The 72,089-nt window shown below is 43.7% G+C and overlaps 2 protein-coding genes across 4 annotated transcripts in view; one reads left to right on the top strand and one right to left on the bottom strand.

The window, feature by feature from the left end:
• Positions 1-26,401: 26,401 nt before the first annotated feature.
• tmod4 (tropomodulin 4 (muscle)) lies at positions 26,402-60,291 on the top strand. Of its 2 annotated transcripts, none has more exons than XM_083644029.1 (10): positions 26,402-26,481; positions 41,748-41,916; positions 42,647-42,803; positions 47,433-47,552; positions 54,566-54,658; positions 55,342-55,472; positions 57,695-57,802; positions 57,915-58,058; positions 58,462-58,606; positions 59,868-60,291. In XM_083644029.1, exons 2-10 carry the CDS (start codon positions 41,815-41,817, stop codon positions 59,888-59,890), a joined length of 1,023 nt encoding a protein of 340 aa, XP_083500155.1. In that variant the 5' UTR covers positions 26,402-26,481; positions 41,748-41,814; the 3' UTR covers positions 59,891-60,291. The 2 variants fall into 2 exon arrangements, with proteins under 2 accessions (XP_083500155.1, XP_083500154.1); XM_083644028.1 differs by having other exon boundaries at positions 42,629-42,803.
• Positions 60,292-65,376: 5,085 nt separating this feature from the next.
• Positions 65,377-72,089, bottom strand: part of scnm1 (sodium channel modifier 1) — an 8,175-nt gene continuing 1,462 nt past the window's right edge. The window contains exons 2-8 of one of the 2 annotated variants that reach the window (XM_083638476.1): positions 70,019-70,089; positions 69,152-69,240; positions 68,155-68,249; positions 67,962-68,062; positions 67,677-67,825; positions 66,381-66,501; positions 65,377-66,248 (exon numbers count right to left, since the gene is read on the bottom strand). In XM_083638476.1, coding sequence (XP_083494602.1) covers positions 66,137-66,248; positions 66,381-66,501; positions 67,677-67,825; positions 67,962-68,062; positions 68,155-68,249; positions 69,152-69,240; positions 70,019-70,089 — 738 coding nt within the window. In that variant the 3' untranslated portion in view covers positions 65,377-66,136. Of the gene's footprint in view, positions 66,249-66,380; positions 66,502-67,676; positions 67,826-67,961; positions 68,063-68,154; positions 68,250-69,151; positions 69,320-70,018; positions 70,090-72,089 lie in introns of both variants that reach the window. The other variant, XM_083638477.1, reaches the window with a different exon arrangement.

Raw genomic sequence — 72,089 nt, 5'->3', positions numbered from 1 at the left:
TTTACGTTTTATGCGTTCGACTTCCGGATCAAAGCCTGGCACGGGGACTTTAGCGCATGCGCTGATCGCCTCGTCCAGTTCCTGTCCGACTGGCCTGTAAACATGCAGGAGTAAATCGACTCCCAATCACATTATCTGGGTGTGTTAGTCGGACTTTTATAACTTCGATTTCAGTCGAGCTAACATGTTTACATGCATTTCAAAAGTCCGGTTTTAGGCGGACTAACGCAATAATTTGAATTTCTTAAGCGCTTGTAAACGTACTGAGTGTCTCATTTGTTTTGCCAGAATCAGCCAAAACATGTTTGATCTTTTTGCTATCGCACTCAAAAAAGAAAAAAATACAAGTTGCCCAGTGATTTTATCTTGTTTTTAGACCTATCAAGCTGTGTCATGATATTTTTAGACATGATCTCATTGCACTGACAGATAATCTTGCTGGTTCAGATTCAGTTGATTATTTATTTCAAGAAATCACCATTAAAATATGAGGATTTTTTTTTTACTTTTATCAAATAAGATGTCCTGAAACAAGTGGCATTCTCCTGGAAAAAGTCACATTTGTTTAAAGTGATAAAATAATCTGCCAGTGCAGTGAAATGATTTCACTGGGGGGGGCGGTACTTTTTGGGAATTTACCATACTTGATTTAGGCTACTGTACCATTTACCGTATTTGATTTGTTGTTGCATCAAAGCAAGACTTTGCCTCCAAGGCTGTTTATCACTATATCACTTTAGTGGATTTTTTTTTTTTTTTTTGCCTTTGGCTTGTTTTGTTTGGCTTCTTAATTGTGTTCCTTAACCTTCCCTTTCTCTTTCGTTTTGAATCAGTCAGCTTTATCTGAAGTCAGTCCCTCCCATTCACCTGGCGTACTAGTAGTGCAAAGATCACCTTTTACTGAGTGTTAGCCATTATAAAATGGGAATTTTCTGTGCGGACATTGCAATATCAATTGTTTCACAAAGCCACAAAATGCTGAAATGCGTGTAAGAGCTTTTTCCCCTAATATTGCTTCAAATCCCGTCAGAATCCACCTAAGAAAACATAACAGAGGAACCAAATCGTATAACATGTTGCCCCCACCAGTGATGTATCCACCCTTGGGTCAGTCCCATTCATTCTCAAAGTCAAAGTGAACATTACAGTGCGACGGACAGATGGATGGAGACCGATCCCCATAGTCCCCCCTTTGGTGGGTATTTGGACCTTTTATCATGCACATTTTAATAAACTTTCCACATAGACTGTCAGATATCTGCAAATAAAAGCGACTTGCGACAGCTGACAATTAACCTCTTGAATAGCCCACAAAGAAGGAGAAAGTACGTCACTCGGTCCCCAAACTAAACTGGTCGGTTTGGGTATATTCGTGCGTTCCTTTATCGCAAAATAACTGGGATGTGGAGGCTATATGACATCACATCCGTTTCGTTAGCGTTCCATTTGCGGAAAGCTTGAGCTGGGAAGTTCACTGTTCATTGGCCAGATCCAGTCGCTAGCCAGGCTAGCCATTGTTAGCAATAACAATTGACAACATGGCATTTTGCGGCATTTTGCGCATATAGTACCCCGTGGCACAATTCAAACGGGATCAAAACAAGTAGCAACGTAACGCTCCGTTCATATTTTCAGACACTGGTACACAGAGAAAGGCAGGAAGTGACGTTCACTATGGCTCCCTATACGAGGGATCAGTGTTAGTAAACAAACACTTTCAAAAAGACTTCTGGGTGGAAACCAACAACTAGCCAACAGATATCAAAGCTGCTGGGCTTTATGGAAAGAGCATGACTCGAACTGGTTAACCGTTATATCAAATTGGTCATTCAGTGACGGTTTATTGCCACACAACTAACATTAGCTCACAGCTAACTGCTATAGCTAACAGCTACGGATGCATGTATCCTTGCAGATGCATGTACTTACATAGGGGGGATGCGCATGTACAGGGGGGTGGATGCGCATAACACCCTGCAGCGCCACCCGGAAGTCAGGCGTTTGTTTTCGTTGTGACATCACGCTGATTCCTCGTATAGAGCTGGCAGAGTTGACGTCACACATTGTTCTCCTGCATTCTCCTATTTTCACAAACATGGCACACCTCCCGCTGTTCTCAGCATCCAACAAACATGGCCTCAACTTAGCCATCTCTATACTAGCCTATAGATACAGTATATCTAGGTAAGCTAGTTAGCTAGCTAATGACCTTCAACATGAAAGCCAAGGTCATGAATGAATTTAAAAAGTAAAAGAAGTCATTGCTATTTAGATTTGTATTTACTGTATATTCTGACCAGCGTTCCTTTTTGCCAGTTAAATAAAAAGTGTGTACAATGAGATAATTTCTGCCTCCAGAGTCCAGAGCAGCTCTGCCTCAAAAATAAATGTTTTTTATAAATACAGATCCAATCTGCATTCAGTTCAACAAGACAGTTTTGTTGTTACCGGCTGTCTCGTGCATCATTTCCAATCTTTATCGCTTCAAAACATTCACAGAACTCCCAGCTGCTGCGTCTAACTACATGCTGGTCTCCAGTAAGTCCATTCTTCCTGTCTGTTCCCCTCACCCCCTCTGTCTCAGGCTGTGTGTGTGGCATGTGGTTTGGATTCCAGCCCAAGGACTATTCACTGTGGGAGAACAAGGCCCCCCAGTTTGCTCTGTTTTCCACATTCCTCTGCCCTGACATCAGCCTGGCGGAGGAAGGACGCTGGCTCGGGGCCGCAGGTGGGAGGGAGGGGACTCCTGTTGCAACACTGATAGGGGGGGGGGGGGGGGGGGTGGGGGGGCGGGGGTCTGTGTGCGGGAAGAGGCCCCCTGACCCTGGCAGTCTGGCTGGCGGTCCTTGGCAGGGTGGGGGCCCCTCCAGAAGCCCCCACAACAATGCAATCAAAGGGATGCTTTACATACCACATGTTGTTTTGTGGTATAAATTAGATGGAGATGCACAGCAATCGTTAAGATGGATTATCCCACACACACACACACACACACACACACACACACACATACGCACGCACGCACACGCACGCACGCACACACACACACACACACACACACACACACACACACACACACACACACACACACACACACACACACACCCATACGGGCCATATGGAAATTTAGGTCACATGCTGAATATAAATATTATGCTTTGCAAAATTGCTCCATGCAGGCTCAGGATAACCGCTTGTTCAGTCTTGGTCTCTGGCCTGTAGTACATTTTGTCCTGATACATTCCCAGCACTGCTGCTGGCCCCATTTGAAATTTGAAGTCTTATTACAATGTTACTACAATGCTCTACACATCAAGTTATACATATCAAGTGTTTATTTCAAATAAACATCATCATTATCATCATCATTATCATCTTTATTGTTATAGCTCGTTTCAAAACAAATTCAGGCCTACAAAGTGCTTCACAATCAAAAGAAAAGAACAAAGGACAGAACAAGATCAGTGGTAAAATAAATATACTGTATATCTAATAATAAAAAACAAAACAGTAAAAGGCAAAAAAGGTAAGGCAAACCAAAGTATGTTTTAAGAAGCGATTTAACAGAGGAAAGGACTCAATTTGGGGGGAAATCCACAGAATATGCATAGGAAGGGCATCAAAAGGGCATCTTAAAAAATATTGTTTGAAATATCATCCCACACAGAGGAGCCTTTGCAGTGTTCCTCACCCTCTGTAGTTGTGTCCATTTTTGAAAAATGTCACCTGAGGTTCGTCAATCAATACTCTAAAATACAGAGGAGAGTCCGGTCTGTAATAACTGTAGATGAGAACTTATCATCTACCCTTTAAAAAGAAAAGTCAAGTAAAAGTAGAAGTAGATGTCACCATTTTCAAATGATGTATTTCATCTTGGAAAGAAACCCCTCATATTATATATATATACATACAATATTGTGGCTGGACAGAAAAATAGGTAGGCTATGTTTAGTCATTAAAGCAGATGCCTTGGCAGGTAGTACATGTTGTCCTGGATTCTCTCCATGTGCGCTCATACGATGCCACATTCAGGCCCATGGCGAGGGCTCAGATCTCCGGGCAGAAGCAGCCTTATATCAGGTTTCCCCCAAACAGAGGCCAAGACCAAGTGTGTGTGTGTGGTTGGGGGGGGGGCGCTGGGCAGGGGGAAGGAGAGGAGGGGGAAGGGAACGAGTGATGGAGGCATGGGAGGAGGAGACATCAAAGGCGGAGGGGAAATCGGACCCCCTCCCTGGCACAGACTGTGCAGCCTGTGAGGTTCTGGGACAAAGGAAAGGCGATCGGCCATGTGACCCTGAACGCTGCGCATGCTTCCCCCGTCTGGCTCCATTCAGCTTTTCCACTCATTCAGCTTTATCAGCTAGCACAGCTAACACAAGCACTCAGGACTAATTGAAATTTTCCTTGTCGTTGATTGGTCATGTTTGCTTTTGGTCTCACAGACACACAGACACTTTTTTGTTTTCTATGTCGCCCTGTTTTTGCTCATGTCTGGCATTTATCTTATTGAATTTGATCTATCATTTTGTGCATCGTTATTTTATTAATATATAAAGTGTTGTGACACTTTTCGAAATTAAAGCTAAACTAGTTTTTATGTGAAAAACACATCACAAAGTGGAGCTGCAAGTAAATGAATAAATTAAAAACATGTAACATACAGTGCAACAATGCTATTTAAAGCCCAGTTCACATGATTCACAACCCAACAAAACTGTTAGAGAACAAAGTTGCAGCGGCCCATCTCGACTCTGGCCTACTTTAAAAGGTAGCCAGAGTTGCAGAGTATTGCAAGCAGTTGCAAGTTTCAAATCATTGCTTTGCGAATCATTGGTGTAAACTGGGTTAGAGGTATGCATTGTATGGCATACAGTGCAACAATCAGCTATACACATTATGATAAATAATATAATAATAATATATAATAATATATAATAATATATATATATAATAAAAGTGCACTAATTGTACAGTGCAGTATACACAGTATGGGTATAGTTCAGGGCCGAGACTAAGTGCAACATGTGCAAGTCACTGTGTGTAACAGAGAAGAGCATCCTATCCTCACTAATTGAAATGCTAGGAATAGATTCACCCTATAGCCCCGAATTAAATCCTGGTGTTGGGTACGGACACGCGGAAAATCTTCTCTGCCAGGACGTGACGAATTGAAACTTGAGGGTGAAATCCAAACTGTCTCCAATTAGCAGCAGAGAAAGCTGCACTCACCATTACCGGTACATCTTTTTCTCTCATGTTTCTTTGGTTTCCTTTGGTATAAAACCTTACAGACTAGCTGGGTGGAAAACATGAGCGAGCTGTGAGCAGTGACGTCACCTTATGGGATTTGTGGGTATTGAAATCCTTAAAAGTTACCGCTTGATGCCCCAAATGTGAGAACTTGCCTAGTGCATCTTTTAGTCACAGTATCCTGACTCATACAAAGTGTAAATATTTTCACTCATTCACTCCAATGATAATTTAACCCCTAACCCTGGTGTGTTAATGCCATGCTCTGTCTATCTATTGTGCTACAAGGACCACAACCCCATATCCTGGGCTCCGTCAATCAATATCTCTCCAGTCTGTTCAACCAACCATGAGCAAGAACTTAAAGAGCCACTTCATAAAAAAAACTATGCTGATTTATTTTTCATATGATCTCACACCCGAAAACTGTAACCAGTTTTGCAGACATTCATTCCAGAGTCATCAGAAGGCATCTTAATCATTGTATTATTCTGTGTATTAATTACAAGACTTGTGATTACATCATTGGATCAAACTTAAGTCAAGCAAACTCTCAATAACTGTCAAACTAAATAAATGCCTGCAAAACAGTTTACAGTTTTCAGATATGTGTGAGATCATTTGCAAAATAAATCAGCATTGTTTTTCAGTGAAGTGCCCCATTTAAGTGTTCAAAAACCCTTTACAAAGAACCATCCTTTCTTTGAATGTCATGCTGTAAGTTGTTTTGTAAAGCCAGGGAGATCTCATGTTAGAATGAACGCCTACATATACATACAGTACATAACAAGCACTTTATTTGTATTGTCTAGTCACCAGCTGAGCCAAATTAAACTTGTTTTGAACATTACAAAAACATCAAGATTTAAACAGAAGGAAAGTCTATTGAAACACATAACTCATACATAAGACAAGCCCACCTGCTTGATGTTGCACCGTGGTAACCATGGCCATTACCACATCACACAGGCAGGACAGGTAGGGGTGGGGTGGGGTGGGGCCAAAGCTGCCTCAACATGTCTGACTGATCCACTCATCTTGTTCCATCAGGCAGGCACATTACATCACATTCTTCTACAATCTGTCAGAGTTTCTGGTTTGCGTTTCAAGCAGGACTGGGTGACATGGTTGAAATCAATATCACGATACTCATAAGGATCCCCCCTCCCCCCGATATCAATATATACTGTACAGTATATCACGTTATGACTCACAAAATATACAAAACAAGACTAGAAAAGTGCACTCAGTAGAGTGCAGATCTCCGCCAGGCACCGTTACGCCTCACAACCAACATGCCCATTTAGAGAAAAAACATCAGTCAACATCACGTAATGTGTTGTCTTTAATGTGGCAGAAGCATTTTTCAAAGGTGAAACAAGCCAGATTGATGGTTTATAGTGGGACTTTTTTGTAAAATAGGCTCCACCCACCAAACTTTGGAAGTCGATTATATGAAAATGGTGTGGACTATCCCAAAAAACTGTGACAGAGGTTTTGTGCAGAACAGTCCAGATTATTTGTAGGAGGAGTAGCAGAAAAGATAGTTTTGTACATAATTGTAAATGGCGGCAAACCTCATGGGCGGAGATGGCGGAGGTGTGGCTTGTGTACAAGAGTACATACCTGTACATCTGTATTAAGTTTGGTTAGCATGGGACAATGTGTTCTTGAGTTATGGTGATTTTTGTGAAATAGGCTCCACCCACAAAATTTGGGAAATTGATTAAATCGCAACAGTGTGGACTTTCAAAAAACCATGAAAGAGTGTGCATGCCAGTTCAGACATGCTGTTTGATGTGGTTTGGTGAAGATTTGACAGAACTTGTAAGAGGAGTAGGTTTGGTAGGTTTTAACGGTTTTGGACAAAATTCAAAATGGTGGGAAATCAAGTTAGATGAAAATGGGCGGGGCCTATATCAGTAGATCCATAAGGATCCAAGGAATCCAGGGGAAAAAATAATTTTGTCGATGCTAGGGTTCAAAAGTTATGAACCAAAATGTAAAGAGGGCTGTTATAGCACCACCATCAGGTCAATTGGTGTAACTTTTTAGCCCATAGTAAAGTAGGACTCTAAACCTACCTACCAAGTTCGGTAGCTGTAGCTCTTATAGTTTCTGAGCTACCGGAGGAACTCACAGACAGACAGACACACACGCACACACACACAAACCCGAAAATATGATCTCCGGCATTCGCCTGGCGGAGATAAATTACATTAAATAATCAAATGGATGTTGATCGATCCCAATGAACTGAATTGGGCGGTGGGGCAGTTAGGGTAGTAGTTGATCAATACCAGTAACTCGGCGACTTCATCAGATGCTGAAATTTCTGGCTTTCAAAACTCACTTCCCCAGCCCGCACTTTTAGCCCGCTAAAAAGCCTTAAGCCAACAAAACAAATGATGACAAAGCAACATTATTATGGGTCTAACACATCGGGTCTGTAGTGAATGTGTTGAGATCACTAAACCCCCCCCCCCCCCCTCTCCTGATATTTGAAGCGCTTTGAGTATCTAGAAAGGCGCTATATAAATCCAATCGGTTATTATTTGTTAGTATTTGCATGGTGATATGTCGCTTCTTCACTAGACGGTTCTGCTGGATCTCAGTGGAAGTCATTAGAACCATTTAGGCTGCAGCGCTACATGGAGGACCCAATGGACGTTCCTGGCCAAGACCTGCCTCAAAAGCAATGGACAACCCTCAACCGTTTGAGGACCAGTGTCGGACGCTACGGTGTAGCAATGAAGAGCTGGGGTCTCGTGGACAGTGCTTGCTGCGAGTGTGGGGACCTCATACAAACTGTAGAACATCTAATTACTAGCTGCTTGATCGACCTGGACAATGACACGTTGGCCTGGCTCGCCTCGACAGAGCTACAGGTCTAAAGACATACAACAGAAGAAGGAAAACTGGGATTGACTTTGACTTGTACTTTGATGACTTGAAAAGGTTTGTCAAGTCTTGTCTTGAGATATTGTGTTTGTGTCACTGTGTCAGTGTTTTAGCCGAGCCATATAGCTTGAGCCCGAGTCGAGCCTCGAGTCCCCAGTGTTTGTTGGAGTCTGAGTCACCAAAGAAGAGTCTGAGTCAAGTGAGTCAGTGTCCAGAGTTAATGAATATGAGCGTGAATCCACATGTAGATAGAACACACGTGCCTACCCTTGCACGAAATTGAATAATGTCATGGTATTAATGGTATTAATATAGCTATCAACAATATAGGGCCTATCACAAAAAAATAACAAAAACAAAAAACTGTCTTTATCAGTTAACAAGTCCGAGTCTGAGTCTCCAACTTCCAGGTCTGAATGCATGACTGCTCAAGTCCAAGTAAATGGTAAATGGTAAATGGCCTGCATTTATATAGCGCTTTTATCCAAAGCGCTTTACAATCAGTAGATCGTCTACATTCACCCATTCATACACCAATGGCGGCAGGCTGCCACGCAGGGTGCCTACACACCATCGGGAGCAAGGAGGGTTAAGTGTCTTGCCCAAGGACACAACGACAGCAGCTGGGAGGACGACAGCAGCTGGGAGGGAGCGGGGATCGAACCGCCAACCCTTGCGTCATTGGCCGACCCGCTCTACCTCCTGAGCTAAAGCCGCCCCCAAGTCTGAATCATCAGTGCTCAAGTCCAGGTCGAGTCACGAGTCCTGAAAATAAATTCAGGACTCGAACTACAACTTTGTAATGACTAAGATTGAAAGCGATGAGATTTGTTCCAGCAGACACCTGAATTTATATTCTGTTTTCTGAAATTGTATGGAATGATTTAATTTATTGAGGTTGGAACTGATAAGAGAAATCTTACCAAGTTTTTTTTTATCCCATTAAAACCACATTGAAAAGAAAATCACATTGAAAGGTCCTAGATATTTAGTTTTCTGTAAGATATGGTAAATTGATACTGGACTCTTGATTTGTTCTGAGTTCTGACTTGACTTGTTCTACATTTAGACTTGAGCCTTGACTGGAGACTTGTGCCTCAAGACTTGTGGCTTGAGGCACAAGTGACTGTAACCAAAAGTGACTGTAACCAAAACTTGTCTTTTTAACAGTCACCTTCCCTGCTGATCGGACAAACATACAAATCCTTGTGATCCTGCCATTGACTCCAGCACTTCCTATCTGTTGTGGCTGCACCTTGTCCTGATACACTATCTTATGGCATTGCCACATTCACAGTTCAACTGATAAGCTGAAGATCGACTCTCAATTTGCTTTGATCAATGAAATTGTCATGCTATCCTGGTGTAACCTTTATTGAATTTAAATGTCTGCAGCAGTTATGAGTGGGTGAGTAAGCAAAGCACTTCCTTGCAACAGTGACTGTGTGACAATCCAGCCTGTGACTGCAACATGACTTGTGCTTATTAGCAGGCAGGGCATGGCCGGTGTATCACACTCACACACTATGTATAGTTCAGTAGCCACACCCACCCCCCTTAAAGCATCTCTGCCCATTGTGCTAGTGGCATTCTCTTCCTCATGAGACCTTCAAGCATGTGAACTATATTCAAGTAAGCTGGATCTCTGACTCAAGAACTCTTACTTGAATTAATTGTGTATCAGCCGGCCAACACCTAGGAGACATTATTGTGTGTTGCCACAGGATACACACTGTGAGAGGTGGGTCAGGCAGACAGGTTCAGGCCAACCTAGTCGCCATGCAGGATAAAATGTTTGGTTATGTTTTATAGGCAAGTAAAACAACTTGGTTAATGTTAGGGTTATTGTTTGGGTTAGGCTTAAAGGAGAATTCTGTTGTTGTTTTTTACAACGTGGACCTTATTTTCAGCTTAGTTGATACTATACTACTAATCATTATTATTATTATTATTATATTACTCACCCAGAACAGAAATGTCTGACAATTATGCAGTACCTGTTTAGAGTTAGAATGGCCTGGAACAGAGGCTGTAAGGGCATGGCCATCCTATAAATAGCTTATTTTCTGTCACGCAGCAGCTCATATGCTTATGATAGCCTATTGATAGTGGCATAATGTGAGCCACTCTATTTAAGTTTAGACATGGGGGATGGGAGAGGTTAGGTTTAGGGTTAGGGTCTGGGGGAGGCTAGGTTTAGGCGTGGGGCGTGGGAAAGGTTAGGGTTAGGGTCTGGGGGAGGTTAGGTTTAGGCGTGGGGGGTGGGGGAGGTTAGGTTTAGGGTTAAGGTCTGTGGGAGGTTAGGTTTAGGCATGGGGGGTGGGAGGGGTTAGGTTTAGGGTTAAGGTCTGTGGGAGGTTAGGTTTAGGCGTGGGGGGTGGGAGAGGTTAGGTTTGGGCGTGGGGGCTGGGGGAGGTTAGCTCCAGCTGGTCCACCGATACGCTGCACGTTGCCTCGCTCAGCTGGTTCTGCTTGCGGGCTGTCGGCACTGCGGGCTGTCGGCACATAGAGGCGGCACTTACAGAATGCTGCAACAACACACCTGTATGTTAAAGGATGGCTTTACCGGTAATCAACCCACTTTGTATCATTAATAATCTCAGTAATATAAGCACATGGACAGTGTTTACCTTCTCTCTCTGTGTTTTCCTCATGGAGATCTCCTATTTCCTCCTCTGGCAAAGCGCACCGTTGTGACGCGTTTTACGTCACAACCAGGGCCGTAACCAGGGTCCGGGCGCCGCCGAAAAATTTTTGAGTTTTTTCCCCCCCCTTTTTTAGCCATATTTAGAGTAATATATCATTTTAAATCAACATTAGGATTATACTGTTGTGATGTCATTATTCAGTATATTCTCTTTCATGTCACCACCTGCTCAGCTCTCCTGTCAACATAATTGTAACTAACAAACACAAACTGTTTTAGCCAAATTCATATCAAAATGACACCTACAAACACAGGTACACAACCCAAGCCGTACACAACACACAAAGTCATCATCGATAATAAAAAAAAACATACAGAGGGACATTTATTTATTCCTGATAGGAACGATTGAAAAATAAAATAAAATATATTATGTTGTTTTTAACTTTACACCACCTCTTTTTGTTACTTATTGGGTCATGAAACTGAAACCATGCATATAGCCACCTGCATACCTGACTTCGGGAGCTTGGCAATTGGCATCATGCATGATTACAATGAGATGCACCCACTTTAAACCTGAATAAAGTAATAAAACCACTAGTAAACCAGTAGGCGGCGCCTGGCCTGCTGTTCAGTGAGTGGCCTGGCCTGGCCTGGCTTTTTTTTTTTTTTTTTTTTTTGCAGGCTGAAATATTAGGGGAGGTCCGGACCTCCCCGTCCTCATAGCTAGTTACGGCCATGGTCACAACGCATCACAACGGAGCTGCGGAAGTTCTGCTGGAGAGGCAGATTCTGCTCCGAGGGCGGCTGTTATTGTTTATTTAAAAAAATTTAAGTATGCACACATCCATGAAGAATCGCATGGAGAGCCTTAACAAGCCTTATATCAATTTAAGTTATTTGGCCTGCGCCAAAGAACTCTCTATACTGCATCATTTTCAGACATTTCTGTTAAGGTCCGGCTTGTAAAAAATTCTCCTTTAAATAACAAAATTGTGAGGGGCACGGTGGCGCAGTGGTAAGCGCTGTCGCCTCACAGCTAGAAGGTCCTGGGTTCGATTCCCACCTGGGATGCTGGGAGCGCTGAAGGAGTGCGTGCCCCTCCGCATGTCCTCGAGTGCCCACCGCCCGGGTGGGGTCGTCAAAAAGGGCCTTTCTGTGTGGAGTTTGCATGTTCTCCCCGTGCCCCCTGGGGGTTTCCTTCATATAGGAACCCCACACCAAAACATGCAATATCCTGGTCGCTAAAGTGGTGCCTCCTCTGGTGGTTAGGGGTGCCTGTTCGGAGCATAGACTGTAAAAATAAGGTTCGGAGGGAGGGGAACTCGTTGGAATAGTGTGATCCTCCCACGTGTTATGTCCTACCGGCAGTGTTGGGGGTAACTCATTACAAAAGTAACATATTACATGTAATATATTACTTTTAGCAGTAACTCAGTAATATAACTTATCACTTATAGGATTTCAGTAATATTATACAGTTACTTTGTCAAGTAACTCAAGTTACAAATTGAGTTACATTTAATTAAATCAAAGCACATATTTAAAAAAGATACAATCATTTCTTAATCAAACTGTGTGTTTTTATGCAAATAAGCACTACAGATGACAATAACAAAGGAAAATAATAACATTTAGAATTTTGGATTGTTTACACTGACTTCAAGGCGGTTTAAATACTTTTTCGGCATGGTTCCGTGACAGCGATGTCATTCTGCTGCTGCTGTTGTTTTGGTAAAAGTAATGCAAAAGTAGTGTAATAAGTAACAAGTTACTCTACACAGAAAGTAATATTGTAAAGTAACTTATTACTTTCAAATGAAAGTAACTAGTAATATGTAGTATATTACATTTTGAAAGTAACTTGCCCAACACTGCCTACCGGTGAAGCTTCCCCTGTGAGGTGAAAAGAAGCGGCTTGCTACTGCCCATGTTTCGGAGGAAGCATGGAGCCAGTTTCGGCTCTCCCCAGATCGGCAGAGGGTGGAGCAGCAACCAGGAAAATAAATGAAAATTAGCACTAAAGGGGGATAAGGGGGGGGGGCAGTTAAATGTGACTTATAGGCCCCTATCGTTGCATCGGCGCAGTTTCTAGGCCGAGCGGCAGGCGCAGATCAAAGCAGTGGGCGTGGAAAGGCGCACTTGATATCGTCGTGCTGGCGCTAGATGCAGCCCAAAGCATTACAACCACGCCTTTTAGGCGTAAAATTATGCACCGTCATGCTCATTGGATAAGTGCAATAAACGAATCACACGCTTGCCTTTTTAGCTCCAATTCCAGTGATCCCGCAAAACCAGACGAAAGCCAAACGCTCTGCCCCCCCCCCCCCTCCCTTCATCCAGCCTGTCTGTCTGCATTATAGGCTATTATTCCATATTATTATGCTTCTCAAACCAATCTAACTGCAGTTTCAATACTGCAAGCATGTAAATACGCTACACTATAGCAAGATCAAAGTGAAAATAATGTTCTATGCATCAGCTAGAAAAATATAGCCTATTAGATTGGTGAAAGTTTGTCCAGAAAGATATCATTTTCTCTCGCCTGCTGCAGGAAGGATGATGCACATAAATATACCCTACATTATGTCAAGTCATTGCATAAATGTGTTTTTATTGTAAAACTAAATGTGAAATAGGGCCAAGTTATTGGACGGACATCACAGTATAGCAGATGCCATTAGAAGCGCGTTCCGAAGCGCGTTCCGCTGTTACTTCTCTAAATCACGTTAACTCGACAAGGGGTATATATATGCCCAGGAGGACATATATGTTTCACATAGGGTGGTGTTTTCATTTCGAGGTTTTATTTGGTCCAATATTGAAATGTTGACAATGGCAGGCTGTGTTACCATTACACATTAATTTAGAACTACCTTTTATATCTATTTTGGCTCATTTGGTGGCTATTTAGTAGCGAAATGAAGAAACACAATGCATGCTGGGAACTCAGAGAGAGAGAGAGAGAAGGGTGACAGAGAAGAAGCAGTGAAGGCAAAGAATAGGCCTGCTTTTGAAAAGCGCAAAGCGCTAAATGTAGGCCAGCTCCCAAGATATGACTAGGCTGGTATTTAGCGCCGACACGCCCACTTTGGGACTGCGCCACGCCCATTCGGCCTAAAGCGCATTTGGCAGCCTAAAGCCTATTGCTATCTTGCCGAAACAGGCGCAAGGCACGTTTTTTTGCGGTTAAGGCCCGTAATAGCGCCGATGGCCTGTGGGAGAATAGAGCCAATAGTCTTTGTTTGGTGCCAGGTGGCCATGTTTGATACCTGCTGATTTGTATTTGGTGTGAGGTGGCCATGTTTGATACCTGCTGCTGTGGTGCCAGGCGGCCATGTTTGATACCTGTTGCTGTGCGTTTGGTGCCAGGCGGCCATGTTTGATACCTGTTGCTGTGCGTTTGGTGCCAGGCGGCCATGTTTGACACCTGCTGCTGTGTGTTTGGTGCCAGGCGGCCATGTTTGATACCGGCTGCTGTGTGTTTGGTGCCAGGCGGCCATGTTTGATACCTGTTGATTTATGTTTGGTGCCATGTGGCCATGTTTGATACCTGTTGATTTGTGTTTGGTGCCATGCGGCCATGTTTGATACCTGCTGATTTGTGTTTGGTGCCATGCGGCCATGTTTGATACCTGCTGATTTGTGTTTGGTGCCATGCGGCCATGTTTGATACCTGTGGATTTGTGTTTGGTGCCATGCGGCCATGTTTGATACCTGCTGATTTGTGTTTGGTGTCATGCGGCCATGTTTGATACCTGTGGATTTGTGTTTGGTGCCATGCGGCCATGTTTGATACCTGTGGATTTGTGTTTGGTGCCATGCGGCCATGTTTGATACCTGTTGATTTGTGTTTGGTGCCATGCGGCCATGTTTGATACCTGCTGCTGTGTTTGGTGCCAGGCGGCCATGTTTGATACCTGCTGCTGTGTGTTTGGTGCCAGGTGGCCATGTTTGATACCTGCTGATGTGTGTTTGGTGGCAATAAAAGCTGCTCCTGCTGCATGGGAACTTCATGGCTGCCTGGCCAGGGCCGGGCCGCTGTTTGCTGTCAACACTGGCCCATTTACTCCCATCACATTGTACACACGCACGCACGCACGCAGACACACACACACACACACACACACACACACACACACAAACGCACGCACGCACACACGCACAAACACGAAGAAGAAGAAGAAGGAGAAGGAGAAGAAGGAGAAGGAGATGGAGAAGGAGAAGGAGAAGGAGAAGGAGAAGGAGAAGGAGAAGGAGAAGGAGAAGGAGAAGGAGAAGGAGAAGAAAGGGCTACATTCATGGGTTACATTATTTATGAGACAAAGGGCTTTGTCTCCTGGATTCAAATGTCATTTCAAAAGACCCCCTCTAGTGGCATAAAGGAGATTTTATTTTTAACCAGAACCTCTGGGAATCCCAACAATGTATTTCCCCATTTTGGTGAATGAGGAAGCCGTTATGTCAGACTTCCAGTTCCTTGTCAGTGGCCTTTGAGGAGACACAGTGATGGTAAATGTTCATATCAGTTTATAACTGCTGTGGGCATTGCCCAGCACTTGACAAAGGTGCTCTTCAGAAAGGAGAAGTAAGCCAGGGCAAGTTTTTGATGGTGTTTGTGTCGCTTGTTTTTCTCACTCTGAAAATGAGGGGAGAGCCCCATAGACTTCCTGCTAACCTGGGCTAACCCACTCTTTCTTTCTTTCTTTCTTTCTTTCTTTCTTTCTCTCTTTCTCTCACTATGATATATCTATTCGGTTGTTAAGCTGTGACGTATGACCTCCCGACAATACTACTTCCGGGTCCAAGCCGAGAAGCCGTTCTGCATTGTAAATATGCCGCAGTGCTATGTCCCCCATTGATGTGATAGATCCGAGGCAAAAAAATATGAGAACAAATGAGAACATTTGAATTATTGTAAAAAGCGAGGCCTATATGAACTATCTGAAACCAAGGAGGTCTAACTGCCGCCCACAGGTCAGACAGAGGCTCAAGGTGCCGTGCAGACGCGCTAGGCGTGCTCTTCTTTCAAGGAACGCACCTGCCGTTTAAGGGCTCTTGGTGGCTACTGTTTTTTGGCAGGGCACTCTGGGCGTCTCAAGCTGATAAAAGGTCAACATTTGGAGGAAAAGCATGCTGCTCATCACTGTCACTCCTCCTACCTCTTCTCCTGGCAGGGGGATCTTCAACCTCCGCTGCTGCCAGAATTGCCAATAATCTGGCTTTCAGGCTTTCATGTTTACAGTGCGAACAATCAACACCATCAAACAGACGAAACCAGTTACCGTCCGTGTGATCGTTGCGTCCTGAACTGTACTGCGCGTGACTGCTGACTGATTTCCAAAGCATTGTTATTTGAAATACACACGTCCAGTAGTGTGCACGCACGGCCGCTAATGCAACAGTAGATGATATCAGAACAGGACAGGAACCTGCCCTCTTACAAAAACAGACATTTAATAATAAGCTGCTTTGATGATGAAAAGAAATGGCACAACAAACAGAGAGTGAGCAGCAGGCCGATGTTGCTTCACATCTCATCAGATTAGACTATCTGCGGTTGGTTCAAATGAAAATGAAAATACATGAATGTGACGTGAGAACAGGTGACGTAAGGTGACTGGTCTCTTGTGGTTGTTGTTGTTAGTGGTATCTATAGTGTTGTTGTTAGTGGTAATGTAGTGGTATCTATAGTGTTGTTAGTGGTGTCTATAATATTGTTGTTAGTGGTATCTATAGTGTTGTTGTTAGTGGTATCTATAGTGTTGTTGTTAGTGGTAATGTAGTGGTATCTATAGTGTTGTTAGTGGTGTCTATAATATTGTTGTTAGTGGTATCTATAGTGTTGTTGTTAGTGGTAGTGTTTAGTGGTATCTATAGTGTTGTTGTTAGTGGTATCTATAGCGTTGTTGTTAGTGGTAGTGTTTAGTGGTATCTATAGTTTTGTTGTTGTTGTTGTTGTTAGTTGTATCTATAGTGTTGTTGTTAGTGGTGTCTATAGTGTTGTTGTTAGTGGTGTATATAGTGTTGTTGTAGTGTTGTTAGGGGTATCTACTGTATAGTGCAGGGGTGCCCAAATTCTTTCCCATGAAGGGCCAAAACTCAATCTGGGTGGAGGGCCGAGGGCCAAAAATAAACATTGTGGAATTACATTAAAATGTATTGTGTTTTATAGAAAATTCTAACATTCTAAATCTAAAATAACATTTCATAATCTACTTTTTATGTGTTTGGTAATTGTAATAATTTGCAATTGGTTATATATATTTAAAAAAACATCTGCATTTGTGGGGAGCTTAAACATTTAATCAGTAAACACCCCGTTAAAAACAGTTGTATTTTCCACCTTTGTAATCAAGAGAGAAATTTGACTTAATTCACAACTTGAAAAATCCTCAAGGTACTTTGAAAATCAGCTTTATTGTCCATATTTTGTAAACAATTTGCCATGACAATTTGACAAAAATATGCAATATCCTGGTTGCTAATGTGGTTCCTCCTCTGGTCGTTAAAGGCGCCTGTTCAGAGGGAGGGGAACTGGTTGGAATAGCGTGAACCTCCCACGTGCTATGTCCTACCGGTGAAGCTTCCTCTGTCAGGTGAAAAGAAGCGGCTGGCTAACTGCCCATGTCTCGGAGGAAGCATGGAGCCAGTTTCGGCTCTCCCCAGATCGGCAGAGGGTGCAGCAGCAACCAGGATAAATAAATTAAGTTAGCACTAATGGGGGATAAAATATGGGAGAAAAAATCGGGGGAGAAAAAAAAGTATAAAAAAAAATAAAACACCAACCCCCCCACCACCCTCCCAAATCCGTGGCGGGCCAAAACAAACAGAGCGCGGGCCAAACTTGGCCCGCGGGCCCCAAATTGGTCACCACTGGTATAGTGCCTTTACTCAGGGTGAAATGAACAGAATGCAGCCAGACAGCATTACCTATGTCAGCTATGTGACCTGCCTAGTGTTTCCCCTAGAAAAAATTTCAGGCCTGGAGGGATTTCGAAACGTACCTCGACCGCAACGGTGGGGGCCCTCGCTGGCGCGCTAAACTTTTAGCTAACCTGTTCGCATCTATATGTTCGCAATGGCATCCCAAGTATCATCATACTATTATGGAATGCGATGCGAACAGTTGTATTATGGGATGTGCGTTTCCCAGGCAACGACACATGTTGACATGTTTTGGAACAGCGGCGCACGCTGGCACAATGCTCCTAAAAGCAAAATGCTTATTGTTTTGAATGATTTGGCTTCTTCTATTACTGTCAACACTGTCAACACCAGTGCTGTGTTGTAATAATATGCCATAAAGGTTTATTGAAATTTTGGGGAGAGCAGAAAAATAATCTAAAAGGTATATATTTTTTGCAATTCTTCTTCTGGCCTGGCAGGGGCGCCGTTGGCCTGGCGGGCCCGCCAGGCCTGTAGAATGGTAGGGGAAACACTGGCGTCTCAGACAGATACACTGCCCCTTTGTTGTGTAAGGAGTTAGTCATGGAAGGAACATACTGTACATATTTCAATTGTAAATCAAAGATGTCTATATGTATAAGTGAAGACTCTTGTTATTATTAATCGTTATTGTGCAGATATATTTAACAAACTTGTGCATTTTATGTATGTATGTTTGTTTGTGTAACTGTGCATGCATGATCAAATAATTAACACCGAAATATTATCATCATCATCATCATTGTAGGTTGGGTGGTGTGTGTGTGTTAGTCACGATTTTGCGGGTGGTGTTAGCAAATCGTGACATCATCAGTGACATCATCAGTGATTTGTGACGCATACTGTCACGTCATTAGTGACATAATCAGTGATGTCATAAATCCCACAATATGTTGTGCCCATGGTGCATCGACTCCAGAGTCTCCAACCTAGAAATGTTTTGTCTTTGATGTGACATCAGTAAAAAAAACGTGATGCAAATTGTGACATCAGTGACATCATCAGTGATTTGTGAAGCAAATTGTGACATCATCAGTGACATCCTCAGTGATGTCATAAATCCCACATGTTGCACCCATAGCGCATAATTTCCAGAGTCTGCCCTAGAAATCGAGCGCGTGTAGCACTCCTGATTGCTAGTTTGCATTTGCACACGTGTCACACACACACACACACACACACACACACACACACACACACACACACACACACACACACACACACACACACACACACACACACACACGATGTATGATATGCCATACTACCTGCATGGTTATGTTGATATATAGTACAATACAAGTCGAATTTTACAAATAACATTTAGGAAATAAAATAATTTTCCAAACAATTTAATTTTGAACATTTTATCCCACATGTTTGGAGCACATATTAATTAAACCATGTGTTGTTTTCTTCATGCAGCCCTTGGCTCTTCCTGATCATGGTTGCCAAACTCTGCAGGGCATGACAGCAGAACACACAGTTGCCTGCTCAGAGCAATCATTTCATAAGAGGATCAGAGAGCTGCAGCAGCTCCAGCTTCATCTGAATCTGATATGATGTCTCTCTGCTCCCATCCTGTGGCAGCGGCTGGGATCGTTTAGTAGCCATCATACTACCTCCATAATAATAATAATAATAATCTCATCCATATAGCACCTTTTGCCTTTACAAAGTGTTTGATAACCATAAAAAAACAATACACAGATAAAATAAAGTAGGGCTTACAAATGTAGGTTATATAGAACATAGAAAAAGGTATAGCAGAATATTAAAAAGTAGGCTACATAAAACAATGCAGGTTACAAAACAGAGGGCAATGGTTTACTCTCCATGTCCACAATCTCCTACTAATTTCCTTGAAAAGCAGTTCTACAGGAAATATCAGCAGTCTGTTTGGGGGAGTTGATAATTCTGAACATTTCTAAAATAATTTCCTGGAAATAGCTGCAAAACTATAAAGTATTTATTAGAAACATGTAGGCAGAGGTCAATTATGTCAATCATTAAGTAATATAGTTATTTGAATTCTTCATTTTAGGTAATGTCTAACTGTCATTTGATACTTCTTGGAAACAACAGAATAAATTGGAGGTATAGGCTTTAGTGGGGCAGCTTAGCTAAAAATTCCATAACAATTGTGCATTTTGTGATATTATTTGGTATACACGTAAAGCCTAACCCTAAGGCATTCCCAAAATAATTGTATATCGGGGCATCGTGAATTTGAAAGGAAAGAAATGCCAAAAGTTTCCTTCTAGCTTCCTTCCTTCTCTATAAGTGTACCACATGATAATTATGCTTTTATCACAAAATGCACAACTGTTATGCTTAACTGCCCCACTACTTACCAACTACCAGCTATTGAACTCTTCATTAAAACATAATTGCATGGTTCTTTTTCCAGGAAAGCAGTACTATTTGACCTCACTGTATCTCTATGTGTGCTGGTACACCTGTACTTCAGTACTGTATAAAGATATAGGCCTATAAAGTATGATTTTTCTTCTTTTGATTGTGTGAATGTACCTATATAAAGGACGTGTGTTTTTGTACAATTTGTAGGCCTACTATGTTTGCATTTTGTTTTCATGTGAAGCACAAAGAGTTTCCCTGTGAGGGAAATATTCTGTATGAATAAACTTTTACTTCCTTAACAGCAAACACTGAGGTGTAAGAATAACAAATGCCATGGAATGTCCCGAAAATTCTATAAAGAAAACGATTATCCCCAAAACAGGGTTATTTGAGGGGAAATTACATGTGGAATTTATGTTATTGTATTATGGTCAGGGAGTTATCAAGCAGATTTATATAAATCATAAAACTATTCAAAAAAAATCAGGGACTGCATCTCCATGTGTTTTCCGAGAACCAAATAAAGGTGGACAGAATGAATTAGGGGATATTTCTAAAATAATAAACCTGGGAATTAGTCAACAGAGTGAGTTATTTTTGCCATATTGCCTCACACAACTGTAGCTTATCTAGGGGATTGGACAAGAAAACACAGCAATATACTGTGTGAAGACATTTCCTTTCCTTACATTTTGAAACCTAGGCTGTAGAGCAGATTTGGACAGAAAAACAGAAGATTGACGTGAAGAAACAGAAAGCAGGTGGAGGTGGGGTGGAAATGAAAGAAGCGACAGAGGTGGAGAAACTGGAAAGCACCGAGGAAGGGAGGGTGAGACAGGAGAGACGGCTGGAGTGAGTGATGATGTTCTGAATGTGAAAATACAGGAGGACACGAAAGATGAAACTGTTGAGAGGGAAGGAAGTGGTGAAGAGATAAACAGGCTGAAGCAGAGCAGGGCAGGTGGGGAGAGAGATATGTTAGAGGAGAGAGAGAGGTTAGAGGAGAGAGAGAGATGTTAGAGGAGAGAGAGAGGTTAGAGGAGACAGAGGTTAGAGGGGAGTGAGAGAGGTTAGAGGAGAGAGGTTAGAGGAGAGAGAGAGGTTAGAGGACAGAGATTAGAGGAGAGAGAGATACGTTAGAGGAGAGAGAGAGGTTAGAGGAGAGAGGGAGAGGTTAGAGGAGAGATACGTTAGAGGAGAGAGAGAGAGGTTAGAGGAGAGAGAGGTTAGAGGGGAGTGAGGGAGGTTAGAGGAGAGAGAGAGGTTAGAGGACAGAGGTTAGAGGAGAGAGGGATAGGTTAGATGAGAGAGAGAGGTTAGAGGAGAGACGAGGTTAGAGGAGAGAGAGAGAGGTTAGAGGAGAGATAGGTTAGAGGAGAGAGAGAGGTTAGAGGAGAGACAGAGAGAGGTTAGAGGACAGAGGTTAGAGGAGAGAGAGATACGTTAGAGGAGAGAGAGAGGTTAGAGGAGAGAGGGAGAGGTTAGAGGAGAGATACGTTAGAGGAGAGAGAGAGAGGTTAGAGGAGAGAGAGGTTAGAGGGGAGTGAGGGAGGTTAGAGGAGAGAGAGAGGTTAGAGGACAGAGGTTAGAGGAGAGAGAGATACGTTAGAGGAGAGAGAGAGGTTAGAGGGGAGTGAGAGAGGTTAGAGGAGACAGAGGTTAGAGGGGAGTGAGAGAGGTTAGAGGAGAGAGGTTAGAGGTTAGAGGAGAGAGAGAGGTTAGAGGACAGAGGTTAGAGGAGAGAGAGATACGTTAGAGGAGAGAGAGAGAGGTTAGAGGAGAGAGAGGCTAGAGGAGAGAGAGAGGTTAGAGGAGAGAGAGAGAGGTTAGAGGAGAGAGAGAGGTTAGAGGACAGAGAGAGGTTAGAGGAGAGAGAGAGGTTAGAGGACAGAGGTTAGAGGAGAGAGAGATACGTTAGAAGAGAGAGAGAGAGGTTAGAGGAGAGAGGGAGAGGTTAGAGGAGAGAGAGGTTAGAGGAGAGAGGGAGAGGTTAGAGGAGAGAGAGATGTTAGAGGAGAGAGAGAGGTTAGAGGAGAGAGAGAGGTTAGAGGATAGAGAGATGTTAGAGGAGAGAGAGAGGTTAGAGGAGAAAGAGATGTTAGAGGAGAGAGAGAGGTTAGAGGAGAAAGAGAGGTTAGAGGATAGAGAGATGTTAGAGGAGAGAGAGAGGTTAGAGGAGAGAGAGAGAGGTTAGAGGAGAGAGGGATAGGTTAGATGAGAGAGAGAGGTTAGAGGAGAGATAGAGATGTTAGAGGAGAGAGAGAGGTTAGAGGAGAGAGAGAGAGGTTAGAGGAGAGAGGAGAGAGGGATAGGTTAGATGAGAGAGAGAGGTTAGAGGAGAGACAAGGTTAGAGGAGAGAGAGAGAGGTTAGAGGAGAGATAGGTTAGAGGAGAGAGAGAGGTTAGAGGAGAGACAGAGAGACGTTAGAGGAGAGCAGTGGCGGACTGCATAATCGGGCACGTCGGGCAAATGCCCGGTGGCCTGGCCTGGCCTGGCCAGCAAAAAAAAAAAAAAAAAAAAAAAAATTGCAGGCCAGGCCAGGCCAGGCCACTCACTGAACAGCAGGCCAGGCGCCGCCTACTGGTTTACTAGTGGTTTTATTACTTTATTCAGGTTTAAAGTGGGTGCATCTCATTGTAAAATTGGACTTGGCCCAAATTGGGCTTCAAACGGCCCAAATTGGGCTTCAAGTTCAAACGGCCCAAATCGGGCTTCAAACGGCCCAAATCTGGCTTTAAACGGCCCAAATCTGGCTTCAAACGGCCCAAATTGAGCTTCAAACGGCCCAAATTTTTGGTATCTAATGCCCGGCCTGAATTATGATCCCAGTCCGCCCCTGGAGGAGAGATAGGTTAGAGGGGAGAGAGAGGTTAGAGGAGAGACAGAGAGAGGTTAGAGGAGATAGAGAGAGGTTAGAGAGAGAGAAGTTAAGCCCATGGCACATGGGCTGCCGCCTTGTCAATAACATGCTAACAACTGCCTGAACATGAAGGTTGGCAGTAATGTTTGATTGGACAAACAGGCATTGAACATGTGAAATCTGAACAAACATCTCCAAACAAGGACAGCTATGCCACACCAAACAAACATCTGTGTTTGTCCGTGTTAGTTGTAGAATGTTTGATTGGTGTGCCATGGGCTTTAGAGAGAGGTTAGAGAGCCAGACAGAGAGAGCGAGAGAGGTTCTTACTAAGCACTAAGACTCTGCCTTCAGTGTGGCGGCCCCCACCCTCTGGAACTCTGGAACACTCCATCTCTGGACTCCTTCAAGAACACCCTCAAAACTCACCTCTTTAACAAAGCCTTTGGCCTATAGTCTCCGCTGTTCTCTCTGTTCTTTTTTATGTGTCATTTCTGTAAAGCGTCCTTGGGTTTCTTGAAAGGCGCTATATAAATCCAAGTTATTATTATTATTATTAGAGAGAGAGAGAGAGAGAGAGAGAGAGTGAGTGAGTGAGTGAGTGGAGGAAACAGGAAGATAAGTTGTTCTCACAAACTACATTTAATGCCAACAAAGTGTGACAGACTTTTTGCCGCCCTGAATTTATTCACCACAAAGGCTCTTAACGTCATTTCAAAAAGAGATACAATAAAACCACTTGGAAAAACTGCCTACAACTCTGATCCATGAAAACGAATTATGGAAACACATCTGAATACAAGTAAGAATATGAATACATTATTATGGAAACACATCTGAATACAAGTAAGAATATGAATACATTATTATGGAAACACATCTGAATACAAGTAAGAATATGAATACATTATTATGGAAACACATCTGAATACAAGTAAGAATATGAATACATTATTATGGAAACACATCTGAATACAAGTAAGAATATGAATACATTATTGTCCACAATCGAAATTTGGCTTCACGAGTCGAGTTGAGTCGAGTCAAGCAAGACAAGGCATGTCATACTTCATTTGTAAAGTACATTCAAAATACATTACAATAAAATTTGATGTGCTTGCAGGCAAAAACAATGAAAAAGTGAAGAAACATTTTAAAATAGTAGGAAATAACTAAAATAAATATATATCAAATTTGATCAACAAATACATATTTAGACATGTATTATGTATATACATACATACTGTACATGTACATACATACATACATACATACATACATACATACATACATACATATAAATGATTTATTTATGTCCAGAGTACAAAGGACATAAACACTAATAATGCAGTCAGATGCTGGGAGACAGTTAGTTACAAAAGTGCCTAGTTGACGACCACAGTAAATGCGTACCAAAAAAAAGGAACACCACACAGGGTGATGGCAGTGGTAAATTGACAAATACAGTTATACTGTAATACAAGATATTGGTTAGTATCCACTTCAAGGATACAAAAAGCAGCGCCTTCTCCATATTGAGCGGCTACCAATAATAGCAGAGACTGAGCAATACCTTGCAAGCTGTTTGGCCCTTCTCTTAGGTAGTCCAGCCATACATACATACATACATACATACATACATACATACATACATACCACAGGAGGTTTTTCTAGTGAGGCAAGTGAGCCTCACTAGAAAGTGAGCTAAAATATATTGTTGACAATCTTACTGTGCTGTCTATTAGCTAGCTAGAGCATCTTGGCAGCCAACTTGACAGCCAGAAGATAGCAGCTATCTCAATACTTGTCAAAAACAACTGTCTTTTGTAAACTAGCAGCTAGTTGGACACCCAGTCTGGCGAGTGCAGAATGCTACTGTAGTCTATCTTCCCAAGGAGCTTACTGCCTTAGTGATTTCAGGCTGTGATATTGTCACTATAATAAGTCAGTATTTACTGATACTTTATCAAGTATTTACTCTGAAATGAAATAATGAGAAAAGGAACAATTATTGATGGTTAAAATGGAATAATGACATCACAACAGTCTAATCCTAATGCAAAATTAAAATGAGATATTCCTCTAAATAAAAAATGAAAAAACGCCAAAAAAAATTCCGCTGGCGACCAAAGGTCGGCAGCGACAGTCCTCCCTCGCTTTCAAGCTCAGGAACCGCCACTGATACATACATACATACGACACACACACACACACACACACACACACACACACACACACACACACACACACACACACACACACACACACACACACAGATAGATACAGCCATACTGTATATATGTATGTATACAGGTAGAACAAAACACAGTGAAGCAGCGTTTTGCTATCATGCGTCACAGACCTGGAATAACCTCCTCAGGAAGGACAGGAAAGAAAAATCAAGAAAAACATCTGGGTTCACTCACAATAATAAGTGCATCTAAAAGTTTCTATTTCACTTGATTGAACTGCACTAGTTTACTTTTTAAGTCGTTTATGTTTTATATCTCTTGTCTGTACTTTTGCACTTTTTAATATTAAATATTTTACCTTTACTCCTATTTATTACTCTATAAAGCACTTTGAATGGCCCCAGTGTATGAAATAGGCTATACAAATAAAGCTGCCTTGCCTTGCCTAGCCTACACAAGGTTAGTTGAAAGCTCGGGGAGAAAAGGACATTTTGAGCTCAATTTTAAAAGAGCGTAGAGTTTTGGCACACCTGAAGGCAGCTGTTCAGTGTCTGGGGGTGTAGTGACTGAAAACAGCTTCACCGGATTCTCATTCAACTCAACAGCCAAAAGGACAGAGCCAGATGAGGTTAGAGGTCTTAGAGTGATTCATATAGCTTAAAAGGTCTAAAATATATTTGGCAGCTGGGCCATTTACTGCATTATAGACAAGCAGCAGCATCAAAACAATAAAAACGACAATAAAAACTGTAACAGTTGTACATTTAAGTTAATTGACTATTAAAACACCTTGAAGCATTTTTGTGGGTTGATTCTTCTATCCTTTATTGAAATATTGATTGATACGTTTCGGGTAACTTTTCTTTCTGTATGCGATGAGGTTTTGAATAGGTGGTGGAAACAACTGTTAATAATGAAGGTGCAAACTATAACCACTAGATGTCACTACTGCCCACATGTGACTTCACCCAGTGTTAATTGAGTGACTGATGAACATGAGTTCATCATGCCCCACTTCTCTCTCTCCCTATGTCTCCCTACCCCCCCCCCCGCGACTCACTCCAGCAAAGCCAAAATAATAAAACGCTGACTTCTCCAAGTGCCGCCAATATCAGCTGTCTCAGCAGAGCCACGGCTGTGAAGCTCCCTGAAACTCTCCCCTCAGGGAGAGAGGGAGAGAGAGAGAGAGAGAGAGAGAGGGGAGGGAGGGAGGGAGGGAGAAGGGGAGGGGAAGAGAGAGAGAAAGAATCAACTTTCTCTGGTTCCAAACTGCAGGCTCTGCCTTGCCGAGGGGCTCCAGCACTGCGCCTCTGTGAAGGTAGGTGGGAGGCCGCTTCCCTCTCTCTCTCTCTCTCCCTCTCAGTTTGGGGGGGATCTTGCTGACTTTGGGGGGTTGACCTTGTCTCTAATCTCGCCCTCTGGGGTTGCCTGTTTTTGGGGGCCACCTTCCCTCAACTGTGCCTGTTGTGAGTGTCTGTATGTGTTGAGCCGGGGCGGGTGAACGAGGACACGGGTGAATCTCTGTCCAGCAGAATAACTTGGCTGCTTTTTGGGTGCAAATTAATCCCAATCAGTGTCAGGCTAATGCTGGACTCGTATCTGGTGTGTGTGCTGTCTCTGGCAGACCTGCTCCTGAACTCTCAAAACTGCTGAGTGACAGCCTCAACTGAGAGGCTGTCACTCAAATCAAGCTGTTCGGCTGGTACTTCTTCTTCTTCTTCTTCTTCTTCTGCTTATTAGTTGTCATAGACTGTGCTCCATAGTTGATTGCTCTATTGCTGACAAAAAGTGTGTTACTGTAAGTCGCTTTGGATAAAAGCGTCTGCCAAATGACGTAATCTAAATGTAAATGTAAATGTTATTACTATCGCATTACTACTGTGTATTTTATTTTATGCTATCTGTGTTATGTGAACGAGCAACTGTAACTTGTCCCAATTTCCCCCCGGGGATCATTAAAGTCTTTCTGATTCTGATTCTGATTCTGATTTGGAGGGAGTTAAGTCAAGTGTCCATTGCTGTGCAGGTAATTCCTCACAGGGTGAGATGTTGTCTCAGAGGGGTGCATGGAGTTAGAGAGTCTCTTCTCCTCCTTCGTAATAAGATACTGGAGTGCCTGACATTTTGTATAGCTGTGTTTTTTGGGGGGCCCGATGGCTGGTAAAGAGAAGGAGAGTTCTTGCTCTAAATGTGGATATACCCTCACTGAGCACTTTATTAGGAACACCTGTACACCTGCTTACTCATGCAATTATCCAGTCAGCCAATCATGTGGCAGCAGTGCAAGGCATAAGATCATGCAGATACAGATCAGCAAACATCAGAATGGGGAAGAAATGTGATGTCAGTGACTTTGAGCGTGCATGGCTGTTGGTGCCAGATGGGCGGTTTGAGTACTTCTGGACCTGCTTGATCTCCTGGGATTTTCACACACAACACTCTAGAGTTCACACAGAATGATGTGGAAAACAGAAACTTCAGTGAGCGGCAGTTTTGTGGACGAAAATACCTTGTTGTTGATGAGAGAGGTCAAAGGAGAATGACCAGACTAGTTCTAGCTGACAGAAAGTGACAGTAACTAAGATATCATAACCACTCTTTAAAACTGTGGTGAGCAGAAAAGCATGAATCACAGGACATTTGTGGAGAACAAGATGTCTCTTTCATTGAGATATGCCACCTGTAGAGCGTTTGAGAGCATTGGAAAACATGCCCACTTGTTGCTGGTTTTTAACGGTGTCTAAAGTGCCAAAAGAGTCTCAAGAAATTTGAATTTATATCATCACTCGTGCACAGTTTTTGGTAAACGTTCGTTCTGGCAACCTATCCAATACTGCCACACAAGTTGTTCTTAGGCCTTGAAAATGGTGGAAGGCGCAACCCAACCTAGGGGAAGATTTACACGACTGGAAGTAGCTGACTTGTGAAGCTAAAATTAAGCTGGGGGCTGGTTTGGAATTTTACACTTTGGCGGCAAGAGGAGGAGACGGCGACACGCGGAGGGCGAGAAGTCTTCTGATCCGTTGTGGCAGAGGGGCGACGACTGGCTGCCTGGTCGCTTTGGGCTCCTTCTTTCAAAAGCCTAGTCTTCACACCTGATATTAAAACCAGAGCAGTACCTGTGTGAGCAGGAATGACTTCAAAGTTCTTCTGCCCTTATACATAATTTGTTGGCACAGAAGGATTAGGGTTTGGTTGTATCATTTAAGGGTAGAACCTTTGTTAATCTGAAATCTAACCTCTGTCATGGTCTTTGGCCAATAAACGCACACTAAGTTGCTGTTTTCCTCTGCTCAGAACTTCTAGTTTTGGACTGGAGTGCTCTACTGGAGCGGGACAGTGGCACATGGGACTTCTCCAGATATGCATTGTTCTATTGACATTCAATGGATGAGAACAAAGCTGTCTTACAGTATGAATAAGAAATTCCACCACAAGTGCACATATCTTCTACTTTTTTCCTTCTTATGCAGGCCAGCATCCATCTTTGATACAAAACAAATAAATTGCAGATGGTTTAGGCTATCTTTCAAATGCCTGCCTGGCTCCATGAACAGACAATTAGTGAAACCAACCAAAGCTTGAGTCAAGCATCAGTCTGCATGCACCTGCTCATAGGAATTCAACAGGTGGTGTGAGATGTTCTATCATTCACCATTTGCCCTTTTCACCTCAGCCATTTTGTGTCTAAAAAGCAAGAAGTCACACAGGTGCAACCAAAACATTAACGAGGGCCCCAGCACTGGAACATTAATGGATTGGAAGTTGGAAACCTTCATTAATGTTTTGCTTGCACCTGTGTTACTTCCTGCCTTTTGTGATTTTCATCGTTCTAATTGTAATGAGCATGCCCAGTACATTGCACCATCACATCTGTGCTAATGAACTGAATGAAGCTTAAGCCTTACTCAACTTGTTTGAGTTTTATTGCTTGAAGTGGATAGTTGTTGTCCAGCATAAACTTGTAACATAAACATTGTTTGTATAGCCCTTTTCCAAAACAATTAAGTCTATGTTGCTCAAATTTCAAATTGCTGGTCATATCAAATTCCTTGGATGAATGTTCATATGATGCAACACATATCCTACAGCAATATGAACTGACTGTGATATCAAAAAGACACACATGAGTAGATAACAATAGCAGAAGACTTGCCTCTCCCACTCCCTATAGCTAGTGTGAAAGGACTCCAACATTCAATATGTTTGGAACCCATTTTGGGTTATACAAAGCAGGTACTTTCTTCTTTTTTTCCAAGCCTGTGAGTTTGACTGAACATACCAGTCAAATTGCTGTTTCTCTGTATTCTTTTATTTCCACGCTCTAAAGCGTTGACATTTCTCTCAGTCCAATAAAAGTCACACATCATCAATCCTCATCATCATCAGTCATCATCATCAGTATATAAATGGGAGCTAGGGCTCTGTCTGTTTCTCTGTCTCTCTGTCCCACTGTGATGTCATAAATCCCACTGTGACATTATCAGTGATGTCATACATCCCACTGTGACATCATCAGTGATGTCATAAATCCCAGTGATATCATCAGTGATGTCATAAATCCCACTGTGACATCATCAGTGATCAGTGCTATCACAAAAAAGAAGTGGGAGTCTGGCTTCAGCCATGGACAGCTGTATGTTGCCAGCTGCAGGACACGTGATCCAGCATCCCTGAAGTATGCTGCCATCAAGGAGCAGCCAGGCCTCGGCCACGCAGCGGCCGAGCTGCGTATGCGAGCTGCAGGGCGGGCGAGGCCGTGCAGCGGGCGAGCCTAGGAATCGATGCCTAGTTGATTAAACCAGGCTTAACTAATGTGTGATTAGTGTCAGGCTTGTATCTTAACTAATGTGTGATTAGTGTCAGGCTTGTATCTTAACTAATGTGTGATTAGTGTCAGTCTTGTATCTTAACTAATGTGTGATTAGTGTCAGGTTAGTATTGTGTCAGGCTCGATTAGTGTCAGGTTAGTATTGTGTTAGGCTCGATTAGTGTCAGGTTAGTATTGTCAGGCTTGTTTAGTGTCAGGTTAGTATTGTGTCAGGCTAGTGTCAGGTTAGTATTGTGTCAGGCTCGATTACTGTCAGGTTACTATTGTGTCAGGCTCGATTAGTGTCAGGTTAGTATTGTGTCAGGCTAGTGTCAGGTTAGTATTGTGTCAGGCTCGATTACTGTCAGGTTACTATTGTGTCAGGCTCGATTAGTGTCAGGTTACTATTGTGTCAGGCTCGATTAGTGTCAGGTTAGTATTGTGTCAGGCTCGATTAGTGTCAGGTTATTGTGTCAGGCTCAGGTTAGTATTGTGTCAGGCTTGATTAGTGTCAGGTTAGTATTGTGTCAGGCTTGATTAGTGTCAGGTTAGTATTGTGTCAGGCTTGATTAGTGTCAGGTTAGTATTGTGTCAGGCTTGTATCGCACAGTGTTGAAAAGACTTCTCTTTCCTCGGGGACTCCCCCACAGAGAGCAGCCGCACAGGTGCAGCCAGGAGATTGTTGAAATTCCGGCTGTAAAAAGAAGCATGCAGTGCCAGCTGTCCGTGGCAGGTGACAGCGTTGTTTTGGTCCATATAGAAACCCCACTGGGAGTTCTGGGGACAGATGCCCATTTGCATAGGCCCAGTCTGTTTCCAGTTCATTGCAGGCCAAAGTTTCCTGCACACGGGACAGGCTAAATGAAATGTCACAACAAATGAAAACACAACATTTGATCTTCTGGTTGTAGTTGTTTGAGAGAAGTTCCTTTAGAGTTGTAGTTGTTTGAGAGAAGTTCTAGTAGTGCCTCCTTCCTCTGGTGTGTCTGGGCATCTGTTCGAGGGGAAGGGGAACTGGGGGGAATAGGGTGATCCTCCCATGTACTACGTCCTGCCAGTGAAAGTCCTCACTGTCAGGTGAAAAGAAGCAGCTGCTGGCAATTGCACATGTATCGGAGGATGCATGTGCCATGTCTACAACTCAGCAGAGGGGCTAGAGCAACAACCGGGACAGGGTAATTGGCCAAGTACAATGGGGAGAAAATGGGAGAGACCCCCCCCCCCCCCAAATAAATAAATAAATAAATACATAAATAAATAATAAAAAAGTATGTGCCTTATGTTTCGACTGACATATCTCTATAATAGTGTTTGCATGTATCGTATCTTTAGCTATAGGACGAATCCGCGTGGCATCACGGACACCCGGATATGCGGAACGGCAGCAACAGTTAACTAGCATAATTTGAGTTGTGCCAAACAAATGTTGATATCTCAAAAACTATACATCACATCGCTTATATTTTGACATTCTGAGTGAGAGCAGGAGTAGCTCAAGGGTCTGATGTATAATATATGTACGGTGTCGTGTTAAAGTTGTGTGAACTGTCGCAGTTTTTAAAATGAAGTGAATTGAGTGAAAAGCACAGCCGGCTAGCGCGAGACACTAAAGGCTGGCTCCATAGAGAGCCAAAGTGAAACGTCACTTCCTGCTTTCTCCCTGTACCAGCGCTGCGAAAAATATGAATGGCGGTGGACGGAGAATAAGGTTACTTTTTTGATCCCGTTTGAATTGTGCCACGGGGTGCCAACGCTAATTTTGTCAATTTAAAACATAACTTTGCATGTCGTCAAACTGAAACGTAGGGGTTAGTTTCGTATAAAAACTACATACCTCGTGGAAGCTCGTGGGATGTCGCCGGTCTTCAGCTTTGCCGGTAGAGAAAGTGACATCACTTAGGCGACAGTGTATGTACCGTAGTCTTTCTGATTTATAACTTCTGGTGCAACAGTTTGGCGACAAACTGCGACTTTCTTGACATTCTTGACAAGTTACGTTTTAAATTGACAAAATGAGCGTTGGCACCCCGTGGCACAATTCAAACGGGATCAAAAATGTAACCTTATTCTCCGTTCACCGCCATTAATATTTTTCGCAGCGCTGGTACAGGGAGAAAGCAGGAAGTGTTTCACTTTGGCTCTCTATAGGGTCCCATTATAAAGTGACCCCCAGTAAGCCGTTTGTTTACCAACACTGGTCCCTCACATAGATCACAGTGGGTCACGTGTGTGTTGTCTGTGCATGGCCGTGGGTGAAAATGGGAGGATTTCTCCTACGCTGACCCAGTGAACACACGTCTATGATGAGACACCGCCTGAATGTGGTGCCATGGCATGAGTCCGACACCTCACGAGTCCGAAAAAAGAGGCATTGGACAGGGGATCATGTCTATGTTCCCCGGGTTCTATATTCCCCGTTTTTCACTAACCCTAAACCTAACCTCCCCCACCCCCATGCCTAAACCTAACCTCCCCCAGACCCTAACCCAAATTCGGTCTCGTGAGGTGTCGGACTAGGGAGCAGTCCCCCTGAATGTAGGCTATGCTGTATCTTCTTACTATGCTGCTGCCAACAACTAAATATTTCCCTCTGCAATTTTTGAAATATCCTTGTAGGCTACTGTCTGAATGTGTGGTTAGCAGAATAGGCAATGTGCTCTGCTGTAACCCTGGTCACCTTGCCAAAGTGCTGCTGTATCAACCTCAGCCTAATCCCTTTGTAAAACTGCCTTGGTAAAAGTATTATGTTCACCGTGGCCATTCGTTTGCCTTTAATTGACAGGTACAGGCCATCTAAGCTTACACTCTTATTGTGTCAAAGTGTTGTAAATCAGCCGTGTATTTATACAACAATAACCAGGTCTCAAAGGCTTTTCACTGTTCTCAACTCTTTTCACAATCCCCATGTGGCATCAGGTAGAGGGTTTGCAGCTATTTAAAGCAGGGCAACGCTCTACTTCAATACAGGAGGGGGATTCTGGCATCCATTACTGCCTTTCAATGAAGAGAAACAGGCCTTCAGACTTTATTCTCTACTATAGTTAAAGGGGCACTTCACTAAAAAACACTTCTGATTATTTTGCATATGATCTCTCATTGAAAGTTGACTTGAGTTAAGTTGAGCACTAGTGATGTCATCAGAAGTTACTGAATCATTGTTGTATTAATTACAAGTCTTGTGATGACATCACTCGTGCTCAGTAAACTCTCAATAACTGCAATAACTGAATGTCTGCAAAACGGTTGATAGTTTTCAGATATGTGTGAGGTCATGTGCAAAATAAATCAGCATTGTTTTTCAGTGAAGTGCCCCTTTAAGCTTCGCCTAATCTTTGATTTATGGACATTATGGGCTGATGTAGCATAAAGGTTATAAGTGGTAGTGTGTGTGATAAGTGATCAACTAAAAGTTTGGTAAACTATGAACCCAAGTTGGAGATCACTGCATGGAAAACTGCCAATAGAACAGAACTATTTGACTTTCTGAGTAGCATCAATTTCTTTTATTTTCTAACATCAACCTGATACTGTGATGTGCAGCATACCATCTGTCTCAAGTTATGGGAAAATATAAGCTTTACAAGGAAATAAAGAACAAATGGCTATCATAATACTATCATTTGGGACGGCATTAGCTCGGGAGGTAGAGCAGGTCGGCCAATGACTCAAGGGTTGGCGGTTCGAATCCCGCTCCCTCCCAGCTGTTGTCGTTGTGTCCTTGGGCAAGACACTTAACCCTCATTGCCTCGTATGAATGGGTATGAATGTCTATGAATGTTGGTGGTGGTCGGAGGGGCCGTAGGCGCGAAATGGCTGCCACGCTTCCGTCAGTCTTCCCCAGGGCAGCTGTGGCTACATCACCCGTAGCTTACCACCACTGGTACGAATGGTGTGAATGAATAATGATTCCTGTGAAGCGCTTTGGGTGTCTAGAAAAGCGCTATATAAATCCAATCATTATTATTATTATTATTATCATAAAGATTACTACAGTATAGATGGTTTCAATTCGACAACATACAAATTCTAAATTGCCCCCAGGCAGCTTACGTCCTGTTGCAGTGTTTTCGTTGTTGTTTTTTTGCGGGGGGTTTGTATCTGGAGGAAACCCCAGGGGAGCACGGGGAGAACATGCAAACTCCACACAGAAAGGCCCTTTTGACGACCCCACCTGGGCCATAGGCATTGAGGACATGTGAATAGGGACACACACTCAATGCCCACTGCGTCCCAGGCGGGAATCAAACCCAGGGCCTTCTTGCTGTGAGGCGACGGCGCTACCACTGCACCACCTTGCCCATCCTGTTGCAGCGTTTGCTGGTACAATAACTGACAGGAAATAGGTTAGGTTTCAAATGGTTACCTAGCAACACAATTCCTTGAAAACAGTGTATCAAAATACTTAAAGACTACTAGAAAATAACTTTCTGCAAAATGATCTTTTCACTCCCCTCCACCGGGAGGGGCATCTATACTGCAGCATCTATACTACATGCTGCAGCTCTCTCTCTGGGTCTGATACACTACATTACTGCCTGCTGCAGATGTCTCTCTGGGTCTGATACACTATGTTACTGCCTGCTGCAGATGTCTCTCTGGGTCTGATACACTACATTACTGCATGCTGCAGATCTCTCTCTGGGTCTGATACACTACATTACTGCATGCTGCATATCTCTCTCTGGGTCTGATACACTACATTACTGCATGCTGCAGATCTCTCTCTGGGTCTGATACACTATGTTACTGCATGCTGCAGATCTCTCTCTGGGTCTGATACACTACATTACTGCATGCTGCAGATCTCTCTCTGGGTCTGATACACTATGTTAATGCATGCTGCAGATCTCTCTCTGTGTCTGATATACTACATTACTGCATGCTGCAGATCTCTCTCTGGCTCTGATACACTATGTTACTGCATGCTGCAGAGCTCTCTCTGGGTCTGATACACTATGCTACTGCCTGCTGCAGATCTCTCTCTGGTCTGATACACTACATTACTGCATGCTACAGATCTCTATCTGGGTCTGATACACTACATTACTGCATGCTACAGATCTCTATCTGGGTCTGATACACTATGTTACTGCCTGCTGGAGATCTCTATCTGGGTCTGATACACTATGTTACTGCATGCTACAGATCTCTATCTGGGTCTGATACACTATGTTACTGCATGCTGCAGATCTCTCTCTGGGTCTGATACACTGTTACTGTCTGCTGCAGATCTCTCTCTGGGTCTGATACACTATGTTACTGCATGCTGCAGATCTCTCTGGGTCTGATACACTACATTACTGCATGCTGCAGATCTCTCTCTGGGTCTGATACACTATGTTACTGCATGCTGCAGATCTCTCTCTGGGTCTGATACAGTACATTACTGCATGCTGCAGATCTCTCTCTGGGTCTTATACACTACATTACTGCATGCTGCAGATCTCTCTCTGGGTCTGATACACTACGTTACTGCATGCTGCAGATCTCTCTCTGGGTCTTATACACTACATTACTGCATGCTGCAGATCTCTCTCTGGGTCTGATACACTATGTTATTGCATGCTGCAGATCTCTCTCTGGCTCTGATACACTATGTTACTGCATGCTGCAGATCTTTCTCTGGGTCTGATACACTATGTTACTGCATGCTGCAGAGCTCTCTCTGGGTCTGATACACTATGCTACTGCATGCTGCAGATCTCTCTCTGGTCTGATACACTATGTTACTGCATGCTGCAGATCTCTCTCTGGGTCTGATACACTATGTTACTGCATGCTACAGATCTCTATCTGGGTCTTATACACTACATTACTGCATGCTGCAGATCTCTCTCTGGGTCTTATACACTACATTACTGCATGCTGCAGATCTCTCTCTGGGTCTGATACACTATGTTACTGCATGCTGCAGATCTCTCTGGGTCTGATACACTATGTTACTGCATGCTGCAGATCTCTCTCTGGGTCTGATACACTACGTTACTGCATGCTGCAGATCTCTCTATGGGTCTGATACACTACATTACTGCATGCTGCAGATCTCTCTCTGGGTCTGATACACTACATTACTGCATGCTGCAGATCTCTCTCTGGGTCTGATATACTACGTTACTGCATCCTGCAGATCTCTCTATGGGTCTGATATACTACGTTACTGCATGCTGCAGATCTCTCTCTGGGTCTGATACACTACGTTACTGCATGCTGCAGATCTCTTTCTGGGTCTTTGGGACACTTCTAGCTCCAAACTGGTGTCTGAATCCTGGCCAGTGATTGGTTCCCCGAAATCCTGGGATTTCAATCAGCAACGACTTTAGCGATCAGGGGGCCCATCCAACCTGAGTCTCTTGAAAACAAACCACTCTCTCATTGGTGCTACGACCTGTCAGGTCATTACATTTTGACTTCCTAGAGTAGGCCCGCCCTCAAACAACAACGGGAGCTGCAAAGCGGCACATACTCTATTATGTAATATGCGGAGCGCAGCCATTCAACGTAATACCGTATTTGAGTCTGTGGAGAGACTACCTTGTTATCTCAGCTGCAGTCTCCTTCCTCTCCTCTTAATCTGCTCCATCGTCCCCACACTCGGCTGTCATCCACTGTTGTGTCACTGGCTTTACGCATTAGAGCAGCGCAACGTCACCAGCCCAGCTCTCTCTCTCTCTCTCTCACACACGCACGTGCACACACACACACACACACACACACACACACACACACACACACACACACACACACACACACACACACACACACACACACACACACACAGAGCATGATTTTACCCTGCATTTATCCAGTGAACTTGGTTGGCCACTGGCCAGTCTGCTGTTTGTGCAATGGAGCAGGTGGGGTTTAAAGGCCTACTACGACAAATTATCCCCTATTTATTATTGTATATATACATATATGGTCGAAGTTTAATGAAGACATTGTTAGAGGTATATTTTTTTTTGTATCTACATTATGATCAAAGTTTAATGAAGACATTGTTAGAGGTCTATTTATTATTGTACATATATGATCAAAGTTGAATGAATACACTGTTGAATGAATACACTGTTCATTCATTGTTGTTCATTTATATTTACAAAACATTCATGAAGAGCATTATTCTGATCCTGAGCCACAGGAGATTTGAAATTATGAAACATGAAGCAAGTGCCTTGCTCAAGGGAAACGACAGTTGGTGAGGAAAGTGAAAGTGTTTCTCATTCACTTTCCCCACTTGGATATTCCAATTTAAAGACCCCCTAAACTAAAGCCATGTTTCAAGATGTATATAAAATACTTTACTTTGAATAACCATTTGTGTCTGATGGGTTGTTACCACACAAAAAACACCATTATGTTGTTAAAATCTGTAAAATGACTTCAACTCCTTCTCCCTCATTTAAAAATCCAAAGCAACCAATCAGGGTTATCTAGAATAAATTACAGCACACAACATGGCTTTCAACATTCTCACTCTCAACCCATGAAAAAGTAATGACAAGGGTTTCTGACCAATCTGCAGTATACAGTATGACGAGTTGCGAGTGAGAATGTGTTGGGGCTTTAACTGCTGAATACTGGACAGGGATTGGCTCCTGTATTCATGATGTCACAAATCATGCTAGTTGAAAACGGCCTTTTCAGTGAGTTCAGAGAAACTAGTCTAGTGTCAAACTCTGCACAGACATCATTCTGCACAGTGAAGCTCAGATATCCAACTGAAGGAACAAGAAGAAAAAGTGATTTTTGACTTTAGGAGGTCTTTAAATTCTCAGTCACAATTCCAACTCTAACTTCAGCTCGAGCAAGAGCCTGGCCATTTACACCAAAAGCGCTGTTTTGCTCTGTGCCGGTCACAACTTGTACTGCCTGTGTGCCTGGCTGCACACAATCGCTCGCGGCTCTCGTCAAAAATAGACCAGCAGACGCGGAAACTGTCGCGCGCAGGCCACGAGCTGCCTGCACCGCGGCTGGTGTGACCGGTCTAATCTGTTAACAAGGATGCCGAAATGAAACTGCCTGCAGTTCCAGACGCTTCACCTGCGCTTTCCGCATCGCTATAGCGTCCGGTGTGTTTGCACCATGAGGCTCCCTCGATGCAAACATACTGCAGATTATTATTCACACATACAAAAACACTCCTGTTGAAATGCTGCAGGACGACACATAAACCTGGGATCAAACCTCTGTACAAACCCTGTTAGGGCTTTCGACTGTTTTTGACAGCTTCTCTCCTCTGTCCAGCATTTCTCTCAGACAAGCTGTTTGATTAGACAGTGAGGATTCATGCATTCAAACGGCAAAACAAAACATTTCAGGATCAATATTTGGCAGGCGCGCTCAGTTTACATTATTGATAAAAAAATACACACTTTTACACGCACGCACGCACGCACACACACACACACACACACACGCACGCACGCACACGCACGCACGCACACACACACACACACACACACACACAGACATACTCAATGTGCATTATCCATTCCCTGAAAGACAATACTACCATCACAATGTATCACGAGACGAGTGTGATCACAGGGTCACACATTGTATCAGCAATCATAATGGTGTGTGTGTGTGTGTGTGTGTGTGTGTGTGTGTGTGTGTGTGTGTGTGTGTGTGTGTGTGTGTGTGCGTGCACGCTCGCTCGTGTGTGTGTGTGTGTGTGTGTGTGTGTGTGTGTGTCTTCTAATAAAGTTTTACAGTGTAACCTGATCAGTTATATTAAGCACACAGGTGTTACCTTGACAGGAACAAGGTTATAGGGACACATTGACTGTGTGTCACTGGAGCAAACCAACACTTGGCATGAAGAATAGAATAGAATAGAATAGAATAGAATAGAATAGAATGACTTCAAGCATGATACCATCAATTAATCACCAGGGGCCATACAGAAACTTGGGGCCTATCTTAAGTCTTCGGTTAAGATAGGATTTGCAAGTGAGGACATTTCTGTAATATGTCCCCAGGACCAGCAAGGCCAGAAAGGACTGCAGTCCCGGTGCCATTTTCACGCTAACAATCTTCTGCATCTTCTGTTGTCATGGAAACTGGATTGTTCGGGTGTGGTTTTCTGAATCATCTATAACTTTGTAGGAACAGGAACTTGATCTCTTGACACCGCAAACACGCACACGCGCACACACACACACACACACACACACACACACACACACACACACACACACACACACACACACACACACACACACACACACACAAAACACACACACACACACACACACACACACACACACACACACACACACACACACACACACACACACACACACACACACACACACACACACACTACAATACAGAAACAAATGGATGTTGTGCTGATTCAGTTCTACATTACAGGGCATTAAAGGGGAAGTAAGATTTGTACTGCCCCATAGCAGAAAATCAGAATAATACAGATCTGTACAGTATTTACAGTAGGCTACCTGACTTTGAGATCTGTACAGTATTTACAGTACCTTTGAGATCTGTACAGTATTTACAGTACCTGACTTTGAGATCTGTACAGTATTTACAGTACCTGACTTTGAGATCTGTACAGTATTTACAGTACCTGACTTTGAGATCTGTACAGTATTTACAGTATGACTTTGACATCTGTACAGTATTTGTATCTGTACAGACTTTACTTGAGACGTTATCATTTGTGTCAATTACAGGCCACCGTAGATAATGTGGATTTTAGGTGGAGAAAAGTTCTATCAATGTTGTTCTTATTCCTACTGGTCACCAATAACGATTAATAAGGTCATTTATTAAATTCCAATGCAAAGCTGTTTTATAGCTACCACAATTCAGAAAGTTGGCTTGCTATCTTGTCCCCATTGCAGAATCATTTAAATTGCTGCTGCCATCGTATACGCTGGTGGGTTAAGTGCTGTACATTGCGTGACTTGAATCGTAATGAATTTTCTACACCAACCAAGTTAGGATGGAATCTGGAGTGAATATGAAAATATTTGACCTCTCTAACCTGATCGCCGCATTACTCATACAGTGAGTCAACCGTTTTGCCCTGAGGTGTATATATGCTATCGGTGTGGTATTTCCCAGTTTGTGTGCCCAGGTTTTTGTATAGCAAAGTGCCCCAGGCTTCTGCTGCTGCCTGGTTCAGACTCAGAGGTCGTTGGTGTATCAGAGGCTGTTTTGTGTTTTCTCTAAGCTCTCATCAGTGGGTGCAGTCCATTTTCAGGTGGGTCCACACACTGAGTTTGAATGTCTGTCAATGGTAAATAAGGGATTGCACTTTCTACCCCTCTCCTCTCTACCCCACTGCTCTCTGTACAGTACTCTGCTATTCTTAGTGGCTGTGTGGTGAGCTCAGGGTTTAGAGTTACAAAGAGCTTGCACACTTTCTCTCTCTCTCTTTCGCTTTCTTCCCTCCTCTCCCCCGCTCCCCCTCTCCTCCCTCTCTCCTACCCGCTCCCCCTCTCCTCTCCCCCGGTCCCCCTCTCCTCCCCCCCGCTCCCCCTCTCCTCTCCTCCCCCTCTCCTGCCCCACTCCCTCTCCTCCCTCCTCTCCCCCTCTCCTCCCCCTACCCTGCCCCTCTCCTGCCCCACTCCCTCTCCTCCCTCCTCTCCCCCTCTCCTGCCCCTCTCCTGCCCCACTCCCCCACTCCTCCCTCCTCTCCCCCTCTCCTGCCCCTCTCCTGCCCCACTCCCTCTCTCCTCCCTCCTCTCCCCCGCTCCCCCTCTCCTGCCTGGTCGCCTTTGAGCACTGCAGGGCATCAGTGGGCGGTGGTTCACCTCTCTTCCACTTTAAGGTGAAAACAGAGCTTATATAACAGCAACATGTGACCTGGAAATGGACGTATTGATGCGCTCTCCCCGCTCTCCTGAGTTCTGTGGATGTATTATTGGATATGCATCTATTATTATCGTCACACTATTGCAGCGCGCTGGGTAGGCCAGTAGATTAGCTCAATGAAGATCATCCAAGTGGTTTTGTAAGGACAGTGGTGGTTCCCAAATTGGAGGGCGGGGACCCCCCAGGGGGGCTTCTATCAGAGCTCCTGGGGGTCCACGAATGGTGTGGGGGACTAAACAAGAACCTCCTCAGTGTGGAAACAGGGTTCTGTGGGTATACCTGCATCTATTTAGGAGTTTCTGGCATGAAAAAGTATGGGGGACCCTGGACTACAAGTTAAAGTCATGTGATAAATCTTGATTCAGTTGTTATTATTCAGTTGAGTTGAGATCATGAACTCATTTCAGCTAAAGTGAAGTCAAATGTATTTAATCTCTTAAAACGTGCTGTCTCCCACAATTAGCATGCACCCGACAAACTACGTCTGTAGTTCATGGAGGGGAAAGTCCACTCAAGGTGGGATCCGCTCATTTCCCCAATCGCCTGCCTCGCTTATGTTTACATCATGTGTCGTAATTGGTCGAATATCATTAAACTTCCCTCTGGTCTGCCTCTGGCCAAATTTTAATGGGCAAACGTACAGACTGTCGATGGAGCATTCAAAGATTGTCTATGGAGCATTCGAAGATTGTCCAAGAGATAGCTTGAGAGATTAATGTATTTACAAATTGCTTTAAACAATTAGGTGGAGATAAACTGAGGATTCATAATAAAGAACATTTGAGATTGTGACATGTGTTTTTCATGTCACTGGTTTATTTCACATCGTGGTAAGATGAACTTCCTGTCTACAACTACCTCACTGCAATATACTGCCTGGGTCAACCCATTCCAACAAACCCCTCCTGTCTCTTTATCTCTCTCACTTACAGTGCCCTCTCGCCCAGGGGTGTGTGTAGCAGTGTATGTGAGTGAGTGAGTGTGTGTATGTGAGCAGCCATGTCGGACCCCAGGGACATCGATGAGGACGCCATCCTCAAGGGCCTCAGCCCAGAGGAACTGGATAAACTGGAGGATGAGCTGCTGGAGATGGACCCCGAGGTACAGAGGAGCACTTCATTTGTCTTGCCTTGCAGGTGGTCGACTACTGCACACTTTCAAAAATGTCTTATGGATAGTCCAAAAATAGAAGATAAAAAGTACATATTTTTCTTCTTACCTACAGTGATACAGTATTTACCCATCTAATTTAGATTGTTTTGGTGTGAGTTGTGAGTTTTGGAGGGGTATCGGCTGTAGAGATGTCTGCCTTCTCTCAAATACAATGGAACTGGATGGTATTTGGCTTGTGGTGCTCAAAGCGCTTTCTTTTTTCTTTTCTTTTTTGAAAAACTCAACAGCAATGTCTCTCCAGAAATCCTGTTCTGAATACGAGTCAAGATAATCCACAGACCGTGTTGTGAGCAGTTTCATGTAGGAACTATTTTCTTTCGACCAAACCCTTCCAACCATCTCACCCTGCAGAAGGAAGCACGGTTTAATGGTTGAGTTATACCACAGTGGGTAGATTCAACCCATTGGTACTTATACTTATATTTAACGGGTTAAAATAAACATCTATTACCTGAGTTCATTTCCAAAATCTATTCGGGCAGAACGTTTTACCTGTAGCTGATCATGCAATGTGTCTAAAATATCGAGGATTCAGTTTGTCAAATTAAATTTGTCCAGGCAGGTAAAAACAAGAATGATTCAAGTGTGCTTGTTCCCCAGTCTCCATACCCACATCCACATAACCATAACATACTGTAAGCACCTCCTGTTCTCCCAGAATGCCATGCTGCCAGCTGGCTTCCGGCAGCGTGACCAGACCAAGAAGAGTCCGACAGGCGTGTACGACCGCGACGCCCTGATGGACCACCTGGAGAAGACGGCGTTGGAGCATCCTGAACAGGAGGAGCTGGTGCCCTTCACTGGGGAGAAGAAAGGTGGGTGGGTGGGGAGGGAGGGGGCTGTCATCACAGAAACATATTCAAGTCATTTAATTATGTATTCAGTCTTAAAGCTGAAAATATATATTTCTTTCAATATAGAAACACCTGTTTTATCAGCCTACATCACAAAGCGTCCCATCCAATCTGATGTATCATTTTTGACACTTAAAGCCCCAATCAGTAATTTTTTTTGAAAGTTTTTACTGTAATATAAGATCTTTTTAGTCATAGGACATGGTAGATTGACTTGTAATAGGGAGACTCTCGCCTTTATTTATCGCACACCGCCCTCCATTGGTCAGCCCTGGGACTAAGCAGTTTGCTGCCAGCGTCCCGAGGCAAGATGCGCGCATGTGCTCTACAGCGGCAGCGTTGTGTTCCTGGAAACCAGGAAGTAACTCGATTCGGATTTGCTACGAAAATGATGTTTCACGGAACTATGGATTATTATTTCATCACGTGGTGAGTACCCGATGTCACAACATGTACATAGAGCTTTCTGGCGCTGTGTTTTGTTGACTTTGAATGGCGATATCGTTATCGATACTATTGCACGCAGAGGGCGCAGTTTCTCCAATAGCAAAACTTGGAAAAGTTGCTGAATGGGGCTTTAAGGCATTTCTGAAGACAACATTATGTAAAAAAAAAAAATTAAAATAATAATAATAATAATATTTTACTTTGAACTTTTGCACAGGCATGATTGGACATCCCATAAGCCTTATGCATGTACTGGAATACTCACATTCACTCAGGAACTCGCATTTTCTATAGTGCACAGCGAACAGATTTTGTGCGTTTACAGGGCACAGGGCGTGGTTTTTGCATAACCTATGTGCGATTCGAAATAATGCGTGGCTCCCTGGTGCTCTGCTTGCATGTGGTATCAAGGTGTGTGTTACGTTCTCAATTGTCCGATAAACACGGTGCGTCAGATTAGTTCCGCCTCTAGACTAAGAGATTAACGGTAGGACCAAAACAAAAATAAAATTAGCAGGATGCCAACTACAAATTTAAAACTGGCGATGTGAGGCAGTTACAGTGGTGATCTAGATGGTGATCTACAGTAGGCCGCGGCAATGTTTTTATCTCCTTGTATAGGAGCGACAGCAGCAAAAAAATGCCAGCCATGATGCCAGCAGGGCAAAACTGATCAGCTGATTAGTCAAACCAGTCTCCTTTAGAATTGACTTATTGGCTTAATGCAATGCTACAACAAATAAAATTAACCCCATTCTGACCAGGTCACAGCTAGATAATATGTTATTGTGTCAATGTCAATAATTCATTACAATAGCTATTCTCTTCAGATAGGGAATTTCAATCTAATTGTATAAATTACCGTATTAATACTCTTTGTGATCTTTTAACATTAGTGAAACATACTGGAACACGACAACCTTCATTCCTTTATTAAGATAAAGACTTTATGGTATTAAATAATGTAGCCTATAAGTTAATACCTTACTCATACTCTTAATCATTTACTAATGCTGTTATTCATGTTAACTAAGGCTTGGTTAACATGAACAGCATAGTAAATGATTGCTAAACACATTAGTTAAGGTTAATTAATTAATTCTTATTAAGCATTACTAGACATGTTTATTAAGGTGGTAAATTAATGCTTATTAAGCATTAACCAACCCTTAATTAATGCACCCTTATTAAACATTAGTTAACGTTAATTAACACGTTAATTGCCAAGAACGAGTTGAGTCGTCAAACACAATCCAGCTGTTCACTGCCAACGACGAGTTGAGTCGTCAAAAAAATGATTTTTTTTTTTTTGACCGTGGGATGTGCATCTAACCCTTTTACATCTCTTATATAATTATTGGAGCCACCGAACGTTTACAACCCATTCCACCGACCCACTAAGTGGCAACAGTGCTCTCCTGACTAGAGGAAGGCAAGCATTTTTTTAACTTGTCACGCCATTCTCACCCCAGCCATTCTCATGAAAATGGCTGGGGGAAAACGCTGTCGTTTTCGCGCTGATTGCTGGCGATGCGGGATTGCAAATTTACATAAGAGATTACAGGTGGAACACACTTTGAAACACGCAGCATAAATATGACCAGAATCGCAAAAGCTTCTCTCAACCAAAACTCCAAGAAGCGAGCGAGTCCATGCCGACTTCCTCAAACAGCGGCCGCGCAGCCACAGGCACAGGACAGCAGCAAAGCACTGTCAGACTGGTGACAAGCTTGTGACGGCCGCTGCAGCCAAGAAGAACGCCCACGGAGGGAGGAGTTGAAGCAACTCTCCCTCTCGCTCTCTCCCTCTCTCTCTCTCTCTCTCTCTCTCTCTCGCTCTCTCTCTCTCCCTCCCTCCCTCTCTCTCTCTCTCTCTCTCTCTCCCTCTCCCCCTCTCACTAGGATTAAACCTAGTGCGTCTCCCTCCCGAGAGGGAGGGAGAGAGAGAGAGAGGGAGGGAGAGCGAGAGGGAGGGAGAGAGAGAGAGAGAGAGAGAGAGAGGGAGGGAGAGCGAGAGGAAGGGAGAGAGAGAGAGAGAGAGAGAGAGCGAGAGGGGGAGGGAGAGAGAGAGAGAGAGAGAGCCAAAAATGAATGGTTAAAGTGACTGTTCTATCGAATTTCACAAAAAGCCGTTTATCTCTGAATATTTTTTCTGACGCTAAAACCATGCTGTATTCAACTGCTAATGCTTACATAACTACTAACTCTACAAACTAACTCTTTTAGACAGAGAAAGTACACATTCTATTAGTACTTTTGAGATATTGTATGTTCACAAACTCCAAGCAGAAAAGAATCCTCGGCTCTTGTAAAATGAGCCACAATCCTCAAAAAACGGCTTGGCAGAAGCTACCTACAGCAAGAAAAAAACGGCTGGCAGTCAATGTGTTAAGGATTAATTAATGCTTACTAAGGTTGACTAACCCTGTTAATTAATGCTTATTAATTAACCATTAATTAACCCTTATTTAATGTACCCTTATTGTAAAGTGTTACCACATCCATGATGACAATATATGAGATAATCATTTTAAGAAGGCAAACCAAATGTGATTACACAAATCCACCGCTATTGTATACAAATTATGTTTGTCAGAAGCTATTTTGACAACAAAATTTATTTTATTTTATTGGTAAACTAGACAATTTATCCGCAAGACACTTTACAGGGTATTGAGACACTGTAAATTCACCGAAATGAAACTCTGCGAGGAGTCTGAGCTATGCCAGGCTATACAGTAATACTCTGCAATGCTCCAGTGTGTGTGTGTGTGTGTGTGTGTGGTATATCTATCTGTCTCAAATATGTGTTTTTTTGGACGGGCGATTGGCAAATGCTGAAAATGAATGAGCAAAGCAGAGTAAAAGAGATGATAAACGACAGTGGAAAATTTCGTTTATTAGAGTTGGTCCACAAATCCACAATAAGCCGGGCTTTCTAGTGTTTTGGGGAAATGTGATCCGAACAGAGCTTTTACTAAAACACACAAATTTACTGTTTGAGATCCAGACGGCAAAACCAACCATTAAGATCCTCCTGTTTTGGCATCCAGGTAGTGTAGCGGTAGATTCCCTGCCTACCAACACGAGGGTCACAGGTTCGAGCCCCCATGTTACCCCCGGCTTGGTCGGGCGTCCATACAGGCACGATTGGCTGTGTCTGCGGGTGGGAAGCCGGATTAAGGGTATGTGTCCTGGTCACTGCACTCTCTGATCGGTCTGGGCGCCTGTTCGGGGTGGAAGGGAACTGGTGGGAATAGCGTGATCCTCCCACATGCTATGTGCCGGTGAAGCTCCCTGCTGTCAGGTGAAAAGAAGTGGCTGGCAAGTGCACATGTGTCGGAGGAAGCATGGTGCTAGTTTACGGCTCTCCCCAGATCGGCAGAGGGTGGAGCAGTGACCGAGGCAGCAGGGGGAAATTGGCCAAGTACAATTGGGGAGAAAATGGGGGAGAAAATCTGAATTTTTTTATAAAAAAGATCCTCCTGTTTGTAGGTGTCCCGGTGGCTCACCTGGTATATGCACCACTAAGGCTTAGTCCTTCGTGTGGGCGACCGGGGTTCGAATCTCCTTTGCCACATGTCATCCCATCCTCTCTCCCCCTTTCCTCTCTGTCTACTGTCATATCCAATAAAGGCAAAAATGCCCCCTCCCAATATAATAATGATAATTAATCAATGCAAAACAACTTTTATATATCATCTCCTGTACAAACTAAGCAGTGCGAGATAATGAGCTATCAGTCATTAGTAATGTGGTTTTGCTTTTCTCTCTCTTCCTACCTCCCATCCATCTCATCCCTTTCTCAAAAATCCATTTCTCTCTCTTCTCTCACGGTCTGATTCTCCCTTTCCCAACCATCTATTTTTCTCTCTGTCTTCTCTCTATCTGTCTCCCTGACTATCCATTTCTCTTATGCATCACATTCTGTCTCCACCATCAGTTTTCTCTCTCAATTTATTCTCTTCACTCATCAATCTATTTGTTCTCTCTCTCTTCCCCTTCTTCCTTCGGCCATTCATTTCTGTCTGTCACATTCTCTCTCACGCTTCCTCATCTCATTTTCCCCTCTTCTAACCATCCATCCATCTATCCATCTTCTCGATCTCTTGACCATCCTCTCTGTCTGTCTGTCTGTCTGTAGGAAAGGCTTTTGTGCCCAAGAAGGGTCCGGGGATCCCCGCCAGCGAGCAGATCACCCTGGAGCCCGAGCTGGAGGAGGCTCTGAAGAACGCCACTGACGCCGAGATGTGTGACATCGCAGGTCACGCACACACACACACACACACACACACACACACACACACACACACACACACACACACACACACACACACATAGACACCTTTATCATAAACATCTTTATCTACAGTAGTGTGGCATTATAAGCTGGACTCTAAGGAACTTCTAAATGCACAAAACATGAAACATATAAAAACACAAGTATTATGCTGTAGCAGGACTTTGTAACTTTGTTAAGATAATTAGTAGCAGGAGCATTAGCACTATTCTGAGTTTGAGGTTTGAACCCTCACACTGGCAGGGAAACGCATTAGCGTTTACTGTCAAGATGCCCCTGAGCAAGGCACTGAAACCTTGTGTGAACAAGTTCTGATCTTGTGCACATGAGATCTGGAGTGTGCGCACAAGATATAAAATATCCCCTTTCTGGACTTTCTTAGGGGCTCCGTAGGTTGCAAAACAAACAAACATGGGAATAGTTTGACAGGTAACATGACTAGATTCATCCCTGACCCCCTTGTTGCACTGATGGATAGTGATCTGATGACCAGTACATCATCACATGAGCATCAGCGATGGATTCCGGCTGATATTGTTGTGATGCAGACCAGGTTTCATTGTAATGTAAGACTATTCCTCCTGTGATGTCAGCAGTGGATATGTCCTTGTGCTGTTTGACAGCATACCAGCAGGTGCTTATGAACCCATGATGGCATAGCGCAGCATACTGCGGTCTGATTGTTTCAACACAGTCGCTCAGTCTGACCCACATTAGTTGGTCTGACGGCTCTTAGCTCCATATTGTTTGGCCTGACAGTCCCAGGCGAACAGACATGGTGAGATATGCAATGCATTGGGGTCCAATTCCCTACGCTCAGCAACACAAAAATAAGCTTGGTCACAGGCCAGTAAAGGAAGGGTGGGGGGTCCAGAGGGGGAGGGGCAGGTTGAAAGTTGACTGCTGGGCACCACAGATACTGTATCAATTTAGGCCAAATGAGAGGAAAGCTGCCACGTTCGCAGATAGACAAGTCAGTTTTTCATGTGTGTCCATGTTTCTTGAAGCTAGAAACTTGACTCTAATCCAGAGCAGTTTGCTCTGAGTGCAGTAGCAGGAGAAGCTCATGTCCTGGCGTCATCAACATTAGAAGCAAACAATAGTAAGAAGTGCAAGGGTTAGACTCTGTCATAGTGCCTTTTAAATGAGGTACACAATATCCCTATAACTTGTATATATCTAGAGATACTTGACTTCAAAATGGTTTGAGAACCCCTGCTCAACTTTTAGCCTTTGTTCACACCAGAGGCAGAACTGATGCTTGACTCATGCTGAACGTGAGCTCAGGCCTAACCGTTCACACCAGACACTCTCCTTTCCTCAGCCTAACCGTTCACACCAGACACTCTCCTTTCCTCAGCCTAACTGTTCACACCAGACACTCTCCTTTCCTCAGCCTAACCGTTCACACCAGACAATCTCCTTTCCTCAGCCTAACCGTTCACACCAGACACTCTCCTTTCCTCAGCGCCGGGCTCGGAGCTGCTCCACCGGCCCCCTCCCCCCTCCATTCACTTCATGCATGGCAGCTTCAAGCTTCACACATCACGGTTGGAAAATAGGACTGAATCCTGAATGATCGCTTGAGCAAGGCGTGAGCGTGGCTTCAGCATGACATGCGCGCAGGAGGTATAAATGGCCTTGCCTGTTAACAAGGACGCCTAAATGAAACTTGTGGGTTTAGCGTAGGTTAAGCTTAGGTTGAGCGTTGCTTCGGTGTATGGTGTGAACGGCCACTTAGTTTGCTGATCTAACCCAGCAGACACCTGAAAACCCTCTGAGTTGGTGCATCATCGTTATGCAGAATGCCTCGTAAGTATTGGATTAAATTACAAAGTTACACTGCAAAAAAGGTCAATCGAAACAAGCCATTTAGTTTCAGCCTTAAAATGGTTTTTAAATAAAGAGAAAATTTCAACCATTGATTTTACGATTCTAGGACTCAATAATAGACTAAATCACTTGTTAAGATGGAGAGTTTTTGCAGTGGGTTGAAACACAGTGTGATCCAGCCTGAAAGCACTGCCACACTCCTGTACAGGGCCGGGCACTGGGCAGGCATCCGGAAAGGCCGAGCGGGGGAGAACTGTTTGTCCGGCTGGATCAGCCCGTCACGGAGACACCGTTTTAACCCCTGGAGCCAGTCCAGATGAGGATTAAACCGCGGTTAGCCTCTGTCAGTCTGTTGTTTGGGCTTTTTGGCTAACGGGCGAGGGGATGAGTCCACAATAGCTTGGCTCGCTGGCTCCAAGGGGGCCAGAGGCTGAGGGAGAGCCTGGGATAGCAGGCGACCGTCAACTTTTTATTGATGGTTTTAATACTTTTGCTATGTTGGTTATTTTAGCTATTGGGAGTAGTTTGCAGTGTAAAGCTCCCGTGGGTTATTCTCAGGGCTGAGTTGCATGACGTGAGGATGTCCAGTAACGCCCCACCCCCCCGAGCCAGCAGCTGTCTCCGCGGCCTCCCTCTCCTCACAAGGCCCTTCCCATGGTTCCCTACACCGGGTCAGGGGGCTGTGTGTGTGTGGGGGGTGGGGGGGTGTTTGCTGTCACAGCAGTTGGCGTGTGACACAGTTTGCAGAGGGTAATTAAAGGCTGGCGGGCTGAACTTGCAACAAGAGCAGGAAAGGCATTGTCAGTTCTGCCTCCCCCTGGTCATAAAAAGGAACAACAAAGAATCTGAAAATATATCATCGTCAAGAAAATGTCCTGAAAGATTTCCTGGGTTAGGATTATGGAAAATCTCTCCTAGTCACCTTTGGCATTTTCCTCCAATTCATTCTCTATGGACCATCATTCATACACATCACATCCATCACATCACAATACATCACATCACATCACATCACATCACATCACATCACAACACATCCATCCCATCACAACACATCACATCACATCACAACACAACACATCACATCACACATCACATCACATCACATCACATCCATCACATCACATCACATCACACATCACATCACATCACATCACATCACATCACAACACATCACATCACATCACAACACATCACATCACATCACATCACATCACATCCATCACATCACATCACATCACATCACAACACAACACATCACATCACATCACATCACAACACAACACAACACAACACATCACATCACATCACATCACACATCACAACACAACACATCACATCACAACACAACACAACACAACACATCACATCACACATCACATCACATCACATCACATCCATCACATCACATCACATCACAACACAACACAACACATCACATCACATCACATCACACATCACATCACATCACATCACAACACAACACAACACAACACATCACATCACATCACAACACATCACATCACACATCACATCACATCACATCACAACACAACACATCACATCACACATCACATCACATCACATCACATCACATCCATCACATCACATCACACATCACATCACATCACATCACAAAATTGAGTTTTAGTTGACTGGTTTCTGGCTTCATAAAGAGCTTGTTCATGTTCATACATATTGGTTGGACTGTCCCAGACTCTCAGCAGCATTCTTGAATTCTTACATTTTGTGTCATCTTTAACTCTGGCTCAGGCTCATTATCAACACGATAATGAGCCAGAACCAACACAAATGTGTGGTATTGTTCAGCCTCCAGGGGGTCTGGACACTGTGATGTGAGCCACAGGGGGTCTGGACACTGTGATGTGAGCCACAGGGGGTCTGGACACTGTGATGTGAGCCACAGGGGGGCTGGACACTGTGATGTGAGCCACAGGGGGTCTAGACACTGTGATGTGAGCCACAGGGGGTCTGGACACTGTGATGTGAGCCACAGGGGGTCTAGACACTGTGATGTGAGCCACAGGGGGTCTGGACACTGTGATGTGAGCCACAGGGGGTCTAGACACTGTGATGTGAGCCACAGGGGGGCTGGACACTGTGATGTGAGCCACAGGGGGGCTGGACACTGTGATGTGAGCCCCGGGGGGTCTGGACACTGTGATGTGAGCCACAGGGGGTCTGGACACTGTGATGTGAGCCCCGGGGGGTCTGGACACTGTGATGTGAGCCACAGGGGGTCTAGACACTGTGATGTGAGCCACAGGGGGTCTGGACACTGTGATGTGAGCCCCGGGGGGTCTGGACACTGTGATGTGAGCCACAGGGGGTCTAGACACTGTGATGTGAGCCACAGGGGGTCTGGACACTGTGATGCGGGGTCTGGACACTGTGATGTGAGCCCCCGGGGGTCTAGACACTGTGATGTGAGCCCCCGGGGGTCTAGACACTGTGATGTGAGCCCCGGGGGGTCTAGACACTGTGATGTGAGCCCCGGGGGTCTAGACACTGTGATGTGAGCCCCCGGGGGTCTAGACACTGTGATGTGCCCCGGGGGTCTAGACACTGTGATGTGAGCCCCCGGGGGTCTAGACACTGTGATGTGAGCCCCCGGGGGTCTAGACACTGTGATGTGCCCCGGGGGTCTAGACACTGTGATGTGAGCCCCGGGGGTCTAGACACTGTGATGTGAGCCCCGGGGGTCTAGACACTGTGATGTGAGCCCCCGGGGGTCTAGACACTGTGATGTGCCCCGGGGGTCTAGACACTGTGATGTGAGCCCCCGGGGGTCTAGACACTGTGATGTGAGCCCCGGGGGTCTAGACACTGTGATGTGAGCCCCCGGGGGTCTAGACACTGTGATGTGAGCCCCCGGGGGTCTAGACACTGTGATGTGAGCCCCGGGGGGTCTAGACACTGATGTGAGCCCCCGGGGGTCTAGACACTGTGATGTGCCCCGGGGGTCTAGACACTGTGATGTGAGCCCCGGGGGTCTAGACACTGTGATGTGAGCCCCGGGGGTCTAGACACTGTGAGCCCGCGGGAGCCTGGACACTGTGATGTGCCCCGGGGGTCTAGACACTGTGATGTGCCCCGGGGGTCTAGACACTGTGATGTGCCCCGGGGGTCTAGACACTGTGATGTGAGCCCCGGGGGTCTAGACACTGTGATGTGCCCCGGGGGTCTAGACACTGTGATGTGCCCCGGGGGTCTAGACACTGTGATGTGCCCACGGGAGCCTGGACACTGTGATGTGCCCGCGGGAGCCTGGACACTGTGATGTGAGCCTGGACACTGTGATGTGAGCCTGGACACTGTGAGATTAAGGCCAGTGACTGAGTTTCCCACTGAGCTCAGGCAACAATATCCTTATCTGGTCAAGCAGACACACAGCATGACGGGACATCAGCCAACTGGGCCTCTCTTTTGTTTTGCAGTCTAAAGGAACTGCAGTCACTGATCCAAAATATTTCAACTGAAATATGCCTTTATCAGACCCCAATCAGAATATTTTTTAATGTACAATGTGCAACATTGCACATTGCCCCAGTGTAACCAAAAACCACAATTGCTTGAGTGACATCACTGAGATGAGATGGGTTTTTGGAACCAGGCAATGGCATGCGCCCCTGGGCTGAAATCTCTATTAATGGAGGAGCCCTTCACGAAGGTGTAGGCGCGTTGCTCAGGAGGGATGAGGAGCGGAGGAACATGAGACGAGGCACAACAGCCAAGATTGAGGAGGTGTGAGAAACATCGGAAACATGAAGGAAGAAGAACCAGGTCTAGAGTGAGACCATCCAACTGTGAGAGGCAGCAATGTGCCGCAAGGCTGCCAGAAAGCCATTAGAAGAAGTGACATCACTGATGATGTCATAGACGATGATGTCACTGATGATGTCATAGAGTATGTCAATTGTGATGTCACTGTGACATCACTGATGATGTCATAGATATTGTGACATCATCGAGTGTAGTCTCGCTGGCCAGCCTGCCCTCTCCATTGTGGAATTGCGATGGGCGGCGCCGCGGCAGTGCCCTTGGAAAATTGTTTCTAACAATCCAACTTGCCATTTTCAGCATGTAGCAATGATCTAGCTAGCATGTAGGTTTCTGCCGTTAGCTTGCTAGCTAGTTAGCGTTGTTGTTTTCACTGAGGCGGCAGGGCACTATTTACAGCGACACACAGGGAGGAGAGAGCGGAAGCCGCTCTGATTGACATGGTCGGAGCCAATGACAGAGCTTGTAATAAGCGGGGAGCGGACATCTGGCAGCGACTGAAACAGTCGCTCCAATGGGAGAGCAGCTGTAGAGCAGGGGAGGGCTTATACCAGTAGCCTGTTTTCGTGCAGCCAGACTCCTCTTACGGAAGGGACGGGAAGCTGGCCAGCGAGACTACATCGAGTGTAACCAAAAACATGGCCAAAATCGCAGAACCCACTTACTCCCTTTTATATAACTATGGATCTCGCGCGCTATGCGCGCTCGATTCCTAGGCTCGCCCGCTAGGCGGGCTCGCCCATCCTGCAGCTCACCGAGCTGGCCCTGCTGTGTGGCCAATGAGACCAGCATCATGGATGATGTCAGATTTATGACATCACTGATGATGTCACAGTGGGATTTATGACATCACTGATGATGTCACAGTGGGATTTATGACATCACAGTGGGACAATCACAGCCTTCATCAGTCTATGCCAATGCTCAATGCCCATGTGCAGTTTCATATTGATTCGGGAGATAAATGGATGAAGACAGACAGACAGACAGATAGTTTTCCTAATTTAATAGTAGGATTCTATTCTACCTATCTATTAAATCACATACATGACAGAGTGCAAATTTAGTGTTTCTCCATCAGCAACAGAAACTGGATCAATGTAAATTGACAAATTAGTAATCTGGCTTCATCTTGTTCGTGCATTTTATTCACAATTTTCCAATTAAATAATCTCGAACTCTGTCCTCTCCCTTTAGAATCACATGGAAAAGATCACAGCCAACAACCTTCTCTTTATCAAATTCCATCCCGTCCCTAGTACTGACATACATGATACAAGCACAGTGCAAGCAATTGAATTGCCTCCTGGCTTTGTGTTCATAGTGATCATTTCCTTTTGCAGCTATCCTTGGAATGTACACGCTGATGAGCAACAAGCAGTACTACGACGCCCTGGGAACCACGGGCACCATCGCCAACACAGAGGGCATCAACAGTATGTACAAGTACAACACTCTCACACTAGACTGAAGACGGTGTTCACTTTCATGGCATCAATATTTTAAGAGCAAAATGGAGCAATATCATGAATGATTCACCCAATTTGTCGGTCAAAACATTGCATTCAACTTTGCTGGCAGATTTGCTGCAGATATTTTTTCATTTTGCTGTGAACTTTGACTTTATCCTGCACGTGACGTGAGCCTGATTTGAGTTGGATGTGCACACTTCTTTGACTTTTTAAAAACCACTAAACCAAGTAACTCACCTTATGACAAGATATATTGAAAAGTATGTTCAAAAATGAGTTTTCCATTTGAAAAGATGCAAAAGTAAAACTATATTCATCACTATTTTTACAAAATATCATTTTAGATTGTATGATCAGTTGTACTTGAAATACTGCAGTGAACATTGTAGCAAATAACACGATTAGGAATGGTGCCTTGGCTTCAGATGTCTTGGAGACAAGGTCATTATGAGGTTGATGAACTATTGTATCTAGGTAGAAGGAAAAAGTCCATGGGAGTCTCTCTTGGAGAAGGCTTTCAAAAGGTGTTTTATTTTAACCGTCTTTCTGCATCCCGAGGAAGGCTGCAATGTGTTAGTGCTTTATTTAAAATAATGATGCTGCTGTGTCTTAGCCATAAAGGTAAAGCTAACCACTGGTTCCTTTAGGCGTAGTAAAACCAGATCCATTCAAGATCTTCCCTGATGAGCCACCCAACACCACCAACGTGGAGGAGACCCTGGAGAGAATTCACAGCAATGACAGCAGCCTGACTGAAGTCAACCTCAACAACATCAAGGTCAGCTCCAGCTCAGTGGAACACTAAGTGATGTGGGGATGCATGGTGTGGTTTTTGGGAAGGCTAAAATGACTAGACTCTATTGCTGATTCCAACCAGAAATCTATTGTGATATTTGCATCAAAGTGAACCAATGGTGAGCTTAGATTCCGGCGTAGAAGATGCTTCTTGTATACATGGTGGGAGGGAAGGACCAGCAAAACAAAGTTACTTCCTGGTCTCAGAAATGTGGAATGTATATAGTTTTATTTTGTACTAGTGTAGTGTTTCCTTTTGTGATCATTTAGACTATCATGTATTTCGCACTTTCACTTTATTCTGGAGGCCTTCTTCCTGTACTCAGTGTGTGCTGAGTTACTGTGTAAATTCTATATGTTTCTGCCACAATGTCATTACAACAAATTCCTGTACACTTATTGTATCTGACAGACTAGGTGATTCTGGTTGGTTGTCATATTCGCAATCTCTTCCGAAAAACAAACAAACACCATGTGCTGTTGTAACCCGCATTGTGTAGTCCTCCGCAGCTGGGATTGAATGCGGAACCTCCGGCATGGGAGGGGGACGCTCTAGCAAGGAGGCTCAAACCCATGGGCTCTAGCATCTGTTGCTAGAGCATCTCTTGAGGCGTTGGGGACAGTGGGAGTGAGGTTTACACCAAGGCCGTAGCCAGCGAATTTTTGTGTGTGTAAACTTTACACACTGCAGTGTATAGCATGACCTCTGGCTACCCTTACACTGTCGATAAGACAGTGATGTGTAAAACAGTGATGCTCAACCATGTGACATCATGACCAAACACTATAGAGCTGAACAGTCACGTGACATATCTTACACCGGAAGTGAGTTCCCCATTAATTTTCTCCATAAACATTTCGAAAATCCTTATACAACGAGTTTTAAGGTTGGAACCAAACCAACCCGTGAACTACTGAATCGTGAGTGACCATAAAACATTTCACTTGGAGCAAAAACTTTTTAACTTGTAATTTTTTTTAATGAATGGGGAACTCACTCCGGGAATTTATTAGTCCTGTGTCAATTGTCCTTGTTAGTATTTATCATACTCACCCGCCCTGCAGTTCGGCCGCTGCATGGCTTTGCCTGCCCTATTGCTCAACTTTGCATCACTGATGACATCACAATTGCTTGAGTGACATCGAGTGATATCATCATGGAGCTCGAGTGACATGACTCAGCACACAATTGCTCAACTTCGCCCTCGCTGCTCGGCTCGGCTGCTGCGTGGCCTGCTCTATTGGCATGCATATTATGACATCACCCTATGACATCATCAGTGATGTCATAAGATGATTTTCGTCAATGATGATGTCACTGATGACATAACTGATGATGTCATAGAAATTGTGACATCATCAGTGGGACACAAATTTAAACAAACGGACAAACAGAGCGCACTATGATGATTTAGTCAACCTCATTCTGTTTTTATTGGATTCGGGTTGTCTGTCCCTCTGTCCGTCCGTCCGATGTTCGTTAACGCGATATCTGAGGAACGCCTTGACGGAACATCATAAAATTAGCCTCAAACGTCGACTTGGACTCAAGGATGAACTGATTACATTTTGGTGGTCAAAGGTCAAGGTCACTGACCTAACAAATGCCATTTTCAAGCTCGGTAACGCCATATCTCAGTAACACCTTGACGAAATTTCTTCACATTTGGCTCAAACGTCAAAGTCGGGACAGACATGCATGTCGACTGCTCACTTGTTGGTGGAGGCATATATCCGTGGTGCGGTCATTCTAGTTTAGTCAAGCTTTAGTCGACTAAAAGTCTGAGTATTTTTGTCTAATCTTAGTCAAAGAAAATCGTAACTATTGTTTCTTTAGAATATCCAAACTCATTGGAAAGATCTATTAATCTGTTATTATGGAAATATCGTTTGAACGTGCAATACAGACATATTTACTGTTTAACGTCTTCTTCTTCTGCTCTTCTGATTGGATCTCTTCCCAATTCGTCCCTCCCTAACATTTTAGTCTATATAATAGAGTTCCTCATAGTTTTTGTCATCACAACTTTGTTTTTTATTCAATTAACGTCTAGTTTTCATCAGTGTCTGAAAATAGGTAGTCGATAAAAAAAAATCATCATAGTTTTCGTCGATGAAATTAACACTAGAGGGAACCGGGTTGAGAAGCGAAACTGTGAAAGGTGACTTGCCTCTCTCTCTCTCTCTCTCTCTCTCTCTGTGCAGGACATTCCCATCCCAACACTGAAAGAGATCTTTGAGGCGATGAAGGGGAACTCTCAGGTGGAGTCTCTCAGCATCGCCGCCACCCGAAGCAACGACCCTGTGGCCTATGTTAGTACAATGTCTGTTACATAAACCAAGCTGCTAAAAAAACAGATGTAGATAAAATCATTAAAATGTGGGTACTGTATATGTGTGTGTGTGTGTATATGTGTGTTTCCAGGCATGTGCCGAGATGCTGCAGGAGAACACCAGTCTGCAGAGTCTTAACATTGAGTCTAACTTCATCACTGCAGAGGGCATGATGGCCACCATCAAAGCCATGGCCAACAACGCCACCCTGGTCGAGTTGAAGATCGACAACCAGGTGAGAAAGACACGGCTGGATCTGTGGATCTACCATGCGTCTCACAGCAGCTACTAACAGCGTGATGCTAAATTATGTGATTAATGGAAGCAGTTGGATTTATTTTATTTTATGTTTTTAGTCTAATTACTATTTAGCCAAAGGGACAAAACTGCTTTTAAATGTGTAGCATAATGTTAGACAAAAGAGACAGATAGAGAATAGTCAGAATTCTGAGATTGTGACTTTAATCCAGAATTGTGATTTTTTTTGTCAGAACTCTGATACTAATGTCTGTCTTTTAAATGGTTGATATCTCATATTTGAAACTGGCATAGCCTAAGCCCAAAATGCACAAAGGAAAGATCAACTTAATGCTGTGAAGTGAATGAGCGGCTCACCAGCCCTCTTCTCCCCGCTGCAGAGGCAGAAGCTGGGAGACTCGGTGGAGATGGAGATCGCCTCCATGCTGGAGAACAACTCCAGCATCCTCAGGTTTGGCTACCACTTCACCCAGCAGGGCCCCAGAGCCAGAGCTGCCATGGCCATCACCAGAAACAACGACATGCGTGAGTATGAAGGGGACGCCTACCTACCCCTCAAACACTCAAACTCAAAGTGCTCAAATAAAGACTTTAGGTTTGGAGAAGCAAGACAGAATTTCTAATGCCAGGACAATTTGAGATACTGCATGTAGGCTACTGTATGATGTACTGTAACTTTAGCAACTCCAACCATCTGTTAACCGTTACTTATTGTAGGGGAGCGTCTCTATGTTGTGTGTGTCTATGTTCCCTCTAATCAGTATATAATGCAATATTTCTTTTGCTAGGATGGCGAAGGCATGACCCGCTCAACTCTGCCTCTGATTGGCTTACATATTTTACCCCAACCTTAACCAATCATCACTCCTCATTCCTAAACCTAACTACTCATCATGCCTCATTTCTAAACCTACAGTAACCAATCATCCCTCCCCATGCCTAACCTTAACCCAGGGGTCACCAACCTTTTTGAGGTCGAGGGCTACCTGAAGGGTAGAGAGTCATGTGAAATTTGCTCGATTTACCTTTAAATAATGAGTATTATGCATTTAATCGAGACATACACTCTTTCCTTTCACTGTTGTGAAGAAGAACTCTTCCTCCCACTCCTCGTGAAATTGGTAATGTTTTTTCTTTCGCTTTCCTGCCATTGTTCTTGCTTTCCATCATTTAGCTTAGCCAACTGATATAATCATTGGCAGCTGGCAGTCGCACTGTCACAGAGTGAATGACGTAGTGACGTAACGTAAACCTAAACTTTGACCCCAGCCCAGGCGGATCAAAATAGTGAATCAATAATTAATTATACACGGACAATAAATTATACACAGACAATAAACGTTTTTAAAACATATGCTTTGTTAAACCAATTATTTTCTACATTTGTGTGTTATTGTGGGAAGGGAAGAGAAAAACAAATAAAAAATAAATTTTTCTGATTATATTTTTTTGTTTTGTTTTTTTGTTTGTTTTTCCTTTCTTTCCCCTGTGTCTGCGCCTGTTTGTCTGTTTTGTCATGTTTGTGTAAAAATAAAATAAAATAAAAATTACATTTTTCTGAACGTGGCCTGCGGGCGCCATAGCGCCACCCCGCGGGCACCGTGTTGGCTACCACTGCCTTAACCAATCATCACTCCCCATGCCTACACCTAACCAATCATCACTTCCCATGCCTAAACCTAACCCAATTTGCGTACCTAACCCCCTAACCCTGATGCTGAGGGAACACAGGGACAGCTTGTGGATGGCATTTTCCCATCTGATCTTCTTCTCTCCCTCTCTGCAGTTCGCCAGCAGAGATTAAGATGAAAGGAACAAGGACGAGGCAGATTCTCTTCTGAGTGAATCAGCTCGGCCTCTTGGAGCTTCCATCAGCAGAAAGACTGTCACTGAGTCACTGACGGCCTTGTGCTAGCTTTGTCATTCGGACGCAACAAATTTCATGCTACCCTTCCACCCCATGAATCCTCACCAGGCTGGGTCAGCATGCATGGTGGAAACCACATAACATCCATGTCAAAACATTTCATTTCATTAACCGCGGCCAGCTTTTTGTAGACTGCTGAATTCATCATAAAGGCATGTATAGGTCACAAGCCAAATGTGAAGTGTCATTTTTGTGCTTCTAGTGTGTGCGACGCCAACATCCTCCCAAACGACTGAACTCTGAATTCATTCATGCAAACATATTTTTTCAATGTGGTGCTATACATCCGATGACAAAATCTGTAAATACTTTAAATAAAAACAAATTCAAGTATTTTTTTCTGTAAATGTTTGGCCAGTTTACGTTTGTTGTTTCTATACCTCATGATTTTATATTGGATATCTGAATATCTAAAAATATCAAGATGTTGAAACTTTGGTGCATTTCAACACAGATTCCAGAGTTGTTTTGTAAAACACAGCCTGAGCACAGCATGTATGAACTGACGACTTTGTATGAAAATCAAGGGGGTAGCTCCGTTTGAGAAGCCAATGCGGAAGTGTCTTAAACCTAATGGCCTGCAGGGGGCGAATCCACCGGCTGCAAAAAGAAGTCTGATTGTATGGAAGTCGATGGGAAAATGAATGACCCTAGTTCAAACTTGATTTATGGCCTCACTGAACACTTTCCTACTGAGTTTATTGTCTCAATGGCTAGTTTCAAGTCCTCTTCAATGCAGTATGACAGGGGTCCCCAATTACTTTTCACCAAGGGCCACATTTTGCTGAGGGCCAAGGGGTGGGGGCCGAACGGCACAAACATTTTGGGGCATTTTAAGGCCGGTTTAGAGGAATAACTCATTTTAAATTAACAGTTGTGATGTCATTATTCAGTCTTAACCACCAATATTTGATCCTTTTCTCACTCACTCCAATGTCACCACCTGCTCTCCCTGCAGGGCTTGAAATTAACTTTTTTGACCACCTGCCAATAGGGCTGCTAGATTTCAAAGTTACCAGCCAATTAGAATTTCCACTAGCCAAAATGTTTTTCTTGAAATAAACGAGAATATGAGTGGGATAATTTAAGCACAAGTATCAGTAAGTGGCCGGGGATTCTCAAAGCCTGTTGAGGGTCACACAAGAACACAAATGCACTCTTGAAGCTAAATAAAACCAAACCAACCAAAACCAACAAGTTAATAATTTAAATGTTTACTTCAATGTAGAACAGTAATTTCTTACACATGAGATTACTTTTAGCCTTTTAGTCATAAAGATTATTGAAAGATATTCCATATTCCAGACTGAAATGTTATAACAGAAGTGGAGTATTGGCCAGAATGACATGAACATTTGGACACTTATTCAGCAGGTATCTTCAATGTTGCGTTCAGGTGAACTGTACAATATATATATATATATATATATATATATATATATATATATATATATATATATATATATATATATATATATCTATATATATATATATCATTTTGTAAATGGTCTGATTTTGGAGTAAAATAAATGATAAAGCAGACTATGTTTTTGGGCATAATTGACAGGTCACCTGTCCAGTGATTGCACAGATCACCAAACACGGACCAATAGCAGGCCGCGTTGTGGCTCTTCTCATCAAAATTTACATCACTTCTGGCTGGAAATAACCAAGATGGCGACGCCGACGGTGAAAATGCCAACCTTGAGCCTTCAAAACAGGAGTCCAAAAACCACTGGGTGATGTCACGGTAGCTACGTCCATGATACGGCCTCATTCTACCATTATCAATCTCAATCACATCCAGAAAAACTGCATAATACAGGTTCATTCCAAAATGAGATGTTCACCATTTGACAAGTGACACAAAATGATTGAAATAACATGGACATATGCTGCCCCCCCCCCCCCCCCCCCCCCGCCCGAGTCTCTCCTGTTCCTCTAACTTCCCACAAGCACCTGAGCTAATTTTACCCTGGCCCCTCCATCCTGGCCTTGGAGACTGTAACCTTGTCGTCTGGGCTTGAGTTACCTTTCTCCAAATATATGTACCAACTTGGAGAGGGTGGAAGGGGGGCAGTGGGTGGGGGCACCCATGTGGACCCAAGATTTATGAACAGAAACAGCTGCTAACCTCTGAGGATTTTGACAGCATCGGCCGGGTTCCTACGCTTCTGCACGACATTTCTCCATTTCTTCAAAGTGTTCATATGCAAGTGTATGGTTTCATCTCATTATGGCTTTAATGTCAGATTTGACATGAACAAGAACTCACATTTCCTCAAAGGTCATGTTTTTTTGTGTTCGCCACAGTGACATTCGGCACACGACGCCATGTTACATTGAGAAATTTACACTGACACAATTAAAGTCAGTATTGCCGTGCCAGTCTATTCCTGGGGCTTTTCTCTTTGATCGTTGTTCCACAGTAAAACATGTGTAAGTTAGGCTTGTCATTATACTATTTTGTGACACACTTACTGTATATTATTGACCATATAGTGATTCCTTCTGTTGGATTTGTTTCAGACGGTTGTGCAAGGTGGCTGGTGAAGACTGAAAGGGCACACATGATGTTTAACATCATCCAACACTGAATTCAGGTTCAAAGCTTGCATTTCTCATCCAACAAAGTTTTATATATTACGCTACATACTACAATATTCATTTGTTGAATTGCACATTGTCCACAATCCCTAGAAAGATCTTGAACACGCATCACCCTGTGTGGTCGTCACACTGAGCCCCAAAAATAATGACGGAGTGAGTCTGCTTTCCACACATTAGCTTCGTCATCAAAAACTAACCCATGTTAAGTCCCTGCGCTCCCCCTCACTAACCCAGAGGGTGTTATCCAATTCATACCAACTGTGCTGGGATAGGCCAGGAATGAAAACCCTGTGAAGAATCCTAACCGGTGGCTTCACTACTCAGATTAGCACCAATATTGCCCTATTTGCTGCTAATTCATGGCTAAACTGACAGGGGCTCAGTCCTGACAGGGAGCTAAATGAACTGGAATAAGCAAGAGAACTAAGGCTGATGAAAATAGTCTCATTCTTTCTATAGGTCAGTGGTTCTCAACGTGGGTCCAGGGACCACCAGGGGTCCTTGAGGAGGTCCCCAGAAACTTGAGGAATTGTCAAACTGTTATTTGACAAGAAGGTAACACAATTAGAGAATGTAGGATAATTACTTTTTTGTATCATAATTTCACTGTTATCTCTCTATCGACAATACAGATAGTCACAGAATTCTGGACACATACCTTATAATGAAAAGAAATCTCAGATTTGGGTCCGAGAGACAACATCTCATCAAATGGGGTCCGTGGCTCTAATGTCGACTAAATTAGGGGTCCTTGGTGTAAAAAAAATAAAAATAAGAAAAAAGTTGAGAATCCCTGCTATAGGTGACAAGAGTAGTTTCCAAATGAAAAGTTGAGCATGCATTCAGCTATTCTGATCTTGAAGGCTCCATGAAGAGTTAAGTTTGATGCTGGTGAGGTTTGCGCGCTCTTTAAAGTTCAAGGAAACAGTATTTCAACTGTGCCCTCCTGTAATTCACTGTATTTCCAGGTGAAACAGGGTGTTAGGGTGATACATAATGTGTTGGGGGAAACTGTTCGAGAGGAGGAAAGTTGGACAAGAACAAACAAGGAAACTGTGAAATGCTTTGCACTAAATCTTGAGCCGTCACAAACTGGGTATTTTTCAAAATGAATAAATTTCAGTCACCAGGATGCAACTGTGGTGTCTTCGGAAAACACATTTTTTTGGGGGGTGAACACCCAAAAATGCCCTGCTGTCACTGAGGGGTAACATTGATAACATTATTATTGGTTGGGAGTTTCATGTATGACTAGTATTGCTATGCCATGAAGTCACCATATAAAATACATCGTTTTTCAACAAGTAAAGGAATTTTGGGTAACACTTTACAATAACGTACACAAATCCTATAGTAGTTACTGATAAACTAACCATTAACTAATCGCCAGTTAATCATTCGCTAATGAAAAATTTGGCATTAGTTTATCACTAGTTAATCATAGTTAATGAGTAGGTAGTCATTAGTTAATGATTAGTATCTAATTTCCTGAGTAGAGTAGTTAATCAGTACCTAATGATTACTAAATTTCAGCTCGTGAATAGAGTAGTTAATCATTACTTAATGATTCCAAAATGTCAGTGCGTGAATGTATTAGTTAATCATTAGTTAATCATTAGTTCATCTTTTTGTGTACCCTATTGTAAAGTGGTGCATCATACTCAGTGGTTTATGAATACTGAATCATTACCTGTCCATTAGTTACTCTTTTCGCACCCTAATATAAAGTGAAAGATATCCTTATCAAATAAACACTCCCTCCAGGTGAGATTCGAACCCTGAACCCCAAGATTGTTAAATTGTAAGTCTGGTTCTCTACCATCTGAGCTAACCAGCCTGTTGCTTGTTTGAGCCATACTATTGAATGTAGAGCCTGAGACCAAGTATTATAGTTTAAAGGTATATTCCACCCAAATACTACTTTCTGTCCAAGTACTTACAAGTACTTAGACATAAGTAGTATTTGGCTGAAACATACCTAAGTACTTGGACATGAAGTAGTATTTGGATGGAATATACCTTTAAAACTATAAGTATTTGGAGAGAAGGTAGTATTTGGGTGGAATATATCTTAAAAACTATAAGTACTTGAACAGAAAGTAGTATGTGGATAGGACATAATACTTAGTCTCTGACTCTACAGACCTATAGTATGGCTCTACCAAGTAACAGGCTGGTTAGCTCAGATGGTAGAGAACCAGACTTACAATTTAACAATCTTGGGGTTCAGAGTTCGAATCTCACCTGGAGGGAGTGTTTATTTGATAAGGATATCTTTCACTTTATATTAGGGTGCGAAAAGAGTAACTAATGGACAGGTAATGATTCAGTATTCATAAACTACTGAGTATGATGCACCACTTTACAATAGGGTACACAAAAAGATTAACTAATGATTAACTAATGATTAACTAATACATTCACGCACTGACATTTTGGAATCATTAAGTAATGATTAACTACTCTATTCACGAGCTGAAATTTAGTAATCATTAGGTACTGATTAACTACTCTACTCAGGAAATTAGATACTAATCATTAACTAATGACTACCTACTCATTAACTATGATTAACTAGTGATAAACTAATGCCAAATTTTTCATTAGCGAATGATTAACTGGCGATTAGTTAATGGTTAGTTTATCAGTAACTACTATAGGATTTGTGTACGTTATTGTAAAGTGTTACCGAATTTTGATATAAAGATACAAGAACGTTCGATAAATCTTTTGCCATTTATTGTTAAATAGGTGGACAATTAGCCAACAAGGTGAAAAAGTAATCCGTTATAAAAATAGGTACAGGTGTCCACAATGGTTACTTTCAACATAATTTAAAGTGAAAAAAGCAGCACACCTAGTCTGGGAAACCTACGAATCTGCAAGGTCAAGTTTTATTTGCTCTGGCAGAAGCGTCTGGTCTCTGTCCCATTCAGATAGACTTCCCTCCGACAATGAAAACGGTCGGGCCAATCACAACCATTTATTTATCTAATATGGGTTGGGTTTTATATGACGACTGACAAGAGGTGCATTTTCGTAAACAACAAAGTCACACGTTTCGGTGCTCTGATTAGTTGTAGGTCTATCCTCCAATTGTGTGGTCTGCGCCCGTTGATGACACCCCCTGGAAATCAATTTTTAATTTGTTTCCAGACTCATTCACATTTGCGAATTTGTGTGGCGATGCAGCATACCAATATTATGATGAAACACCATGAAAAAGACGTCACCTCGTTTTCACCCATTTATTTCTTGGCCTTTATGCTTTACTAGCTACAGCCAAAAAAGTAATTGGTGAAAATGAGGTGACGTCTTTTGTCATGGAATCAATATGTAACTGATGATCACTGGTCACTAGCCCTTGAAAAAGAATTGAAGTGGTGAAGCAGGAGTATCATCTATTAAGGACAGACCTTCCTCTCAGAGCTCAGGCCGAGCTAAAAAACAACAAGCCGTGGCCTCGCTCTGACGACAGCGTTGTGGTGACGGTTGATGCTGCGTCAGTGGTCAGCCTGTCAGTCACTGGGAGGCAGAGGACCGAGCAGAGGAGGCTCCTCCTCATCCGAGTCAAACTCCACATTCTGGTCTTTAACCCACTGGCCGCTCCTGTCCTGCACCCACCCAGCACTGAAACAAAGACAGAATGAGAAAGTGCAGGGAGAACCACGAGGTTGCTAATGTCACAGATACTGTACTGACATCTAGTGGTGAGAATGCACAACTTCAGCCACCTTTACTGACTAACAAGCAGCACTGTACCTTTTCAGTTTGAGGTAGTGCTCCAGCTCTCTCCTCCTCTGGGCTGTTAGAGGCTCTGACTCCTGCATCAATGTTGGCTCAGATCTCTTTATATGTTTGGATGGATGTGACTCTTTATTGGCTACAAAAGACAAAACATGGCCATTGTTAAAATGTGATTTTGTTTAGTAAATTCTTGACTAATTGTGGATCCAACATAAGAGTAATTTGGCTTTACTTTGTTTGTGCACTTTATTTTGTAACTTGTGAATTTTCCAATTGAAATAATCCAGTTGGAACTATGCCCTCTCTCCTTTTAGAATTACATGGGAAAGATCACAGCTAACAACATTTTCTTTTCTATAGAGTAACTCAGCAACTTTAACTACATTTTAAATTAAATATTCTTAGTCTTTACTTTTACTTAAATAGATTTTTTTTACACCAGTGTTTTACTGTAACAGTACTTCTACTTGAGAAAGATATGTAAAAGAAGAATATGTTAGTATCAAAACCGTGTCACTGGGTGGCAACGGCAATGGAACCCTATGGAGCCCAAGTGGCGCGAGGCTTGTGTGTTTGACTCTAGCCGGCTAACTATGTTTACATTTAAAAAACTGCGACAGTTCACACAACTTTAACACGACATGCATATATTATACATCAAACTCTTGAGCTAATTCTGCTCTCACTCAGAATATCAAAATATAAGCGATGTGATGTATAGTTTTTGAGATATTAACGTTTGTTTGGCACAACTCATACTATTAACTGCCGCGGGGTTCCGCATTTCTGGGTGGCAAGTGACATCACGCTGATTCGTCCCAGGGTCATAGGTCACACAGTACAACACACTAAATTTCTTTAGTTTATATGTTAGCGCCGTACATTTAACTTTAAAACTTTTTAACTTTGAAATGTAATTGATAATAATGGGATGTATGATGAGACTACAATGAAAGGCTTTTTCTACTTGATGACTTGACATGCTGTGACAAAAGGATTGTGATGTTATATCACAGGATGGTTGTACTGTGTGACCGATGACCGGGTACAGGTATATATATGAGGAGGCAATTCTATTTCCTCTGCATCACCTTGGCGAAGGCCATGCAACTGAAAACAACCAGTGGAATAAATAAAGCACAAAACTAAAAGAGATGAGATGAGTGTGTAACTTGGATTTTCTTAAAGTGGAATAAATAGCTGCAAAAGCCTATGTCTACCACTGGAGTATAGACATAATCAAAACGCAATCAGCCCTCAACTTCCTTCAACACAATATATGAATTTAAGACTTTCTTCAGTATATTTTACCTGCTGTGCATCCACTAGAACTGCTTGGTGGTAACTTGTCTCCATCTTTGGCCTTCGCACAAGCTTTTTGCTGTTCAGATACCATCATGTTGGAAGAGCTGTCACTGGGGTCTGAACTGGTACTCGCTGATCCTTTCTCAGACTTTGTGCTTGAAATGAACAACAATAGTGTGTTTGGAATTGGAAATTGAAATCATTGTGTTTTCCTTTGTTCCTTTTCTACGATGTATTACCTAAATATGCTTGAGAATTTGCAGGACTGTCAAATAACCATCTGTCTCTAACCTGGTCTTTCTGTGGCAGCTGTTATATGGCACGGTCTTCAGTAAAGCATGCTGGGTGAGCCTCCGTGTCTGTTCCAGTAAAGGAGCTGAACTGGAGGAATCCTACAAACACACCAAAGAGTCAAATGCATCAAGAACCTTACAGAACCAACACAACAACCTGATAGAGTAATTGAGCTGTTATGGTAACCAACCTGTCTGCTATCTTCAGTCTGGACATAGTTTTCATGTTTCCTTTTTGTAATTTCATTCTTCAACTGTGTTTTCTTGCCATAGAACCTCATTAATCCTGAGAGAAAGAGAGAGAGAGAGAGAGAGAGAGCGAGAGAGATGGAGAGGGGGGGGGGGGTAACTGATATATAATTACATAGTTGTAGATCTGTGTTTTGAGTAAGGGTTATTTTGGGAAACATGGGGGTGGTCACTAACTGAAGTAGAAACTGGATGAGGCAGGTTGAGAGAAATGAAGAAAGTAAATTACAATGCCATCACACAAAAAATAACTCTTGGAAATTAAATGCACTGAACATCACAAATTGCTGATATAACAGCAGTGGCGTAATGTCATTGCCATGGGCCCCGGTGCAAATATTTGCTCTGGGCCCTACCTAACAATTATATTGTTGTAGAAAATATGGACTCACTCATTATTTTTTCGTCAGGCAGATTGTTAGCCGTCTATTGTGCATTAGCAGCACCCCCTGAAGGACCCAAGAGACACTGGTAAACAAGAGCCATGTTGCATGAAGGGGTATTCCCCTTTTGTTGCTCCAGCTCCATATATGGTCAATGATGTCACCAGAACCTCACAGGAGACCCCGCTGACACATTGGAAAGAGAACGCGTTCGTATTTTCCCATACGATGACGCCAATCCACTGAATCCAGTAAACTTTCACTTAAAACTATAGCATTTGTTAGCCTAGTAAGCTACATGAGGGCAAGTGCTGACTGCATAATACAGCATGGAAGTTTATTTGGAGTCGGACTGCAGCAGAAACCGTAAGTACGTCTCGCTCTTCATGGGCCCTTGACAGCTCTGTGCACCGCCGATCCTTACGCCAGTGTATAACAGTGTCCAAATGAGGATATTTCCTTTAACCCAAGACCGTGTGACTAGTGGCAGCCAGACTGGCATTCTTCTGCTGGTTTCTCCTGAACATCCACTCTGCTCTGGTCGAGTGAGTCTCACCTTCAAGATGCTTTCTCCCGTTTCTGTGGACTGTCAGCATGTCAACAGTGTCGAACACAGGCCGGTAGGAGCACACAACGCAAGTGTATCTGGAAAGTGAAGGAACACACTCCAGGTCATCTGGACGCCATATTCCCCCTTTCACCACCTCCAAACGCATACATTGACCTAGCCTTGTACCAAGACGCTGATTACATTACACTGCATTACATTGCATCAGCGTCTTGGATACTAGTCCCCTTTTCCGGTCGCCGGTTGGTTTGCCGGTTGGTTTTCCCTGATTTACGTGTCCATAAACGTTCAAATCCAACATGTAATGTACTCACCCTCAAAGCCACAGATGTTAGGAAGCTCTACGGAAGCGTCGCCGGGTCTTTGTATATTCCTTATTATTCAATAAACGTGCATTTTATCCCAGATGTCCGACTTTTTCTCCTCACTTCTTGCAATACACCTCCCAACCGCTATAGCGCTGTGGCGCAGTAGCTGTGGCGCAGTAGAAAGCCGGTGCACTCATTCATTGCGGGACGAAGAAGTGAGGAGAAAAAGTCAGACATCTGGGATAAAATGCACGTTTATTGAACAATAAGGAATATACAAAGACCCGGCAACGCTTCCGTAGAGCTTCCTAACATCTGTGGCTTTGAGGGTGAGTACATTACATGTTGGATTTGAACGTTTATGGACACGTAAATCAGGGAAAACCAACCGGCAAACCAACCGGCGACCGGAAAAGGGGACTAGTATCCAAGACGCTGATGCAATGTAATGCAGTGTAATGTAATCAGCGTCTTGGTACAAGGCTAACATTGACCTAGATTGTAAGCAAACATTAGCTAACGTTAGACCTGTTTATGTCAAATTCACCTTCCATTTTTCATCAGAGCTGCTTCGTCTTCCGGAATAAAATGAGACAGAAGGTCTGCAACACGACGCTTCTGTAAGGTAACCAAAAACAAAACACGTTTAGCCAACAGCTAGCCTCAACGCTCAACGAGACTCCTCAGTCATTCTTCCTTCAGTCTCGGATGCGTGGGTCCTATATCCACTGGGAGGTCGGCTTCAATGGCTTCACGCGATATACACGTTATCAATCACAATAAAACTGTACCTACCTCAGACACAATGTTGTTATCCAACCCTATGGGGCCAAGGTACTCCAAAAATATTGCGTAGTTTCCAATACCGAGACATTATTCACATGTCGGAGCCGATGCTCAAAATTGTAAACTGCAGTACACCCTCACAACCACTGAGCACTGAACCGATACATCCGGCGCTGTGGAGCAGTTGAAACATATTGTAACGTATCGCTGATACGCCAAGGAACGGAGAGTTGTAGTTGGTACAGGGTCTTTATTCACAGGCTCATTCAGCTCCTAGCAGCTAGCTCACACAGCTAGCTTCACACACAGCAACCGTCTCAGCTCGCTCCATAGCTAGACTGACCTCCGGCCCACGGCCGCTGGCTCTATATACCCCCCTTCCCCCTAGGAACACACCCACACACATTAGTTCCTAGGTGCAATCTAGACACCTCTATTGCACATCACATTACAGGTAATACCTGGATTACCTGGAACGCTACATACTCCTCACCAAACATTAGTCAACGCCCACGTTGACACCCACAACCCACACATATCCCCCTGTACCAAAACACAACACCCCACAACATTTTCCATTACCACATCAATTTCCCCACCTAGTCTCTTATTTTTCAGCACACTTCTTAATTTTCGTTCCACCACCACCATTTGCATTTCTTTTCATTCCTTCCAATTCAACCCACATTTCAATTCTCTTTTTACACACATTTCAATTTAACTCAAACCCATTTACGTTTTCCCCTTCTTTTCTTTACACTCATTTTCAATTCAACATTTGACCCCAACATTTACCGTATTTCTCTTTTCTTCTTTACACATTCATTTAAACCAACATTTCCATTCCCCCCTTCTACAGCTTCTGTCCCACCTGAAGCACATTACAGTCGACACAGCTAAGGCAGTAGTCCTCTACGTCTCCCTTCATCTGTACCCAGTAGAAAACTCGACAAAGGCGGCTGAGTGTTTCTTCAGGCCCTCGATGCCCCTGACCCCTGCGGCCCCTGTGCGCCCCCCGTAGCGCCAGTCCCCGCAGGCAGCTGGGCACCACCACGACGCTGCCACTCTTCCCGCGCCCATCCAACCCCAGAATCCCCGACTCCCTCCCCCTCAGGTCCGGAAACAACTCCCACAGTTCCTTCGTGGTACTTGAACACATGCACATCTCCTCCAGGCGAGGCCGGCATCCGGCCGCCACCCACCTGCGCACCGGTCCAACGCTAGCGTCCTCCGCCTGTCTGCGTATCCACTCCTCCAGATCGACATCCTCCATAGTCACGTTCTCATCCTCCCGGTCTTGCACTCGCTCGTCCTCCCGTCCCGCTCCCCCAGGGGGCGGCGTGTTGAGGGCAGCAGGGCAAACACCACCGGCGTCGATCTCCACCTCGACTTTCTGCAGTGCAGCCGTGGGGGCTGTGTAGCGGCTTGGTTGGGCCGTCTCCTCCGGCCTTGACCCCTCTCGCTCCCCCGGGGACACGAGTGCCGCTCCCCCGACTGTAACAGCTCTGCAGATGATGTCGCTCACTTCCCTCTGGCTGTTCAAAACGATCCCCGCTCTCCTGATGGTCTCGTCGCTGATGATGATGTCCCCTTCTACCGGCTGGTATGCAGAGCAGCTAGCCTGGGCCAGCTCAACAGTCACTCTCCTGCCCAGAACAATCGGCTCTGTACTGCCCCGTTGCTCCGCTGCTTGTAGCTCAGGCTGCTCCCCTGCTCCGCTACTCCGCTGCTCCTCTGCCTGTTGCTCCGGCTGCTCCCCCGGCTGTGTGTCTCTTCCAGCGTTCACACTCTTAGTGCAGTCTCTGGCTAAATGCTGAGGCGAACTGCACGTC

This window comes from Poromitra crassiceps, assembly GCF_964638095.1.
Source record: "Poromitra crassiceps genome assembly, chromosome: 1".
Lineage (NCBI taxonomy): Eukaryota > Metazoa > Chordata > Actinopteri > Beryciformes > Melamphaidae > Poromitra > Poromitra crassiceps.
Note: the sequence above shows the minus strand (reverse complement) of the source record. Positions and strands in the feature narration are given on the sequence as shown.

What these genes read in the sequence shown, in the direction of transcription:
- tmod4 (XM_083644028.1), top strand. Translation starts at nt 41,815, where the DNA reads ATGTCGGACCCCAGGGACATCGATGAGGACGCCATCCTCAAGGGCCTC. An exon ending in TGCTGGAGATGGACCCCGAG is followed by an intron (nt 41,917 to 42,628) that starts GTACAGAGGAGC and finishes ACATACTGTAAG; the next exon opens with CACCTCCTGTTCTCCCAGAA. An exon ending in CAACACAGAGGGCATCAACA is followed by an intron (nt 54,659 to 55,341) that starts GTATGTACAAGT and finishes TGGTTCCTTTAG; the next exon opens with GCGTAGTAAAACCAGATCCA.